Source organism: Podarcis raffonei, chromosome 5 (assembly GCF_027172205.1).
Source record: "Podarcis raffonei isolate rPodRaf1 chromosome 5, rPodRaf1.pri, whole genome shotgun sequence".
NCBI lineage: Eukaryota > Metazoa > Chordata > Lepidosauria > Squamata > Lacertidae > Podarcis > Podarcis raffonei.
In genome coordinates this window covers 14,072,521-14,144,609 of record NC_070606.1, presented here as the reverse complement: position 1 = coordinate 14,144,609, position 72,089 = coordinate 14,072,521, and positions in this window count along the sequence as shown.

Genomic DNA, 72,089 nt, shown 5'->3' with positions numbered 1-72,089 from the left:
TCTGACGTTCCGCAATTCACTCAAAAATGCTGGCAAACTCTTGCAAACGATCCCCTGAAAGTATTTTCGGTGGAAACAGATGGCTTTTTATCATCAGAAACAAAATTAGCCATCGACGTCTGAACAACTTTTTTTTGAAAAAATCCCTAACCCGCGCGGTCACAATTTCAGCAAAAATCTGACGTTCTGCAATTCACTCAAAAATGCTGGCAAACTGTTGCAAACGTTCTCCTGAAAGCTTTTTCGGTGGAAACAGATGGGTTTTTATCATCAGAAACAAAATTACCCATCGACGTCTGAACAACTTTTTTTTGAAAAAATCCCTAAGCCGCGCGGTCACAATTTCAGCAAAAATCTGATGTTCTGCAATTCACTCAAAAATGCTGCCAAACTCTTGCAAACGATCCCCTGAAAGTATTTTCGATGGAAACAGATTCGTTTTTATCATCAGAAACAGAATTAGCCCTCGACATCTGAACAACTTTTTTTTGAAAAAATCCCTAAGCCGCGCGGTCACAATTTCAGCAAAAATCTGACGTTCTGCAATTCACTCAAAAATGCTGGAAAACTGTTGCAAACTTTCTCCTGAAAGCTTTTTCGGTGGAAACAGATGGGTTTTTATCATCAGAAACAAAATTAGCCATCGACGTCTGAACAACTTTTTTTTGCAAAAATCCCTAAGCCGCGCGGTCACAATTTCAGCAAAAATCTGACGTTCTGCAATTCACTCAAAAATGCTGGAAAACTGTTGCAAACGTTCTCCTGAAAGCTTTTTCGGTGGAAACAGATGGGTTTTTATCATCAGAAAGAGAATTAGCCCTCGACGTCTGAACAACTTTTTTTTAAAAAAATCCCTAAGCCACGCGGTCACAATTTCAGCAAAAATCTGACGTTCCGCAATTCACTCAAAAATGCTGGCAAACTGTTCAAAACGTTCTCCTGAAAGCTTTTTCGGTGGAAACAGATGGGTTTTTATCATCAGAAACAGAATTAGCCCTCGACGTTTGAACAACTTTTTTTTGCAAAAATCCCTAAGCCGCGCGGTCACAATTTCAGCAAAAATCTGACGTTCTGCAATTCACTCAAAAATGCTGCCAAACTCTTGCAAACGATCCCCTGAAAGTATTTTCGATGGAAACAGTTTCGTTTTTATCATCAGAAACAGAATTAGCCCTCGACATCTAAACAACTTTTTTTTGAAAAAGTCCCTAAGCCGCGCGGTCACAATTTGAACAAAAATCTGACGTTCTGCAATTCACTCAAAAATGCTGGCAAACTGTTGCAAACGTTCTCCTGAAAGCTTTTTCGGTGGAAACAGATGGCTTTTTATCATCAGAAATAGAATTAGCCCTCGACGTTTGAACAACCTTTTTTTGCAAAAATCCCTAAGCCGCGCGGTCACAATTTCAGCAAAAATCTGACGTTCTGCAATTCACTCAAAAATGCTGCCAAACTCTTGCAAACGATCCCCTGAAAGTATTTTCGGTGGAAACAGATGGCTTTTTATCATCAGAAACAAAATTAGCCATCGACGTCTGAACAACTTTTTTTTGAAAAAATCCCTAACCCGCGCGGTCACAATTTCAGCAAAAATCTGACGTTCTGCAATTCACTCAAAAATGCTGGAAAACTGTTGCAAACGTTCTCCTGAAAGCTTTTTCGGTGGAAACAGATGGGTTTTTATCATCAGAAACAGAATTAGCCCTCGACGTCTGAACAACATTTTTTTAAAAAATCCCTAAGCCGCGCGGTCACAATTTCAGCAAAAATCTGACGTTCCACAATTCACTCAAAAATGCTGGCAAACTGTTGCAAACGTTCTCCTGAAAGCTTTCTCGGTGGAAACAGATAGCTTTTTATCATCAGAAAGAGAATTAGCCCTCGACGTTTGAATAACTTTTTTTGAAAAAATCCCTAAGCCGCGCGGTCACAATTTCAGCAAAAATCTGACGTTCTGCAATTCACTCAAAAATGCTGGCAAACTGTTGCAAACGTTCTCCTGAAAGCTTTTTCGGTGGAAACAGATGGGTTTTTATCATCTGAAACAAAATTAGCCATCGACGTCTGAACAACTTTTTTTTGCAAAAATCCCTAAGCCGCGCGGTCACAATTTCAGCAAAAATCTGACGTTCCGCAATTCACTCAAAAATGCTGGCAAACTGTTTCAAACGTTCTCCTGAAAGCTTTTTCGGTGGAAACAGATGGGTTTTTATCATCAGAAACAAAATTAGCCATTGACGTCTGAACAACTTTTTTTTGCAAAAATCCCTAAGCCGCGCGGTCACAATTTCAGCAAAAATCTGACGTTCTGCAATTCACTCAAAAATGCTGCCAAACTCTTGCAAACGATCCCCTGAAAGTATTTTCGGTGGAAACAGATGGGTTTTTATCATCAGAAACAAAATTAGCCATCGACGTCTGAACAACTTTTTTTTGAAAAAATCCCTAAGCCGCGCGATCACAATCTCAGCAAAAATCTGACGTTCTGCAATTCACTCAAAAATGCTGGAAAACTGTTGCAAATGTTCTCCTGAAAGCTTTTTCGGTGGAAACAGATGGGTTTTTATCATCAGAAACAGAATTAGCCCTCGACGTTTGAATAACTTTTTTTTAAAAAAATCCCTAAGCCGCGCGGTCACAATTTCAGCAAAAATCTGACGTTCCGCAATTCACTCAAAAATGGTGGCAAACTGTTGCAAACGTTCTCCTGAAAGCTTTCTCGGGGGAAACAGATGGCTTTTTATCATCAGAAACAGAATTAGCCCTCGACGTTTGAACAACCTTTTTTTGCAAAAATCCCTAAGCCGCGCGGTCCCAATTTCAGCAAAAATCTGACGTTCTGCAATTCACTCAAAAATGCTGCCAAACTCTTGCAAACGATCCCCTGAAAGTATTTTCGGTGGAAACAGATGGCTTTTTATCATCAGAAACAAAATTAGCCATCGACGTCTGAAAAACTTTTTTTTTAAAAAATCCCTAACCCGCGCGGTCACAATTTCAGCAAAAATCTGACGTTCTGCAATTCACTCAAAAATGCTGGAAAACTGTTGCAAACGTTCTCCTGAAAGCTTTTTCGGTGGAAACAGATGGGTTTTTATGATCAGAAACAGAATTAGCCCTCGACGTCTGAACAACTTTTTTTAAAAAAAATCCCTAAGCTGCGCGGTCACAATTTCAGCAAAAATCTGACGTTCCGCAATTCACTCAAAAATGCTGGCAAACTGTTCAAAACGTTCTCCTGAAAGCTTTTTCGGTGGAAACAGATGGCTTTTTAACATCAGAAACAAAATTAGCCATCGACGTCTGAACAACTTTTTTTTGAAAAAATCCCTAAGCCGTGCGGTCACAATTTCAGCAAAAATCTGACGTTCTGCAATTCACTCAAAAATGCTGGCAAACTGTTGCAAACGTTCTCCTGAAAGCTTTTTTGGTGGAAACAGATGGGTTTTTATCATCAGAAACAAAATTAGCCATCGACGTCTGAACAACTTTTTTTTGCAAAAATCCCTAAGCCGCGCGGTCACAATTTCAGCAAAAATCTGACGTTCTGCAATTCACTCAAAAATGCTGGCAAACTGTTGCAAACGTTCTCCTGAAAGCTTTTTCGGTGGAAACAGATGGGTTTTTATCATCTGAAACAAAATGAGCCATCGACGTCTGAACAACTTTTTTTTGCAAAAATCCCTAAGCCGCGCGGTCACAATTTCAGCAAAAATCTGACGTTCCGCAATTCACTCAAAAATGCTGGAAAACTGTTTCAAACGTTCTCCTGAAAGCTTTTTCGGTGGAAACAGATGGGTTTTTATCATCAGAAACAAAATTAGCCATCGACGTCTGAACAACTTTTTTTTGCAAAAATCCCTAAGCAGCGCGGTCACAATTTCAGCAAAAATCTGACGTTCTGCAATTCACTCAAAAATGCTGCCAAACTCTTGCAAACAATCCCCTGAAAGTATTTTCGGTGGAAACAGATGGCTTTTTATCATCAGAAACAAAATTAGCCATCGACGTCTGAACAACTTTTTTTTGAAAAAATCCCTAAGCCGCGCGGTCACAATTTCAGCAAAAATCTGACGTTCTGCAATTCACTCAAAAATGCTGGAAAACTGTTGCAAACGTTCTCCTGAAAGCTTTTTCGGTGGAAACAGATGGGTTTTTATCATCAGAAACAGAATTAGCCCTCGACGTTTGAACAACCTTTTTTTGAAAAAATCCCTAAGCCGCGCGGTCACAATTTCAGCAAAAATCTGACGTTCTGCAATTCACTCAAAAATGCTGGCAAACTGTTGCAAACATTCTCCTGAAAGCTTTTTCGGTGGAAACAGATGGGTTTTTATCATCTGAAACAAAATTAGCCATCGACGTCTGAACAACTTTTTTTTGCAAAAATCCCTAAGCCGCGCGGTCACAATTTCAGCAAAAATCTGACGTTCCGCAATTCACTCAAAAATGCTGGCAAACTGTTTCAAACGTTCTCCTGAAAGCTTTTTCGGTGGAAACAGATGGGTTTTTATCATCAGAAACAAAATTAGCCATCGACGTCTGAACAACTTTTTTTTGCAAAAATCCCTAAGCCGCGCGGTCACAATTTCAGCAAAAATCTGACGTTCTGCAATTCACTCAAAAATGCTGCCAAACTCTTGCAAACGATCCCCTGAAAGTATTTTCGGTGGAAACAGATGGGTTTTTATCATCAGAAACAGAATTAGCCCTCGACGTTTGAATAACTTTTTTTAAAAAAAATCCCTAAGGCGCGCGGTCACAATTTCACCAAAAATCTGACGTTCTGCAATTCACTCAAAAATGCTGGCAAACTGTTGCAAACGTTCTCCTGAAAGCTTTTTCGGTGGAAACAGATGGGTTTTTATCATCTGAAACAAAATTAGCCATCGACGTCTGAACAACTTTTTTTTGCAAAAATCCCTAAGCCGCGCGGTCACAATTTCAGCAAAAATCTGACGTTCCGCAATTCACTCAAAAATGCTGGCAAACTGTTTCAAACGTTCTCCTGAAAGCTTTTTCGGTGGAAACAGATGGCTTTTTATCATCAGAAACAAAATTAGCCATCGACGTCTGAACAACTTTTTTTTGAAAAAATCCCTAAGCCGCGCGATCACAATTTCAGCAAAAATCTGACGTTCTGCAAGTCACTCAAAAATGCTGGAAAACTGTTGCAAATGTTCTCCTGAAAGCTTTTTCGGTGGAAACAGATGGGTTTTTATCATCAGAAACAGAATTAGCCATCGACGTCTGAACAACTTTTTTTTGAAAAAATCCCTAAGCCGCGCGATCACAATTTCAGCAAAAATCTGACGTTCTGCAATTCACTCAAAAATGCTGGAAAACTGTTGCAAACGTTCTCCTGAAAGCTTTCTCGGTGGAAACAGATGGCTTTTTATCATCAGAAACAGAATTAGCCCTCGACGTTTGAACAACCTTTTTTTGCAAAAATCCCTAAGCCGCGCGGTCACAATTTCAGCAAAAATCTGACGTTCTGCAATTCACTCAAAAATGCTGCCAAACTCTTGCAAACGATCCCCTGAAAGTATTTTCGGTGGAAACAGATGGCTTTTTATCATCAGAAACAAAATTAGCCATCGACGTCTGAACAACTTTTTTTTGAAAAAATCCCTAAGCCGCGCGGTCACAATTTCAGCAAAAATCTGATGTTCTGCAATTCACTCAAAAATGCTGCCAAACTCTTGCAAACGATCCCCTGAAAGTATTTTCGATGGAAACAGATTCGTTTTTATCATCAGAAACAGAATTAGCCCTCGATATCTGAACAACTTTTTTTTGAAAAAATCCCTAAGCCGCGCGGTCACAATTTCAGCAAAAATCTGACGTTCTGCAATTCACTCAAAAATGCTGGCAAACTGTTGCAAACGTTCTCCTGAAAGCTTTTTCGGTGGAAACAGATGGGTTTTTATCATCTGAAACAAAATGAGCCATCGACGTCTGAACAACTTTTTTTTGCAAAAATCCCTAAGCCGCGCGGTCACAATTTCAGCAAAAATCTGACGTTCCGCAATTCACTCAAAAATGCTGGCAAACTGTTTCAAACGTTCTCCTGAAAGCTTTTTCGGTGGAAACAGATGGGTTTTTATCATCAGAAACAAAATTAGCCATCGACGTCTGAACAACTTTTTTTTGCAAAAATCCCTAAGCCGCGCGGTCACAATTTCAGCAAAAATCTGACGTTCTGCAATTCACTCAAAAATGCTGCCAAACTCTTGCAAACGTTCTCCTGAAAGTATTTTCGGTGGAAACAGATGGGTTTTTATCATCAGAAACAGAATTAGCCCTCGACGTTTGAATAACTTTTTTTTAAAAAAATCCCTAAGGCGCGCGGTCACAATTTCACCAAAAATCTGACGTTCTGCCATTCACTCAAAAATGCTGGAAAACTGTTGCAAACGTTCTCCTGAAAGCTTTTTCGGTGGAAACAGATGGCTTTTTATCATCAGAAATAGAAGTAGCCCTCGACGTTTGAACAACCTTTTTTTGCAAAAATCCCTAAGCCGCGCGGTCACAATTTCAGCAAAAATCTGACGTTCTGCAATTCACTCAAAAATGCTGCCAAACTCTTGCAAACGATCCCCTGAAAGTATTTTCGGTGGAAACAGATGGCTTTTTATCATCAGAAACAAAATTAGCCATCGACGTCTGAACAACTTTTTTTTGAAAAAATCCCTAAGCCGCGCGGTCACAATTTCAGCAAAAATCTGACGTTCTGCAATTCACTCAAAAATGCTGGAAAACTGTTGCAAACGTTCTCCTGAAAGCTTTTTCGGTGGAAACAGATGGGTTTTTATCATCAGAAACAGAATTAGCCCTCGACGTTTGAACAACCTTTTTTTGAAAAAATCCCTAAGCCGCGCGGTCACAATTTCAGCAAAAATCTGACGTTCTGCAATTCACTCAAAAATGCTGGCAAACTGTTGCAAACATTCTCCTGAAAGCTTTTTCGGTGGAAACAGATGGGTTTTTATCATCTGAAACAAAATTAGCCATCGACGTCTGAACAACTTTTTTTTGCAAAAATCCCTAAGCCGCGCGGTCACAATTTCAGCAAAAATCTGACGTTCCGCAATTCACTCAAAAATGCTGGCAAACTGTTTCAAACGTTCTCCTGAAAGCTTTTTCGGTGGAAACAGATGGGTTTTTATCATCAGAAACAAAATTAGCCATCGACGTCTGAACAACTTTTTTTTGCAAAAATCCCTAAGCCGCGCGGTCACAATTTCAGCAAAAATCTGACGTTCTGCAATTCACTCAAAAATGCTGCCAAACTCTTGCAAACGATCCCCTGAAAGTATTTTCGGTGGAAACAGATGGGTTTTTATCATCAGAAACAGAATTAGCCCTCGACGTTTGAATAACTTTTTTAAAAAAAAATCCCTAAGGCGCGCGGTCACAATTTCACCAAAAATCTGACGTTCTGCAATTCACTCAAAAATGCTGGCAAACTGTTGCAAACGTTCTCCTGAAAGCTTTTTCGGTGGAAACAGATGGGTTTTTATCATCTGAAACAAAATTAGCCATCGACGTCTGAACAACTTTTTTTTGCAAAAATCCCTAAGCCGCGCGGTCACAATTTCAGCAAAAATCTGACGTTCCGCAATTCACTCAAAAATGCTGGCAAACTGTTTCAAACGTTCTCCTGAAAGCTTTTTCGGTGGAAACAGATGGCTTTTTATCATCAGAAACAAAATTAGCCATCGACGTCTGAACAACTTTTTTTTGAAAAAATCCCTAAGCCGCGCGATCACAATTTCAGCAAAAATCTGACGTTCTGCAAGTCACTCAAAAATGCTGGAAAACTGTTGCAAATGTTCTCCTGAAAGCTTTTTCGGTGGAAACAGATGGGTTTTTATCATCAGAAACAGAATTAGCCATCGACGTCTGAACAACTTTTTTTTGAAAAAATCCCTAAGCCGCGCGATCACAATTTCAGCAAAAATCTGACGTTCTGCAATTCACTCAAAAATGCTGGAAAACTGTTGCAAATGTTCTCCTGAAAGCTTTTTCGGTGGAAACAGATGGGTTTTTATCATCAGAAACAGAATTAGCCCTCAACGTTTGAATAACTTTTTTTTAAAAAAATCCCTAAGCCGCGCGGTCACAATTTCAGCAAAAATCTGACGTTCTGCAATTCACTCAAAAATGGTGGCAAACTGTTGCAAACGTTCTCCTGAAAGCTTTCTCGGTGGAAACAGATGGCTTTTTATCATCAGAAACAGAATTAGCCCTCGACGTTTGAACAACCTTTTTTTGCAAAAATCCCTAAGCCGCGCGGTCACAATTTCAGCAAAAATCTGACGTTCTGCAATTCACTCAAAAATGCTGCCAAACTCTTGCAAACGATCCCCTGAAAGTATTTTCGGTGGAAACAGATGGCTTTTTATCATCAGAAACAAAATTAGCCATCGACGTCTGAACAACTTTTTTTTGAAAAAAATCCCTAACCCGCGCGGTCACAATTTCAGCAAAAATCTGACGTTCTGCAATTCACTCAAAAATGCTGGAAAACTGTTGCAAACGTTCTCCTGAAAGCTTTTTTGGTGGAAACAGATGGGTTTTTATCATCAGAAACAGAATTAGCCCTCGACGTCTGAACAACTTTTTTAAAAAAAAATCCCTAAGCCGCGCGGTCACAATTTCAGCAAAAATCTGACGTTCTGCAATTCACTCAAAAATGCTGGCAAACTGTTCAAAACGTTCTCCTGAAAGCTTTTTCGGTGGAAACAGATGGCTTTTTAACATCAGAAACAAAATTAGCCATCGACGTCTGAACAACTTTTTTTTGAAAAAATCCCTAAGCCGTGCGGTCACAATTTCAGCAAAAATCTGACGTTCTGCAATTCACTCAAAAATGCTGGCAAACTGTTGCAAACGTTCTCCTGAAAGCTTTTTTGGTGGAAACAGATGGGTTTTTATCATCAGAAACAAAATTAGCCATCGACGTCTGAACAACTTTTTTTTGAAAAAATCCCTAAGCCGCGCGGTCACAATTTCAGCAAAAATCTGATGTTCTGCAATTCACTCAAAAATGCTGCCAAACTCTTGCAAACGATCCCCTGAAAGTATTTTCGATGGAAACAGATTCGTTTTTATCATCAGAAACAGAATTAGCCCTCGACATCTGAACAACTTTTTTTTGAAAAAATCCCTAAGCCGCGCGGTCACAATTTCAGCAAAAATCTGACGTTCTGCAATTCACTCAAAAATGCTGGAAAACTGTTGCAAACGTTGTCCTGAAAGCTTTTTCGGTGGAAACAGATGGGTTTTTATCATCAGAAACAAAATTAGCCATCGACGTCTGAACAACTTTTTTTTGAAAAAATCCCTAAGCCGCGCGGTCACAATTTCAGCAAAAATCTGACGTTCTGCAATTCACTCAAAAATGCTGGAAAACTGTTGCAAACGTTCTCCTGAAAGCTTTTTCGGTGGAAACAGATGGGTTTTTATCATCAGAAACAGAATTAGCCCTCGACGTTTGAACAAAATTTTTTTAAAAAATCCCTAAGCCGCGCGGTCACAATTTCAGCAAAAATCTGACGTTCCACAATTCACTCAAAAATGCTGGCAAACTGTTGCAAACGTTCTCCTGAAAGCTTTCTCGGTGGAAACAGATAGCTTTTTATCATCAGAAAGAGAATTAGCCCTCAACGTTTGAACAACCTTTTTTTGCAAAAATCCCTAAGCCGCGTGGTCACAATTTCAGCAAAAATCTGACGTTCTGCAATTCACTCAAAAATGCTGGAAAACTGTTGCAAACGTTCTCCTGAAAGCTTTTTCGGTGGAAACAGATGGCTTTTTATCATCAGAAACAAAATTAGCCATCGACGTCTGAACAACTATTTTTTGAAAAAATCCCTAACCCGCGCGGTCACAATTTCAGCAAAAATCTGACGTTCTGCAATTCACTCAAAAATGCTGGAAAACTGTTGCAAACGTTCTCCTGAAAGCTTTTTCGGTGGAAACAGATGGCTTTTTAACATCAGAAACAGAATTAGCCCTCGACGTTTGAACAACTTTTTTTTGAAAAAATCCCTAAGCCGCGCGGTCACAATTTCAGCAAAAATCTGACGTTCTGCAATTCACTCAAAAATGCTGGAAAACTGTTGCAAACGTTCTCCTGAAAGCTTTTTCGGTGGAAACAGATGGGTTTTTATCATCAGAAACAGAATTAGCCCTCGACGTTTGAACAACCTTTTTTTGAAAAAATCCCTAAGCCGCGCGGTCACAATTTCAGCAAAAATCTGACGTTCTGCAATTCACTCAAAAATGCTGGCAAACTGTTGCAAACGTGCTCCTGAAAGCTTTTTCGGTGGAAACAGATGGGTTTTTATCATCTGAAACAAAATTAGCCATCGACGTCTGAACAACTTTTTTTTGCAAAAATCCCTAAGCCGCGCGGTCACAATTTCAGCAAAAATCTGACGTTCCGCAATTCACTCAAAAATGCTGGCAAACTGTTTCAAACGTTCTCCTGAAAGCTTTTTCGGTGGAAACAGATGGCTTTTTATTATCAGAAACAAAATTAGCCATCGACGTCTGAACAACTTTTTTTTGCAAAAATCCCTAAGCCGCGCGGTCACAATTTCAGCAAAAATCTGACGTTCCGCAATTCACTCAAAAATGCTGGCAAACTGTTGCAAACGTTCTCCTGAAAGCTTTCTCGGTGGAAACAGATAGCTTTTTATCATCAGAAAGAGAATTAGCCCTCAACGTTTGAACAACCTTTTTTTGCAAAAATCCCTAAGCCGCGTGGTCACAATTTCAGCAAAAATCTGACGTTCTGCAATTCACTCAAAAATGCTGGAAAACTGTTGCAAACGTTCTCCTGAAAGCTTTTTCGGTGGAAACAGATGGCTTTTTATCATCAGAAACAAAATTAGCCATCGACGCCTGAACAACTATTTTTTGAAAAAATCCCTAACCCGCGCGGTCAAAATTTCAGCAAAAATCTGACGTTCTGCAATTCACTCAAAAATGCTGGAAAACTGTTGCAAACGTTCTCCTGAAAGCTTTTTCGGTGGAAACAGATGGCTTTTTAACATCAGAAACAGAATTAGCCCTCGACGTTTGAACAACTTTTTTTTGAAAAAATCCCTAAGCCGCGCGGTCACAATTTCAGCAAAAATCTGACGTTCTGCAATTCACTCAAAAATGCTGGAAAACTGTTGCAAACGTTCTCCTGAAAGCTTTTTCGGTGGAAACAGATGGCTTTTTATCATCAGAAATAGAATTAGCCCTCGACGTTTGAACAACATTTTTTTGCAAAAATCCCTAAGCCGCGCGGTCACAATTTCAGCAAAAATCTGACGTTCTGCAATTCACTCAAAAATGCTGCCAAACTCTTGCAAACGATCCCCTGAAAGTATTTTCGGTGGAAACAGATGGCTTTTTATCATCAGAAACAAAATTAGCCATCGACGTCTGAACAACTTTTTTTTGAAAAAATCCCTAAGCCGCGCGGTCACAATTTCAGCAAAAATCTGACGTTCTGCAATTCACTCAAAAATGCTGGAAAACTGTTGCAAACGTTCTCCTGAAAGCTTTTTCGGTGGAAACAGATGGGTTTTTATCATCAGAAACAGAATTAGCCCTCGACGTTTGAACAACCTTTTTTTGAAAAAATCCCTAAGCCGCGCGGTCACAATTTCAGCAAAAATCTGACGTTCCGCAATTCACTCAAAAATGCTGGCAAACTGTTTCAAACGTTCTCCTGAAAGCTTTTTCGGTGGAAACAGATGGCTTTTTATCATCAGAAACAAAATTAGCCATCGACGTCTGAACAACTTTTTTTTGCAAAAATCCCTAAGCCGCGCGGTCACAATTTCAGCAAAAATCTGACGTTCTGCAATTCACTCAAAAATGCTGCCAAACTCTTGCAAAAGATCCCCTGAAAGTATTTTCGGTGGAAACAGATGGGTTTTTATCATCAGAAACAGAATTAGCCCTCGACGTTTGAATAACTTTTTTTAAAAAAAATCCCTAAGGCGCGCGGTCACAATTTCACCAAAAATCTGACGTTCTGCAATTCACTCAAAAATGCTGGCAAACTGTTGCAAACGTTCTCCTGAAAGCTTTTTCGGTGGAAACAGATGGGTTTTTATCATCTGAAACAAAATTAGCAATCGACGTCTGAACAACTTTTTTTTGCAAAAATCCCTAAGCCGCGCGGTCACAATTTCAGCAAAAATCTGACGTTCCGCAATTCACTCAAAAATGCTGGCAAACTGTTTCAAACGTTCTCCTGAAAGCTTTTTCGGTGGAAACAGATGGCTTTTTATCATCAGAAACAAAATTAGCCATCGACGTCTGAACAACTTTTTTTTGAAAAAATCCCTAAGCCGCGCGATCACAATTTCAGCAAAAATCTGACGTTCTGCAATTCACTCAAAAATGGTGGCAAACTGTTGCAAACGTTCCCCTGAAAGCTTTCTAGGTGGAAACAGATGGCTTTTTATCATCAGAAATAGAATTAGCCCTCGACGTTTGAACAACCTTTTTTTGAAAAAATCCCTAAGCCGCGCGGTCACAATTTCAGCAAAAATCTGACCTTCTGCAATTCACTCAAAAATGCTGGCAAACTGTTGCAAACGTTCTCCTGAAAGCTTTTTCGGTGGAAACAGATGGGTTTTTATCATCTGAAACAAAATGAGCCATCGACGTCTGAACAACTTTTTTTTGCAAAAATCCCTAAGCCGCGCGGTCACAATTTCAGCAAAAATCTGACGTTCCGCAATTCACTCAAAAATGCTGGCAAACTGTTTCAAACGTTCTCCTGAAAGCTTTTCGGTGGAAACAGATGGGTTTTTATCATCAGAAACAAAATTAGCCATCGACGTCTGAACAACTTTTTTTTGCAAAAATCCCTAAGCCGCGCGGTCACAATTTCAGCAAAAATCTGACGTTCCGCAATTCACTCAAAAATGCTGGCAAACTGTTTCAAACGTTCTCCTGAAAGCTTTTTCGGTGGAAACAGATGGCTTTTTATCATCAGAAACAAAATTAGCCATCGACGTCTGAACAACTTTTTTTTGAAAAAATCCCTAAGCCGCGCGGTCACAATTTCAGCAAAAATCTGACGTTCTGCAATTCACTCAAAAATGCTGCCAAACTCTTGCAAACGATCCCCTGAAAGTATTTTCGGTGGAAACAGATGGCTTTTTATCATCAGAAACAAAATTAGCCATCGACGTCTGAACAACTTTTTTTTGAAAAAATCCCTAAGCCGCGCGATCACAATTTCAGCAAAAATCTGACGTTCTGCAATTCACTCAAAAATGCTGGAAAACTGTTGCAAATGTTCTCCTGAAAGCTTTTTCGGTGGAAACAGATGGGTTTTTCTCATCAGAAACAGAATTAGCCCTCGACGTTTGAATAACTTTTTTTAAAAAAAATCCCTAAGCCGCGCGGTCACAATTTCAGCAAAAATCTGACGTTCTGCAATTCACTCAAAAATGGTGGCAAACTGTTGCAAACGTTCTCCTGAAAGCTTTCTCGGTGGAAACAGATGGCTTTTTATCATCAGAAATAGAATTAGCCCTCGACGTTTGAACAACCTTTTTTTGAAAAAATCCCTAAGCCGCGCGGTCACAATTTCAGCAAAAATCTGACCTTCTGCAATTCACTCAAAAATGCTGGCAAACTGTTGCAAACGTTCTCCTGAAAGCTTTTTCGGTGGAAACAGATGGGTTTTTATCATCTGAAACAAAATGAGCCATCGACGTCTGAACAACTTTTTTTTTCAAAAATCCCTAAGCCGCGCGGTCACAATTTCAGCAAAAATCTGACGTTCCGCAATTCACTCAAAAATGCTGGCAAACTGTTTCAAACGTTCTCCTGAAAGCTTTTTCGGTGGAAACAGATGGGTTTTTATCATCAGAAACAAAATTAGCCATCGACTTCTGAACAACTTTTTTTTGCAAAAATCCCTAAGCCGCGCGGTCACAATTTCAGCAAAAATCTGACGTTCTGCAATTCACTCAAAAATGCTGGCAAACTGTTGCAAACGATCCCCTGAAAGTATTTTCGGTGGAAACAGATGGCTTTTTATCATCAGAAACAAAATTAGCCATCGACGTCTGAACAACTTTTTTTTTAAAAAATCCCTAAGCCGCGCGGTCACAATTTCAGCAAAAATCTGACGTTCCGCAATTCACTCAAAAATGCTGGCAAACTGTTCCAAACGTTCTCCTGAAAGCTTTTTCGGTGGAAACAGATGGGTTTTTATCATCAGAAACAGAATTAGCCCTCGACATCTGAACAACTTTTTAAAAAAAAAATCCCTAAGCCGCGCGGTCACAATTTCAGCAAAAATCTGATGTTGTGCAATTCACTCAAAAATGCTGCCAAACTGTTGCAAACATTCTCCTGAAAGCTTTTTCGGTGGAAACAGATGGGTTTTTATCATCAGAAACAAAATTAGCCATCGACGTCTGAACAACTTTTTTTAAAAAAAATCCCTAAGGCGCGCGGTCACAATTTCAGCAAAAATCTGACGTTCCGCAATTCACTCAAAAATGCTGGCAAACTGTTGCAAACGTTCTCCTGAAAGCTTTTTCGGTGGAAACAGATGGGTTTTTATCATCTGAAACAAAATTAGCCATCGACGTCTGAACAACTTTTTTTTGAAAAAATCCCTAAGCCGCGCGGTCACAATTTCAGCAAAAATCTGACGGTCTGCAATTCACTCAGAAATGCTGGCAAACTGTTTCAAACGTTCTCCTGAAAGCTTTTTCGGTGGAAACAGATGGCTTTTTATCATCAGAAACAAAATTAGCCATCGACGTCTGAACAACTTTTTTTTGAAAAAATCCCTAAGCCGCGCGATCACAATTTCAGCAAAAATCTGACGTTCTGCAAGTCACTCAAAAATGCTGGAAAACTGTTGCAAATGTTCTCCTGAAAGCTTTTTCGGTGGAAACAGATGGGTTTTTATCATCAGAAACAGAATTAGCCATCGACGTCTGAACAACTTTTTTTTGAAAAAATCCCTAAGCCGCGCGATCACAATTTCAGCAAAAATCTGACGTTCTGCAATTCACTCAAAAATGCTGGAAAACTGTTGCAAATGTTCTCCTGAAAGCTTTTTCGGTGGAAACAGATGGGTTTTTATCATCAGAAACAGAATTAGCCCTCGACGTTTGAATAACTTTTTTTTAAAAAAATCCCTAAGCCGCGCGGTCACAATTTCAGCAAAAATCTGACGTTCTGCAATTCACTCAAAAATGGTGGCAAACTGTTGCAAACGTTCTCCTGAAAGGTTTCTCGGTGGAAACAGATGGCTTTTTATCATCAGAAACAGAATTAGCCCTCGACGTTTGAACAACCTTTTTTTGCAAAAATCCCTAAGCCGCGCGGTCACAATTTCAGCAAAAATCTGACGTTCTGCAATTCACTCAAAAATGCTGCCAAACTCTTGCAAACGATCCCCTGAAAGTATTTTCGGTGGAAACAGATGGCTTTTTATCATCAGAAACAAAATTAGCCATCGACGTCTGAACAACTTTTTTTTGAAAAAAATCCCTAACCCGCGCGGTCACAATTTCAGCAAAAATCTGACGTTCTGCAATTCACTCAAAAATGCTGGCAAACTGTTGCAAACGTTCTCCTGAAAGCTTTTTTGGTGGAAACAGATGGGTTTTTATCATCAGAAACAGAATTAGCCATCGACGTCTGAACAACTTTTTTTTGAAAAAATCCCTAAGCCGCGCGGTCACAATTTCAGCAAAAATCTGATGTTCTGCAATTCACTCAAAAATGCTGCCAAACTCTTGCAAACGATCCCCTGAAAGTATTTTCGATGGAAACAGATTCGTTTTTATCATCAGAAACAGAATTAGCCCTCGACGTCTGAACAACTTTTTTTTGAAAAAATCCCTAAGCCGCGCGGTCACAATTTCAGCAAAAATCTGACGTTCTGCAATTCACTCAAAAATGCTGGAAAACTGTTGCAAACTTTCTCCTGAAAGCTTTTTCGGTGGAAACAGATGGGTTTTTATCATCAGAAACAAAATTAGCCATCGACGTCTGAACAACTTTTTTTTGAAAAAATCCCTAAGCCGCGCGGTCACAATTTCAGCAAAAATCTGACGTTCTGCAATTCACTCAAAAATGCTGGAAAACTGTTGCAAACGTTCTCCTGAAAGCTTTTTCGGTGGAAACAGATGGGTTTTTATCATCAGAAACAGAATTAGCCCTCGACGTTTGAACAACATTTTTTAAAAAAATCCCTAAGCCGCGCGGTCACAATTTCAGCAAAAATCTGACGTTCCACAATTCACTCAAAAATGCTGGCAAACTGTTGCAAACGTTCTCCTGAAAGCTTTCTCGGTGGAAACAGATAGCTTTTTATCATCAGAAAGAGAATTAGCCCTCAACGTTTGAACAACCTTTTTTTGCAAAAATCCCTAAGCCGCGTGGTCACAATTTCAGCAAAAATCTGACGTTCTGCAATTCACTCAAAAATGCTGGAAAACTGTTGCAAACGTTCTCCTGAAAGCTTTTTCGGTGGAAACAGATGGGTTTTTATCATCAGAAACAGAATTAGCCCTCGACGTTTGAACAACCTTTTTTTGAAAAAATCCCTAAGCCGCGCGGTCACAATTTCAGCAAAAATCTGACGTTCTGCAATTCACTCAAAAATGCTGGCAAACTGTTGCAAACGTTCTCCTGAAAGCTTTTTCGGTGGAAACAGATGGCTTTTTAACATCAGAAACAGAATTAGCCCTCGACGTTTGAACAACTTTTTTTTGAAAAAATCCCTAAGCCGCGCGGTCACAATTTCAGCAAAAATCTGACGTTCTGCAATTCACTCAAAAATGCTGGAAAACTGTTGCAAACGTTCTCCTGAAAGCTTTTTCGGTGGAAACAGATGGGTTTTTATCATCAGAAACAGAATTAGCCCTCGACGTTTGAACAACCTTTTTTTGAAAAAATCCCTAAGCCGCGCGGTCACAATTTCAGCAAAAATCTGACGTTCTGCAATTCACTCAAAAATGCTGGCAAACTGTTGCAAACGTTCTCCTGAAAGCTTTTTCGGTGGAAACAGATGGGTTTTTATCATCTGAAACAAAATTAGCCATCGACGTCTGAACAACTTTTTTTTGCAAAAATCCCTAAGCCGCGCGGTCACAATTTCAGCAAAAATCTGACGTTCCGCAATTCACTCAAAAATGCTGGCAAACTGTTTCAAACGTTCTCCTGAAAGCTTTTTCGGTGGAAACAGATGGCTTTTTATCATCAGAAACAAAATTAGCCATCGACGTCTGAACAACTTTTTTTTGCAAAAATCCCTAAGCCGCGCGGTCACAATTTCAGCAAAAATCTGACGTTCCGCAATTCACTCAAAAATGCTGGCAAACTGTTGCAAACGTTCTCCTGAAAGCTTTCTCGGTGGAAACAGATAGCTTTTTATCATCAGAAAGAGAATTAGCCCTCAACGTTTGAACAACCTTTTTTTGCAAAAATCCCTAAGCCGCGTGGTCACAATTTCAGCAAAAATCTGACGTTCTGCAATTCACTCAAAAATGCTGGAAAACTGTTGCAAACGTTCTCCTGAAAGCTTTTTCGGTGGAAACAGATGGCTTTTTATCATCAGAAACAAAATTAGCCATCGACGTCTGAACAACTATTTTTTGAAAAAATCCCTAACCCGCGCGGTCACAATTTCAGCAAAAATCTGACGTTCTGCAATTCACTCAAAAATGCTGGAAAACTGTTGCAAACGTTCTCCTGAAAGCTTTTTTGGTGGAAACAGATGGCTTTTTAACATCAGAAACAGAATTAGCCCTCGACGTTTGAACAACTTTTTTTTGAAAAAATCCCTAAGCCGCGCGGTCACAATTTCAGCAAAAATCTGACGTTCTGCAATTCACTCAAAAATGCTGGAAAACTGTTGCAAACGTTCTCCTGAAAGCTTTTTCGGTGGAAACAGATGGCTTTTTATCATCAGACATAGAATTAGCCCTCGACGTTTGAACAACCTTTTTTTGCAAAAATCCCTAAGCCGCGCGGTCACAATTTCAGCAAAAATCTGACGTTCTGCAATTCACTCAAAAATGCTGCCAAACTCTTGCAAACGATCCCCTGAAAGTATTTTCGGTGGAAACAGATGGCTTTTTATCATCAGAAACAAAATTAGCCATCGACGTCTGAACAACTTTTTTTTGAAAAAATCCCTAAGCCGCGCGGTCACAATTTCAGCAAAAATCTGACGTTCTGCAATTCACTCAAAAATGCTGGAAAACTGTTGCAAACGTTCTCCTGAAAGCTTTTTCGGTGGAAACAGATGGGTTTTTATCATCAGAAACAGAATTAGCCCTCGACGTTTGAACAACCTTTTTTTGAAAAAATCCCTAAGCCGCGCGGTCACAATTTCAGCAAAAATCTGACGTTCTGCAATTCACTCAAAAATGCTGGCAAACTGTTGCAAACGTTCTCCTGAAAGCTTTTTCGGTGGAAACAGATGGGTTTTTATCATCTGAAACAAAATTAGCCATCGACGTCTGAACAACTTTTTTTTGCAAAAATCCCTAAGCCGCGCGGTCACAATTTCAGCAAAAATCTGACGTTCCGCAATTCACTCAAAAATGCTGGCAAACTGTTTCAAACGTTCTCCTGAAAGCTTTTTCGGTGGAAACAGATGGCTTTTTATCATCAGAAACAAAATTAGCCATCGACGTCTGAACAACTTTTTTTTGCAAAAATCCCTAAGCCGCGCGGTCACAATTTCAGCAAAAATCTGACGTTCTGCAATTCACTCAAAAATGCTGCCAAACTCTTGCAAAAGATCCCCTGAAAGTATTTTCGGTGGAAACAGATGGGTTTTTATCATCAGAAACAGAATTAGCCCTCGACGTTTGAATAACTTTTTTTAAAAAAAATCCCTAAGGCGCGCGGTCACAATTTCACCAAAAATCTGACGTTCTGCAATTCACTCAAAAATGCTGGCAAACTGTTGCAAACGTTCTCCTGAAAGCTTTTTCGGTGGAAACAGATGGGTTTTTATCATCTGAAACAAAATTAGCAATCGACGTCTGAACAACTTTTTTTTGCAAAAATCCCTAAGCCGCGCGGTCACAATTTCAGCAAAAATCTGACGTTCCGCAATTCACTCAAAAATGCTGGCAAACTGTTTCAAACGTTCTCCTGAAAGCTTTTTCGGTGGAAACAGATGGCTTTTTATCATCAGAAACAAAATTAGCCATCGACGTCTGAACAACTTTTTTTTGAAAAAATCCCTAAGCCGCGCGATCACAATTTCAGCAAAAATCTGACGTTCTGCAATTCACTCAAAAATGGTGGCAAACTGTTGCAAACGTTCCCCTGAAAGCTTTCTAGGTGGAAACAGATGGCTTTTTATCATCAGAAATAGAATTAGCCCTCGACGTTTGAACAACCTTTTTTTGAAAAAATCCCTAAGCCGCGCGGTCACAATTTCAGCAAAAATCTGACCTTCTGCAATTCACTCAAAAATGCTGGCAAACTGTTGCAAACGTTCTCCTGAAAGCTTTTTCGGTGGAAACAGATGGGTTTTTATCATCTGAAACAAAATGAGCCATCGACGTCTGAACAACTTTTTTTTGCAAAAATCCCTAAGCCGCGCGGTCACAATTTCAGCAAAAATCTGACGTTCCGCAATTCACTCAAAAATGCTGGCAAACTGTTTCAAACGTTCTCCTGAAAGCTTTTCGGTGGAAACAGATGGGTTTTTATCATCAGAAACAAAATTAGCCATCGACGTCTGAACAACTTTTTTTTGCAAAAATCCCTAAGCCGCGCGGTCACAATTTCAGCAAAAATCTGACGTTCCGCAATTCACTCAAAAATGCTGGCAAAGTGTTTCAAACGTTCTCCTGAAAGCTTTTTCGGTGGAAACAGATGGCTTTTTATCATCAGAAACAAAATTAGCCATCGACGTCTGAACAACTTTTTTTTGAAAAAATCCCTAAGCCGCGCGGTCACAATTTCAGCAAAAATCTGACGTTCTGCAATTCACTCAAAAATGCTGCCAAACTCTTGCAAACGATCCCCTGAAAGTATTTTCGGTGGAAACAGATGGCTTTTTATCATCAGAAACAAAATTAGCCATCGACGTCTGAACAACTTTTTTTTGAAAAAATCCCTAAGCCGCGCGATCACAATTTCAGCAAAAATCTGACGTTCTGCAATTCACTCAAAAATGCTGGAAAACTGTTGCAAATGTTCTCCTGAAAGCTTTTTCGGTGGAAACAGATGGGTTTTTCTCATCAGAAACAGAATTAGCCCTCGACGTTTGAATAACTTTTTTTAAAAAAAATCCCTAAGCCGCGCGGTCACAATTTCAGCAAAAATCTGACGTTCTGCAATTCACTCAAAAATGGTGGCAAACTGTTGCAAACGTTCTCCTGAAAGCTTTCTCGGTGGAAACAGATGGCTTTTTATCATCAGTAATAGAATTAGCCCTCGACGTTTGAACAACCTTTTTTTGAAAAAATCCCTAAGCCGCGCGGTCACAATTTCAGCAAAAATCTGACCTTCTGCAATTCACTCAAAAATGCTGGCAAACTGTTGCAAACGTTCTCCTGAAAGCTTTTTCGGTGGAAACAGATGGGTTTTTATCATCTGAAACAAAATGAGCCATCGACGTCTGAACAACTTTTTTTTTCAAAAATCCCTAAGCCGCGCGGTCACAATTTCAGCAAAAATCTGACGTTCCGCAATTCACTCAAAAATGCTGGCAAACTGTTTCAAACGTTCTCCTGAAAGCTTTTTCGGTGGAAACAGATGGGTTTTTATCATCAGAAACAAAATTAGCCATCGACTTCTGAACAACTTTTTTTTGCAAAAATCCCTAAGCCGCGCGGTCACAATTTCAGCAAAAATCTGACGTTCTGCAATTCACTCAAAAATGCTGGCAAACTGTTGCAAACGATCCCCTGAAAGTATTTTCGGTGGAAACAGATGGCTTTTTATCATCAGAAACAAAATTAGCCATCGACGTCTGAACAACTTTTTTTTGCAAAAATCCCTAAGCCGCGCGGTCACAATTTCAGCAAAAATCTGACGTTCCGCAATTCACTCAAAAATGCTGGCAAACTGTTCCAAACGTTCTCCTGAAAGCTTTTTCGGTGGAAACAGATGGGTTTTTATCATCAGAAACAGAATTAGCCCTCGACATCTGAACAACTTTTTAAAAAAAAAATCCCTAAGCCGCGCGGTCACAATTTCAGCAAAAATCTGATGTTGTGCAATTCACTCAAAAATGCTGCCAAACTGTTGCAAACGTTCTCCTGAAAGCTTTTTCGGTGGAAACAGATGGGTTTTTATCATCAGAAACAAAATTAGCCATCGACGTCTGAACAACTTTTTTTTGCAAAAATCCCTAAGGCGCGCGGTCACAATTTCAGCAAAAATCTGACGTTCCGCAATTCACTCAAAAATGCTGGCAAACTGTTGCAAACGTTCTCCTGAAAGCTTTTTCGGTGGAAACAGATGGGTTTTTATCATCTGAAACAAAATTAGCCATCGACGTCTGAACAACTTTTTTTTGAAAAAATCCCTAAGCCGCGCGGTCACAATTTCAGCAAAAATCTGACGGTCTGCAATTCACTCAGAAATGCTGCCAAACTCTTGCAAACGATCCCCTGAAAGTATTTTCGGTGGAAACAGATGGCTTTTTATCATCAGAAACAAAATTAGCCATCGACGTCTGAACAACTTTTTTTTGAATAAATCCCTAAGCCGCGCGATCACAATTTCAGCAAAAATCTGACGTTCTGCAATTCACTCAAAAATGCTGCCAAACTCTTGCAAACGATCCCCTGAAAGTATTTTCGGTGGAAACAGATGGCTTTTTATCATCAGAAACAAAATTAGCCATCGACGTCTGAACAACTTTTTAAAAAAAAAATCCCTAAGCCGCGCGGTCACAATTTCAGCAAAAATCTGACGTTCTGCAATTCACTCAAAAATTCTGGAAAACTGATGCAAACGTTCTCCTGAAAGCTTTTTCGGTGGAAACAGATGGGTTTTTATCATCAGAAACAGAATTAGCCCTCGACGTTTGAACAACCTTTTTTTGAAAAAATCCCTAAGCCGCGCGGTCACAATTTCAGCAAAAATCTGACGTTCTGCAATTCACTCAAAAATGCTGGCAAACTGTTGCAAACGTTCTCCTGAAAGCTTTTTCGGTGGAAACAGATGGGTTTTTATCATCTGAAACAAAATTAGCCATCGACGTCTGAACAACCTTTTTTTGCAAAAATCCCTAAGCCGCGCGGTCACAATTTCAGCAAAAATCTGACGTTCCGCAATTCACTGAAAAATGCTGGCAAACTGTTTCAAACGTTCTCCTGAAAGCTTTTTCGGTGGAAACAGATGGGTTTTTATCATCAGAAACAAAATTAGCCATCGACGTCTGAACAACTTTTTTTTGAAAAAATCCCTAAGCCGCGCGGTCAGAATTTCAGCAAAAATCTGACGTTCTGCAATTCACTCAAAAATGCTGCCAAACTCTTGCAAACGATCCCCTGAAAGTATTTTCGGTGGAAACAGATGGCTTTTTATCATCAGAAACAAAATTAGCCATCGACGTCTGAACAACTTTTTTTTGAAAAAATCCCTAAGCCGCGCGATCACAATTTCAGCAAAAATCTGACGTTCTGCAATTCACTCAAAAATGCTGGAAAACTGTTGCAAAAGTTCTCCTGAAAGCTTTTTCGGTGGAAACAGATGGGTTTTTATCATCAGAAACAGAATTAGCCCTCGACGTTTGAATAACTTTTTTTTAAAAAAATCCCTAAGGCGCGCGGTCACAATTTCAGCAAAAATCTGACGTTCTGCAATTCACTCAAAAATGCTGGCAAACTGTTGCAAACGTTCTCCTGAAAGCTTTTTCGGTGGAAACAGATGGGTTTTTATCATCTGAAACAAAATTAGCCATCGACGTCTGAACAACTTTTTTTTGCAAAAATCCCTAAGCCGCGCGGTCACAATTTCAGCAAAAATCTGACGTTCCGCAATTCACTCAAAAATGCTGGCAAACTGTTTCAAACGTTCTCCTGAAAGCTTTTTCGGTGGAAACAGATGGCTTTTTATCATCAGAAACAAAATTAGCCATCGACGTCTGAACAACTTTTTTTTGCAAAAATCCCTAAGCCGCGCGGTCACAATTTCAGCAAAAATCTGACGTTCTGCAATTCACTCAAAAATGCTGTCAAACTCTTGCAAACGATCCCCTGAAAGTATTTTCGGTGGAAACAGATGGCTTTTTATCATCAGAAACAAAATTAGCCATCGACGTCTGAACAACTTTTTTTTGAAAAAATCCCTAAGCCGCGCGATCACAATTTCAGCAAAAATCTGACGTTCTGCAATTCACTCAAAAATGCTGGAAAACTGTTGCAAATGTTCTCCTGAAAGCTTTTTCGGTGGAAACAGATGGGTTTTTATCATCAGAAACAGAATTAGCCCTCGACGTTTGAATAACTTTTTTTTAAAAAAATCCCTAAGCCGCGCAGTCACAATTTCAGCAAAAATCTGACGTTCTGCAATTCACTCAAAAATGGTGGCAAACTGTTGCAAACGTTCTCCTGAAAGCTTTCTCGGTGGAAACAGATGGCTTTTTATCATCAGAAATAGAATTAGCCATCGACGTTTGAACAACTTTTTTTTGCAAAAATCCCTAAGCCGCGCGGTCACAATTTCAGCAAAAATCTGACGTTCCGCAATTCACTCAAAAATGCTGGCAAACTGTTCCAAACGTTCTCCTGAAAGCTTTTTCGGTGGAAACAGATGGGTTTTTATCATCAGAAACAGAATTAGCCCTCGACATGTGAACAACTTTTTTTTGAAAAAATCCCTAACCCGCGCGGTCACAATTTCAGCAAAAATCTGACGTTCTGCAATTCACTCAAAAATGCTGGCAAACTGTTGCAAACGTTCTCCTGAAAGCTTTTTCGGTGGAAACAGATGGCTTTTTATCATCAGAAATAGAATTAGCCCTCGACGTTTAAACAACCTTTTTTTGAAAAAATCCCTAAGCCGCGCGGTCACAATTTCAGCAAAAATCTGACGTTCTGCAATTCACTCAAAAATGCTGCCAAACTGTTGCAAACGTTCTCCTGAAAGCTTTTTCGGTGGAAACAGATGGGTTTTTATCATCAGAAACAAAATTAGCCATCGACGTCTGAACAACTTTTTTTTGCAAAAATCCCTAAGCCGCGCGGTCACAATTTCAGCAAAAATCTGACGTTCTGCAATTCACTCAAAAATGCTGCCAAACTCTTGCAAACGATCCCCTGAAAGTATTTTCGGTGGAAACAGATGGCTTTTTATCATCAGAAACAAAATTAGCCATCGACGTCTGAACAACTTTTTTTTGTAAAAATCCCTAAGCCGCGCGGTCACAATTTCAGCAAAAATCTGACGTTCTGCAATTCACTCAAAAATGCTGGAAAACTGTTGCAAACGTTCTCCTGAAAGCTTTTTCGGTGGAAACAGATGGGTTTTGATCATCAGAAACAGAATTAGCCCTCGACGTTTGAACAAATTTTTTTTAAAAAAATCCCTAAGCCGCGCGGTCACAATTTCAGCAAAAATCTGACGTTCCGCAATTCACTCAAAAATGCTCGCAAACTGTTCCAAAAGTTCTCCTGAAAGCTTTTTCGGTGGAAACAGATGGGTTTTTATCATCAGAAACAGAATTAGCCCTCGACATCTGAACAACTTTTTTTTGAAAAAATCCCTAAGCCGCGCGGTCACAATTTCAGCAAAAATCTGACCTTCTGCAATTCACTCAAAAATGCTGGCAAACTGTTGCAAACGTTCTCCTGAAAGCTTTTTCGGTGGAAACAGATGGGTTTTTATCATCAGAAACAGAATTAACCCTCGACGTTTGAACAACCTTTTTTTGAAAAAATCCCTAAGCCGCGCGGTCACAATTTCAGCAAAAATCTGACGTTCTGCAATTCACTCAAAAATGCTGGCAAACTGTTGCAAACGTTCTCCTGAAAGCTTTTTCGGTGGAAACAGATGGGTTTTTATCATCAGAAACAGAATTAGCCATCGACGTCTGAACAACTTTTTTTTGAAAAAATCCCTAACCCGCGCGGTCACAATTTCAGCAAAAATCTGACGTTCTGCAATTCACTCAAAAATGCTGCCAAACTCTTGCAAACGATCCCCTGAAAGTATTTTCGATGGAAACAGATTCTTTTTTATCATCAGAAACAAAATTAGCCATCGACGTCTGAACAACTTTTTTTTGAAAAAATCCCTAAGCCGGTCACAATTTCAGCAAAAATCTCACGTTCTGCAATTCACTCAAAAATGCTGGAAAACTGTGGCAAACGTTCTCCTGAAAGCTTTTTCGGTGGAAACAGATGGGTTTTTATCATCAGAAACAGAATTAGCCCTCGACGTTTGAACAACTTTTTTTTGAAAAAATCCCTAAGCCGCGCGGTCACAATTTCAGCAAAAATCTGACGTTCCGCAATTCACTCAAAAATGCTGGCAAACTGTTCCAAACGTTCTCCTGAAAGCTTTTTCGGTGGAAACAGATGGGTTCTTATCATCAGAAACAGACTTAGCCCTCGACATCTGAACAACTTTTTTTTGAAAAAATCCCTAAGCCGCGCGGTCACAATTTCAGCAAAAATCTGACCTTCTGCAATTCACTCAAAAATGCTGGCAAACTGTTGCAAACGTTCTCCTGAAAGCTTTTTCGGTGGAAACAGATGGGTTTTTATCATCAGAAACAGAATTAGCCCTCGACGTTTGAACAACCTTTTTTTGAAAAAATCCCTAAGCCGCACGGTCACAATTTCAGCAAAAATCTGATGTTCTGCAATTCACTCAAAAATGCTGGCAAACTGTTGCAAACGTTCTCCTGAAAGCTTTTTCGGTGGAAACAGATGGGTTTTTATCATCAGAAACAAAATTAGCCATCGACGTCTGAACAACTTTTTTTTAAAAAAATCCCTAAGCCGTGCGGTCACAATTTCAGCAAAAATCTGACGTTCCGGAATTCACTCAAAAATGCTGGCAAACTGTTCCAAACGTTCTCCTGAAAGCTTTCTCGGTGGAAACAGATGGGTTTTTATCATCAGAAACAAAATTAGCCATCGACGTCTGAACAACTTTTTTTTGCAAAAATCCCTAAGCCGCGCGGTCACAATTTCAGCAAAATCTGACCTTCTGCAATTCACTCAAAAATGCTGCCAAACTCTTGCAAATGATCCCCTGAAAGTATTTTCGATGGAAACAGATTCATTTTTATCATCAGAAACAAAATTAGCCATCGACGTCTGAACAACTTTTTTTTGAAAAAATCCCTAAGCCGCGCGGTCACAATTTCAGCAAAAATCTGACGTTCTGCAATTCACTCAAAAATGCTGGAAAACTGTTGCAAACGTTCTCCTGAAATCTTTCTCGGTGGAAACAGATAGCTTTTTATCATCAGAAAAAGAATTAGCCCTCGACGTTTGAACAACTTTTTTTTGAAAAAATCCCTAAGCCGCGCGGTCACAATTTCAGCAAAAATCTGACGTTCTGCAATTCACTCAAAAATGCTGGAAAACTGTTGCAAACGTTCTCCTGAAAGCTTTTTCGGTGGAAACAGATGGGTTTTGATCATCAGAAACAGAATTAGCCCTCGACGTTTGAACAACTTTTTTTTGAAAAAATCCCTAAGCCGCGCGGTCACAATTTCAGCAAAAATCTGACGTTCCGCAATTCACTCAAAAATGCTGGCAAACTGTTGCAAACGTTCTCCTGAAAGCTTTTTCGGTGGAAACAGATGGGTTTTGATCATCAGAAACGGAATTAGCCCTCGATGTTTGAACATCTTTTTTAAAAAAAAATCCCTAAGCCGCGCGGTCACAATTTCAGCAAAAATCTGACGTTCCGCAATTCACTCAAAAATGCTGGCAAACTGTTCCAAACGTTCTCCTGAAAGCTTTTTCGGTGGAAACAGATGGGTTTTTATCATCAGAAACAGAATTAGCCCTCGACATCTGAACAACTTTTTTTTAAAAAAATCCCTAAGCCGCGCGGTCACAATTTCAGCAGAAATCTGATGTTCTGCAATTCACTCAAAAATGCTGGCAAACTGTTGCAAACGATCCCCTGAAAGTATTTTCGATGGAAACAGATTCGTTTTTATCATCAGAAACAAAATTAGCCATCGACGTCTGAACAACTTTTTTTTGAAAAAATCCCTAAGCCGGTCACAATTTCAGCAAAAATCTGACGTTCTGCAATTCACTCAAAAATGCTGGAAAACTGTTGCAAACGTTCTCCTGAAAGCTTTTTCGGTGGAAACAGATGGGTTTTTATCATCAGAAACAGAATTAGCCCTCGACATCTGAACAACTTTTTTTTAAAAAAATCCCTAAGCCGCGCGGTCACAATTTCAGCAAAAATCTGACCTTCTGCAATTCACTCAAAAATGCTGGCAAACTGTTGCAAACGTTCTCCTGAAAGCTTTTTCGGTGGAAACAGATGGGTTTTTATCATCAGAAACAGAATTAGCCCTCGACGTTTGAACAACCTTTTTTTGAAAAAATCCCTAAGCCGCGCGGTCACAATTTCAGCAAAAATCTGATGTTCTGCAATTCACTCAAAAATGCTGGCAAACTGTTGCAAACGTTCTCCTGAAAGCTTTTTCGGTGGAAACAGATGGGTTTTTATCATCAGAAACAAAATTAGCCATCGACGTCTGAACAACTTTTTTTTGAAAAAATCCCTAAGCCGTGCGGTCACAATTTCAGCAAAAATCTGACGTTCCGGAATTCACTCAAAAATGCTGGCAAACTGTTCCAAACGTTCTCCTGAAAGCTTTCTCGGTGGAAACAGATGGGTTTTTATCATCAGAAACAAAATTAGCCATCGACGTCTGAACAACTTTTTTTTGCAAAAATCCCGAAGCCGCGCGGTCACAATTTCAGCAAAAATCTGACGTTCTGCAATTCACTCAAAAATGCTGCCAAACTCTTGCAAACGATCCCCTGAAAGTATTTTCGATGGAAACAGATTCGTTTTTATCATCAGAAACAAAATTAGCCATCGACGTCTGAACAACTTTTTTTTGAAAAAATCCCTAAGCCGGTCACAATTTCAGCAAAAATCTGACGTTCTGCAATTCACTCAAAAATGCTGGAAAACTGTTGCAAACGTTCTCCTGAAAGCTTTTTCGGTGGAAACAGATGGGTTTTTATCATCAGAAACAGAATTAGCCCTCGACGTTTCAACAACTTTTATTTTTAAAAATCCCTAAGCCGTGCGGTCACAATTTCAGCAAAAATCTGACGTTCCGCAATTCACTCAAAAATGCTGGCAAACTGTTCCAAACGTTCTCCTGAAAGCTTTTTCGGTGGAAACAGATGGGTTTTTATCATCAGAAACAGAATTAGCCCTCGACATCTGAACAACTTTTTTTTAAAAAAATCCCTAAGCCGCGCGGTCACAATTTCAGCAAAAATCTGACCTTCTGCAATTCACTCAAAAATGCTGGCAAACTGTTGCAAACGTTCTCCTGAAAGCTTTTTCGGTGGAAACAGATGGGTTTTTATCATCAGAAACAGAATTAGCCCTCGACGTTTGAACAACCTTTTTTTGAAAAAATCCCTAAGCCGCGCGGTCACAATTTCAGCAAAAATCTGATGTTCTGCAATTCACTCAAAAATGCTGGCAAACTGTTGCAAACGTTCTCCTGAAAGCTTTTTCGGTGGAAACAGATTCGTTTTTATCATCAGAAACAAAATTAGCCATCGACGTCTGAACAACTTTTTTTTGCAAAAATCCCTAAGCCGCGCGGTCACAATTTCAGCAAAAATCTGACGTTCTGCAATTCACTCAAAAATGCTGCCAAACTCTTGCAAATGATCCCCTGAAAGTATTTTCGATGGAAACAGATTCGTTTTTATCATCAGAAACAAAATTAGCCATCGACGTCTGAACAACTTTTTTTTGAAAAAATCCCTAAGCCGCTCGGTCACAATTTCAGCAAAAATCTGACGTTCTGCAATTCACTCAAAAATGCTGGAAAACTGTTGCAAACGTTCTCCTGAAAGCTTTCTCGGTGGAAACAGATAGCTTTTTATCATCAGAAAAAGAATTAGCCCTCGACGTTTGAACAACTTTTTTTTGAAAAAATCCCTAAGCCGTGCGGTCACAATTTCAGCAAAAATCTGACGTTCCGCAATTCACTCAAAAATGCTGGCAAACTGTTCCAAACGTTCTCCTGAAAGCTTTTTCGGTGGAAACAGATGGGTTTTTATCATCAGAAACAGAATTAGCCCTCGACGTTTGAACAACTTTTTTTTAAAAAAATCCCTAAGCCGCGCGGTCACAATTTCAGCAAAAATCTGACGTTCCGCAATTCACTCAAAAATGCTGGCAAACTGTTCCAAACGTTCTCCTGAAAGCTTTTTCGATGGAAACAGATTCGTTTTTATCATCAGAAACAGAATTAGCCCTCGACATCTGAACAACTTTTTTTTGAAAAAATCCCCAAGCCGCGCGGTCACAATTTCAGCAAAAATCTGACGTTCTGCAATTCACTCAAAAATGCTGGGAAACTGTTGCAAACGTTCTCCTGAAAGCTTTTTCGGTGGAAACAGATTCGTTTTTATCATCAGAAACAGAATTAGCCCTCGACGTTTGAACAACCTTTTTTTGAAAAAATCCCTAAGCCGCGCGGTCACAATTTCAGCAAAAATCTGATGTTCTGCAATTCACTCAAAAATGCTGGCAAACTGTTGCAAACGTTCTCCTGAAAGCTTTTTCGGTGGAAACAGATGGGTTTTTATCATCAGAAACAGAATTAGCCCTCAACGTTTGAATAACTTTTTTTTGAAAAAAACCCCAAGCCGCGCGGTCAAAATTTCAGCAAAAATCTGACGTTCTGCAATTCACTCAAAAATGCTGGAAAACTGTTGCAAACGTTCTCCTGAAAGCTTTTTCGGTGGAAACAGATGGGTTTTTATCATCAGAAACAAAATTAGCCATCGACGTCTGAACAACTTTTTTTTGAAAAAATCCCTAAGCCGCGCGATCACAATTTCAGCAAAAATCTGACGTTCTGCAATTCACTCAAAAATGCTGCCAAACTCTTGCAAACGATCCCCTGAAAGTATTTTCGGTGGAAACAGATGGGTTTTTATCATCAGAAACAGAATTAGCCCTCGACATCTGAACAACTTTTTTTTAAAAAAATCCCTAAGCCGCGCGGTCACAATTTCAGCAAAAATCTGACCTTCTGCAATTCACTCAAAAATGCTGGCAAACTGTTGCAAACGTTCTCCTGAAAGCTTTTTCGGTGGAAACAGATGGGTTTTTATCTTCAGAAACAGAATTAGCCCTCGAGGTTTGAACAACTTTTTATAAAAAAAATCCCTAAACCGCGCGGTCACAATTTCAGCAAAAATCTGACGTTCTGCAATTCACTCACAAATGCTGGCAAACTGTTGCAAACGTTCTCCTGAAAGCTTTTTCGGTGGAAACAGATGGGTTTTGATCATCAGAAACAGAATTAGCCCTCGACGTTTGAACAACCTTTTTTTGAAAAAATCCCTAAGCCGCGCGGTCACAATTTCAGCAAAAATCTGACCTTCTGCAATTCACTCAAAAATGCTGGCAAACTGTTCCAAACGTTCTCCTGAAAGCTTTTTCGGTGGAAACAGATGGGTTTTTATCATCAGAAACAGAATTAACCCTCGACGTTTGAACAACCTTTTTTTGAAAAAATCCCTAAGCCGCGCAGTCACAATTTCAGCAAAAATCTGATGTTCTGCAATTCACTCAAAAATGCTGGAAAACTGTTGCAAACGTTCTCCTGAAAGCTTTTTCGGTGGAAACAGATGGGTTTTTATCATCAGAAACAAAATTAGCCATCGACGTCTAAACAACTTTTTTTTGCAAAAATTCCTAAGCCGCGCGGTCACAATTTCAGCAAAAATCTGACGTTCTGCAATTCACTCAAAAATGCTGGCAAACTGTTCCAAACGATCCCCTGAAAGTATTTTCGATGGAAACAGATGGGTTTTTATCATCAGAAACAGAATTAGCCCTCGACATCTGAACAACTTTTTTTTGAAAAAATCCCTAAGCCGCGCGGTCACAATTTCAGCAAAAATCTGACCTTCTGCAATTCACTCAAAAATGCTGGCAAACTGTTGCAAACGTTCTCCTGAAAGCTTTTTCGGTGGAAACAGATGGGTTTTTATCATCAGAAACAGAATTAGCCCTCGACGTTTGAACAACCTTTTTTTGAAAAAATCCCTAAGCCGCGCGGTCACAATTTCAGCAAAAATCTGATGTTCTGCAATTCACTCAAAAATGCTGGCAAACTGTTGCAAACGTTCTCCTGAAAGCTTTTTCGGTGGAAACAGATGGGTTTTTATCATCAGAAACAAAATTAGCCATCGACATCTGAACAACTTTTTTTTGAAAAAATCCCTAAGCCGTGCGGTCACAATTTCAGCAAAAATCTGACGTTCCGCAATTCACTCAAAAATGCTGGCAAACTGTTCCAAACGTTCTCCTGAAAGCTTTTTCGGTGGAAACAGATGGGTTTTTATCATCAGAAACAGAATTAGCCCTCGACGTTTGAACAACTTTTTTTAAAAAAAATCCCTAAGCCGCGCGGTCACAATTTCAGCAAAAATCTGACGTTCCGCAATTCACTCAAAAATGCTGGCAAACTGTTCCAAACGTTCTTCTGAAAGCTTTTTCGATGGAAACAGATTCGTTTTTATCATCAGAAACAGAATTAGCCCTCGACATCTGAACAACTTTTTTTTGAAAAAATCCCCAAGCCGCGCGGTCACAATTTCAGCAAAAATCTGACGTTCTGCAATTCACTCAAAAATGCTGGGAAACTGTTGCAAACGTTCTCCTGAAAGCTTTCTCGGTGGAAACAGATAGCTTTTTATCATCAGAAACAGAATTAGCCCTCGACATTTGAACAACTTTTTTTTGCAAAAATCCCTAAGCCGCGCGGTCACAATTTCAGCAAAAATCTGACGTTCTGCAATTCACTCAAAAATGCTGGCAAACTGTTGCAAACGTTCTCCTGAAAGCTTTTTCGGTGGAAACAGATGGCTTTTTATCATCAGAAACAAAATTAGCCATCGACGTCTGAACAACTTTTTTTTGCAAAAATCCCTAAGCCGCGCGGTCACAATTTCAGCAAAAATCTGACGTTCTGCAATTCACTCAAAAATGCTGTCAAACTCTTGCAAACGATCCCCTGAAAGTATTTTCGGTGGAAACAGATGGCTTTTTATCATCAGAAACAAAATTAGCCATCGACGTCTGAACAACTTTTTTTTGAAAAAATCCCTAAGCCGCGCGATCACAATTTCAGCAAAAATCTGACGTTCTGCAATTCACTCAAAAATGCTGGAAAACTGTTGCAAATGTTCTCCTGAAAGCTTTTTCGGTGGAAACAGATGGGTTTTTATCATCAGAAACAGAATTAGCCCTCGACGTTTGAATAACTTTTTTTTAAAAAAATCCCTAAGCCGCGCAGTCACAATTTCAGCAAAAATCTGACGTTCTGCAATTCACTCAAAAATGGTGGCAAACTGTTGCAAACGTTCTCCTGAAAGCTTTCTCGGTGGAAACAGATGGCTTTTTATCATCAGAAATAGAATTAGCCATCGACGTTTGAACAACTTTTTTTTGCAAAAATCCCTAAGCCGCGCGGTCACAATTTCAGCAAAAATCTGACGTTCCGCAATTCACTCAAAAATGCTGGCAAACTGTTCCAAACGTTCTCCTGAAAGCTTTTTCGGTGGAAACAGATGGGTTTTTATCATCAGAAACAGAATTAGCCCTCGACATGTGAACAACTTTTTTTTGAAAAAATCCCTAACCCGCGCGGTCACAATTTCAGCAAAAATCTGACGTTCTGCAATTCACTCAAAAATGCTGGCAAACTGTTGCAAACGTTCTCCTGAAAGCTTTTTCGGTGGAAACAGATGGCTTTTTATCATCAGAAATAGAATTAGCCCTCGACGTTTAAACAACCTTTTTTTGAAAAAATCCCTAAGCCGCGCGGTCACAATTTCAGCAAAAATCTGACGTTCTGCAATTCACTCAAAAATGCTGCCAAACTGTTGCAAACGTTCTCCTGAAAGCTTTTTCGGTGGAAACAGATGGGTTTTTATCATCAGAAACAAAATTAGCCATCGACGTCTGAACAACTTTTTTTTGCAAAAATCCCTAAGCCGCGCGGTCACAATTTCAGCAAAAATCTGACGTTCTGCAATTCACTCAAAAATGCTGCCAAACTCTTGCAAACGATCCCCTGAAAGTATTTTCGGTGGAAACAGATGGCTTTTTATCATCAGAAACAAAATTAGCCATCGACGTCTGAACAACTTTTTTTTGTAAAAATCCCTAAGCCGCGCGGTCACAATTTCAGCAAAAATCTGACGTTCTGCAATTCACTCAAAAATGCTGGAAAACTGTTGCAAACGTTCTCCTGAAAGCTTTTTCGGTGGAAACAGATGGGTTTTGATCATCAGAAACAGAATTAGCCCTCGACGTTTGAACAAATTTTTTTTTAAAAAATCCCTAAGCCGCGCGGTCACAATTTCAGCAAAAATCTGACGTTCCGCAATTCACTCAAAAATGCTCGCAAACTGTTCCAAAAGTTCTCCTGAAAGCTTTTTCGGTGGAAACAGATGGGTTTTTATCATCAGAAACAGAATTAGCCCTCGACATCTGAACAACTTTTTTTTGAAAAAATCCCTAAGCCGCGCGGTCACAATTTCAGCAAAAATCTGACCTTCTGCAATTCACTCAAAAATGCTGGCAAACTGTTGCAAACGTTCTCCTGAAAGCTTTTTCGGTGGAAACAGATGGGTTTTTATCATCAGAAACAGAATTAACCCTCGACGTTTGAACAACCTTTTTTTGAAAAAATCCCTAAGCCGCGCGGTCACAATTTCAGCAAAAATCTGACGTTCTGCAATTCACTCAAAAATGCTGGCAAACTGTTGCAAACGTTCTCCTGAAAGCTTTTTCGGTGGAAACAGATGGGTTTTTATCATCAGAAACAGAATTAGCCATCGACGTCTGAACAACTTTTTTTTGAAAAAATCCCTAACCCGCGCGGTCACAATTTCAGCAAAAATCTGACGTTCTGCAATTCACTCAAAAATGCTGCCAAACTCTTGCAAACGATCCCCTGAAAGTATTTTCGATGGAAACAGATTCTTTTTTATCATCAGAAACAAAATTAGCCATCGACGTCTGAACAACTTTTTTTTGAAAAAATCCCTAAGCCGGTCACAATTTCAGCAAAAATCTCACGTTCTGCAATTCACTCAAAAATGCTGGAAAACTGTGGCAAACGTTCTCCTGAAAGCTTTTTCGGTGGAAACAGATGGGTTTTTATCATCAGAAACAGAATTAGCCCTCGACGTTTGAACAACTTTTTTTTGAAAAAATCCCTAAGCCGCGCGGTCACAATTTCAGCAAAAATCTGACGTTCCGCAATTCACTCAAAAATGCTGGCAAACTGTTCCAAACGTTCTCCTGAAAGCTTTTTCGGTGGAAACAGATGGGTTCTTATCATCAGAAACAGAATTAGCCCTCGACATCTGAACAACTTTTTTTTGAAAAAATCCCTAAGCCGCGCGGTCACAATTTCAGCAAAAATCTGACCTTCTGCAATTCACTCAAAAATGCTGGCAAACTGTTGCAAACGTTCTCCTGAAAGCTTTTTCGGTGGAAACAGATGGGTTTTTATCATCAGAAACAGAATTAGCCCTCGACGTTTGAACAACCTTTTTTTGAAAAAATCCCTAAGCCGCACGGTCACAATTTCAGCAAAAATCTGATGTTCTGCAATTCACTCAAAAATGCTGGCAAACTGTTGCAAACGTTCTCCTGAAAGCTTTTTCGGTGGAAACAGATGGGTTTTTATCATCAGAAACAAAATTAGCCATCGACGTCTGAACAACTTTTTTTTTTAAAAATCCCTAAGCCGTGCGGTCACAATTTCAGCAAAAATCTGACGTTCCGGAATTCACTCAAAAATGCTGGCAAACTGTTCCAAACGTTCTCCTGAAAGCTTTCTCGGTGGAAACAGATGGGTTTTTATCATCAGAAACAAAATTAGCCATCGACGTCTGAACAACTTTTTTTTGCAAAAATCCCTAAGCCGCGCGGTCACAATTTCAGCAAAATCTGACCTTCTGCAATTCACTCAAAAATGCTGCCAAACTCTTGCAAATGATCCCCTGAAAGTATTTTCGATGGAAACAGATTCATTTTTATCATCAGAAACAAAATTAGCCATCGACGTCTGAACAACTTTTTTTTGAAAAAATCCCTAAGCCGCGCGGTCACAATTTCAGCAAAAATCTGACGTTCTGCAATTCACTCAAAAATGCTGGAAAACTGTTGCAAACGTTCTCCTGAAATCTTTCTCGGTGGAAACAGATAGCTTTTTATCATCAGAAAAAGAATTAGCCCTCGACGTTTGAACAACTTTTTTTTGAAAAAATCCCTAAGCCGCGCGGTCACAATTTCAGCAAAAATCTGACGTTCTGCAATTCACTCAAAAATGCTGCCAAACTCTTGCAAACGTTCTCCTGAAAGCTTTTTCGGTGGAAACAGATGGGTTTTGATCATCAGAAACAGAATTAGCCCTCGACGTTTGAACAACTTTTTTTTTAAAAAATCCCTAAGCCGCGCGGTCACAATTTCAGCAAAAATCTGACGTTCCGCAATTCACTCAAAAATGCTGGCAAACTGTTGCAAACGTTCTCCTGAAAGCTTTTTCGGTGGAAACAGATGGGTTTTTATCATCAGAAACAAAATTAGCCATCGACGTCTGAACAACTTTTTTTTGAAAAAATCCCTAAGCCGCGCGGTCACAATTTTAGCAAAAATCTGACGTTCTGCAATTCACTCAAAAATTCTGGCAAACTGTTGCAAACGTTCTCCTGAAAGCTTTTTCGGTGGAAACAGATGGGTTTTGATCATCAGAAACGGAATTAGCCCTCGACGTTTGAACATCTTTTTTAAAAAAAAATCCCTAAGCCGCGCGGTCACAATTTCAGCAAAAATCTGACGTTCCGCAATTCACTCAAAAATGCTGGCAAACTGTTCCAAACGTTCTCCTGAAAGCTTTTTCGGTGGAAACAGATGGGTTTTTATCATCAGAAACAGAATTAGCCCTCGACATCTGAACAACTTTTTTTTAAAAAAATCCCTAAGCCGCGCGGTCACAATTTCAGCAGAAATCTGATGTTCTGCAATTCACTCAAAAATGCTGGCAAACTGTTGCAAACGATCCCCTGAAAGTATTTTCGATGGAAACAGATTCGTTTTTATCATCAGAAACAAAATTAGCCATCGACGTCTGAACAACTTTTTTTTGAAAAAATCCCTAAGCCGGTCACAATTTCAGCAAAAATCTGACGTTCTGCAATTCACTCAAAAATGCTGGAAAACTGTTGCAAACGTTCTCCTGAAAGCTTTTTCGGTGGAAACAGATGGGTTTTTATCATCAGAAACAGAATTAGCCCTCGACATCTGAACAACTTTTTTTTAAAAAAATCCCTAAGCCGCGCGGTCACAATTTCAGCAAAAATCTGACCTTCTGCAATTCACTCAAAAATGCTGGCAAACTGTTGCAAACGTTCTCCTGAAAGCTTTTTCGGTGGAAACAGATGGGTTTTTATCATCAGAAACAGAATTAGCCCTCGACGTTTGAACAACCTTTTTTTGAAAAAATCCCTAAGCCGCGCGGTCACAATTTCAGCAAAAATCTGATGTTCTGCAATTCACTCAAAAATGCTGGCAAACTGTTGCAAACGTTCTCCTGAAAGCTTTTTTGGTGGAAACAGATGGGTTTTTATCATCAGAAACAAAATTAGCCATCGACGTCTGAACAACTTTTTTTTGAAAAAATCCCTAAGCCGTGCGGTCACAATTTCAGCAAAAATCTGACGTTCCGGAATTCACTCAAAAATGCTGGCAAACTGTTCCAAACGTTCTCCTGAAAGCTTTCTCGGTGGAAACAGATGGGTTTTTATCATCAGAAACAAAATTAGCCATCGACGTCTGAACAACTTTTTTTTGCAAAAATCCCGAAGCCGCGCGGTCACAATTTCAGCAAAAATCTGACGTTCTGCAATTCACTCAAAAATGCTGCCAAACTCTTGCAAACGATCCCCTGAAAGTATTTTCGATGGAAACAGATTCGTTTTTATCATCAGAAACAAAATTAGCCATCGACGTCTGAACAACTTTTTTTTGAAAAAATCCCTAAGCCGGTCACAATTTCAGCAAAAATCTGACGTTCTGCAATTCACTCAAAAATGCTGGAAAACTGTTGCAAACGTTCTCCTGAAAGCTTTTTCGGTGGAAACAGATGGGTTTTTATCATCAGAAACAGAATTAGCCCTCGACGTTTGAACAACTTTTTTTAAAAAAAATCCCTAAGCCGCGCGGTCACAATTTCAGCAAAAATCTGACGTTCCGCAATTCACTCAAAAATGCTGGCAAACTGTTCCAAACGTTCTCCTGAAAGCTTTTTCGATGGAAACAGATTCGTTTTTATCATCAGAAACAGAATTAGCCCTCGACATCTGAACAACTTTTTTTTGAAAAAATCCCCAAGCCGCGCGGTCACAATTTCAGCAAAAATCTGACGTTCTGCAATTCACTCAAAAATGCTGGGAAACTGTTGCAAACGTTCTCCTGAAAGCTTTTTCGGTGGAAACAGATTCGTTTTTATCATCAGAAACAGAATTAGCCCTCGACGTTTGAACAACCTTTTTTTGAAAAAATCCCTAAGCCGCGCGGTCACAATTTCAGCAAAAATCTGATGTTCTGCAATTCACTCAAAAATGCTGGCAAACTGTTGCAAACGTTCTCCTGAAAGCTTTTTCGGTGGAAACAGATGGGTTTTTATCATCAGAAACAAAATTAGCCATCGACGTCTGAACAACTTTTTTTTGCAAAAATCCCTAAGCCGCGCGGTCACAATTTCAGCAAAAATCTGACGTTCTGCAATTCACTCAAAAATGCTGCCAAACTCTTGCAAATGATCCCCTGAAAGTATTTTCGATGGAAACAGATTCGTTTTTATCATCAGAAACAAAATTAGCCATCGACGTCTGAACAACTTTTTTTTGAAAAAATCCCTAAGCCGCTCGGTCACAATTTCAGCAAAAATCTGACGTTCTGCAATTCACTCAAAAATGCTGGAAAACTGTTGCAAACGTTCTCCTGAAAGCTTTTTCGGTGGAAACAGATGGGTTTTGATCATCAGAAACAGAATTAGCCCTCGACGTTTGAACAACTTTTTTTTAAAAAAATCCCTAAGCCGCGCGGTCACAATTTCAGCAAAAATCTGACGTTCCGCAATTCACTCAAAAATGCTGGCAAACTGTTGCAAACGTTCTCCTGAAAGCTTTTTCGGTGGAAACAGATGGGTTTTTATCATCAGAAACAAAATTAGCCATCGACGTCTGAACAACTTTTTTTTGAAAAAATCCCTAAGCCGCGCGGTCACAATTTTAGCAAAAATCTGACGTTCTGCAATTCACTCAAAAATTCTGGCAAACTGTTGCAAACGTTCTCCTGAAAGCTTTTTCGGTGGAAACAGATGGGTTTTGATCATCAGAAACGGAATTAGCCCTCGACGTTTGAACATCTTTTTTAAAAAAAAATCCCTAAGCCGCGCGGTCACAATTTCAGCAAAAATCTGACGTTCCGCAATTCACTCAAAAATGCTGGCAAACTGTTCCAAACGTTCTCCTGAAAGCTTTTTCGGTGGAAACAGATGGGTTTTTATCATCAGAAACAGAATTAGCCCTCGACATCTGAACAACTTTTTTTTAAAAAAATCCCTAAGCCGCGCGGTCACAATTTCAGCAGAAATCTGATGTTCTGCAATTCACTCAAAAATGCTGGCAAACTGTTGCAAACGATCCCCTGAAAGTATTTTCGATGGAAACAGATTCGTTTTTATCATCAGAAACAAAATTAGCCATCGACGTCTGAACAACTTTTTTTTGAAAAAATCCCTAAGCCGGTCACAATTTCAGCAAAAATCTGACGTTCTGCAATTCACTCAAAAATGCTGGAAAACTGTTGCAAACGTTCTCCTGAAAGCTTTTTCGGTGGAAACAGATGGGTTTTTATCATCAGAAACAGAATTAGCCCTCGACATCTGAACAACTTTTTTTTAAAAAAATCCCTAAGCCGCGCGGTCACAATTTCAGCAAAAATCTGACGTTCCGGAATTCACTCAAAAATGCTGGCAAACTGTTCCAAACGTTCTCCTGAAAGCTTTCTCGGTGGAAACAGATGGGTTTTTATCATCAGAAACAAAATTAGCCATCGACGTCTGAACAACTTTTTTTTGCAAAAATCCCGAAGCCGCGCGGTCACAATTTCAGCAAAAATCTGACGTTCTGCAATTCACTCAAAAATGCTGCCAAACTCTTGCAAACGATCCCCTGAAAGTATTTTCGATGGAAACAGATTCGTTTTTATCATCAGAAACAAAATTAGCCATCGACGTCTGAACAACTTTTTTTTGAAAAAATCCCTAAGCCGGTCACAATTTCAGCAAAAATCTGACGTTCTGCAATTCACTCAAAAATGCTGGAAAACTGTTGCAAACGTTCTCCTGAAAGCTTTTTCGGTGGAAACAGATGGGTTTTTATCATCAGAAACAGAATTAGCCCTCGACGTTTGAACAACTTTTTTAAAAAAAAATCCCTAAGCCGCGCGGTCACAATTTCAGCAAAAATCTGACGTTCCGCAATTCACTCAAAAATGCTGGCAAACTGTTCCAAACGTTCTCCTGAAAGCTTTTTCGATGGAAACAGATTCGTTTTTATCATCAGAAACAGAATTAGCCCTCGACATCTGAACAACTTTTTTTTGAAAAAATCCCCAAGCCGCGCGGTCACAATTTCAGCAAAAATCTGACGTTCTGCAATTCACTCAAAAATGCTGGGAAACTGTTGCAAACGTTCTCCTGAAAGCTTTTTCGGTGGAAACAGATTCGTTTTTATCATCAGAAACAGAATTAGCCCTCGACGTTTGAACAACCTTTTTTTGAAAAAATCCCTAAGCCGCGCGGTCACAATTTCAGCAAAAATCTGATGTTCTGCAATTCACTCAAAAATGCTGGCAAACTGTTGCAAACGTTCTCCTGAAAGCTTTTTCGGTGGAAACAGATGGGTTTTTATCATCAGAAACAAAATTAGCCATCGACGTCTGAACAACTTTTTTTTGCAAAAATCCCTAAGCCGCGCGGTCACAATTTCAGCAAAAATCTGACGTTCTGCAATTCACTCAAAAATGCTGCCAAACTCTTGCAAATGATCCCCTGAAAGTATTTTCGATGGAAACAGATTCGTTTTTATCGTCAGAAACAAAATTAGCCATCGACGTCTGAACAACTTTTTTTTGAAAAAATCCCTAAGCCGCTCGGTCACAATTTCAGCAAAAATCTGACGTTCTGCAATTCACTCAAAAATGCTGGAAAACTGTTGCAAACGTTCTCCTGAAAGCTTTCTCGGTGGAAACAGATAGCTTTTTATCATCAGAAAAAGAATTAGCCCTCGACGTTTGAACAACTTTTTTTTGAAAAAATCCCTAAGCCGTGCGGTCACAATTTCAGCAAAAATCTGACGTTCCGCAATTCACTCAAAAATGCTGGCAAACTGTTCCAAACGTTCTCCTGAAAGCTTTTTCGGTGGAAACAGATGGGTTTTTATCATCAGAAACAGAATTAGCCCTCGACGTTTGAACAACTTTTTTTTAAAAAAATCCCTAAGCCGCGCGGTCACAATTTCAGCAAAAATCTGACGTTCCGCAATTCACTCAAAAATGCTGGCAAACTGTTCCAAACGTTCTCCTGAAAGCTTTTTCGATGGAAACAGATTCGTTTTTATCATCAGAAACAGAATTAGCCCTCGACATCTGAACAACTTTTTTTTGAAAAAATCCCTAAGCCGCGCGGTCACAATTTCAGCAAAAATCTGACGTTCTGCAATTCACTCAAAAATGCTGGGAAACTGTTGCAAACGTTCTCCTGAAAGCTTTTTCGGTGGAAACAGATTCGTTTTTATCATCAGAAACAGAATTAGCCCTCGACGTTTGAACAACCTTTTTTTGAAAAAATCCCTAAGCCGCGCGGTCACAATTTCAGCAAAAATCTGATGTTCTGCAATTCACTCAAAAATGCTGGCAAACTGTTGCAAACGTTCTCCTGAAAGCTTTTTCGGTGGAAACAGATGGGTTTTTATCATCAGAAACAGAATTAGCCCTCGACGTTTGAACAACTTTTTTTTGAAAAAAACCCCAAGCCGCGCGGTCAAAATTTCAGCAAAAATCTGACGTTCTGCAATTCACTCAAAAATGCTGGAAAACTGTTGCAAACGTTCTCCTGAAAGCTTTTTCGGTGGAAACAGATGGGTTTTTATCATCAGAAACAAAATTAGCCATCGACGTCTGAACAACTTTTTTTTGAAAAAATCCCTAAGCCGCGCGATCACAATTTCAGCAAAAATCTGACCTTCTGCAATTCACTCAAAAATGCTGCCAAACTCTTGCAAACGATCCCCTGAAAGTATTTTCGGTGGAAACAGATGGGTTTTTATCATCAGAAACAGAATTAGCCCTCGACATCTGAACAACTTTTTTTAAAAAAAATCCCTAAGCCGCGCGGTCACAATTTCAGCAAAAATCTGACCTTCTGCAATTCACTCAAAAATGCTGGCAAACTGTTGCAAACGTTCTCCTGAAAGCTTTTTCGGTGGAAACAGATGGGTTTTTATCTTCAGAAACAGAATTAGCCCTCGAGGTTTGAACAACTTTTTATAAAAAAAATCCCTAAACCGCGCGGTCACAATTTCAGCAAAAATCTGACGTTCTGCAATTCACTCACAAATGCTGGCAAACTGTTGCAAACGTTCTCCTGAAAGCTTTTTCGGTGGAAACAGATGGGTTTTGATCATCAGAAACAGAATTAGCCCTCGACGTTTGAACAACCTTTTTTTGAAAAAATCCCTAAGCCGCGCGGTCACAATTTCAGCAAAAATCTGACCTTCTGCAATTCACTCAAAAATGCTGGCAAACTGTTCCAAACGTTCTCCTGAAAGCTTTTTCGGTGGAAACAGATGGGTTTTTATCATCAGAAACAGAATTAACCCTCGACGTTTGAACAACCTTTTTTTGAAAAAATCCCTAAGCCGCGCAGTCACAATTTCAGCAAAAATCTGATGTTCTGCAATTCACTCAAAAATGCTGGAAAACTGTTGCAAACGTTCTCCTGAAAGCTTTTTCGGTGGAAACAGATGGGTTTTTATCATCAGAAACAAAATTAGCCATCGACGTCTAAACAACCTTTTTTTGAAAAAATCCCTAAGCCGCGCAGTCACAATTTCAGCAAAAATCTGATGTTCTGCAATTCACTCAAAAATGCTGGAAAACTGTTGCAAACGTTCTCCTGAAAGCTTTTTCGGTGGAAACAGATGGGTTTTTATCATCAGAAACAAAATTAGCCATCGACGTCTAAACAACTTTTTTTTGAAAAAATCCCTAAGCCGCGCGGTCACAATTTCAGCAAAAATCTGACCTTCTGCAATTCACTCAAAAATGCTGGCAAACTGTTGCAAACGTTCTCCTGAAAGCTTTTTCGGTGGAAACAGATGGGTTTTTATCATCAGAAACAGAATTAGCCCTCGACGTTTGAACAACCTTTTTTTGAAAAAATCCCTAAGCCGCGCGGTCACAATTTCAGCAAAAATCTGATGTTCTGCAATTCACTCAAAAATGCTGGCAAACTGTTGCAAACGTTCTCCTGAAAGCTTTTTCGGTGGAAACAGATGGGTTTTTATCATCAGAAACAAAATTAGCCATCGACATCTGAACAACTTTTTTTTGAAAAAATCCCTAAGCCGTGCGGTCACAATTTCAGCAAAAATCTGACGTTCCGCAATTCACTCAAAAATGCTGGCAAACTGTTCCAAACGTTCTCCTGAAAGCTTTTTCGGTGGAAACAGATGGGTTTTTATCATCAGAAACAGAATTAGCCCTCGACGTTTGAACAACTTTTTTTAAAAAAAATCCCTAAGCCGCGCGGTCACAATTTCAGCAAAAATCTGACGTTCCGCAATTCACTCAAAAATGCTGGCAAACTGTTCCAAACGTTCTTCTGAAAGCTTTTTCGATGGAAACAGATTCGTTTTTATCATCAGAAACAGAATTAGCCCTCGACATCTGAACAACTTTTTTTTGAAAAAATCCCCAAGCCGCGCGGTCACAATTTCAGCAAAAATCTGACGTTCTGCAATTCACTCAAAAATGCTGGGAAACTGTTGCAAACGTTCTCCTGAAAGCTTTCTCGGTGGAAACAGATAGCTTTTTATCATCAGAAACAGAATTAGCCCTCGACATTTGAACAACTTTTTTTTGAAAAAATCCCTAAGCCGCGCGGTCACAATTTCAGCAAAAATCTGACGTTCTGCAATTCACTCAAAAATGCTGGCAAACTGTTGCAAACGTTCTCCTGAAAGCTTTTTCGGTGGAAACAGATGGGTTTTTATCATCAGAAACAGAATTAGCCCTCGACGTTTCAACAACCTTTTTTTGAAAAAATCCCTAAGCCGCGCGGTCACAATTTCAGCAAAAATCTGATGTTCTGCAATTCACTCAAAAATGCTGGCAAACTGTTGCAAACGTTCTCCTGAAAGCTTTTTCGGTGGAAACAGATGGGTTTTTATCATCAGAAACAAAATCAGCCATCGACGTCTGAACACCTTTTTTTTGAAAATATCCCTAAGCCGCGCGGTCACAATTTCAGCAAAAATCTGACGTTCTGCAATTCACTCAAAAATGCTGGCAAACTGTTGCAAACGTTCTCCTGAAAGCTTTTTCGGTGGAAACAGATGGGTTTTTATCATCAGAAACAAAATTAGCCATCGACGTCTGAACAACTTTTTTTTGCAAAAATCCCTAAGCCGCGCGGTCACAATTTCAGCAAAAATCTGACGTTCTGCAATTCACTCAAAAATGCTGGAAAACTGTTGCAAACGTTCTCCTGAAAGCTTTTTCGGTGGAAACAGATGGGTTTTTATCATCAGAAATAGAAACAGCCCTCGACGTTTGAACAACTTTTTTTGAAAAAATCCCTAAGCCGCGCGGTCACAATTTCAGCAAAAATCTGACGTTCTGCAATTCACTCAAAAATGCTGGCAAACTGTTGCAAACGTTCTCTCCTTTTTCGGTGGAAACAGATGGGTTTTTATCATCAGAAACAAAATTAGCCATCGACGTCTGAACAACTTTTTTTTGAAAAAATCCCTAAGCCGCGCGGTCACAATTTCAGCAAAAATCTGATGTTCTGCAATTCACTCAAAAATGCTGGCAAACTGTTGCAAACGTTCTCCTGAAAGCTTTTTCGGTGGAAACAGATGGGTTTTTATCATCAGAAACAAAATTAGCCATCGACGTCTGAACAACTTTTTTTTGCAAAAATCCCTAAGCCGCGCGGTCACAATTTCAGCAAAAATCTGACGTTCTGCAATTCACTCAAAAATGCTGCCAAACTCTTGCAAACGATCCCCTGAAAGTATTTTCGATGGAAACAGATTCGTTTTTATCATCAGAAACAAAATTAGCCATCGACGTCTGAACAACTTTTTTTTGAAAAAATCCCTAAGCCGCGCGGTCACAATTTCAGCAAAAATCTGACGTTCTGCAATTCACTCAAAAATGCTGGAAAACTGTTGCAAACGTTCTCCTGAAAGCTTTTTCGGTGGAAACAGATGGGTTTTTATCATCAGAAATAGAATCAGCCCTCGACGTTTGAACAACTTTTTTTGAAAAAATGCCTAAGCCGCGCGGTCACAATTTCAGCAAAAATCTGACGTTCTGCAATTCACTCAAAAATGCTGGCAAACTGTTGCAAACGTTCTCCTGAAAGCTTTTTCGGTGGAAACAGATGGGTTTTTATCATCAGAAACAGAATTAGCCCTCGACGTTTGAACAACCTTTGATTGAAAACATCCCTAAGCCGCGCGGTCACAATTTCAGCAAAAATCTGACGTTCTGCAATTCACTCAAAAATGCTGGGAAACTGTTGCAAACGTTCTCCTGAAAGCTTTTTCGGTGGAAACAGATGGGTTTTTATCATCAGAAACAAAATTAGCCATCGACGTCTGAACAACTTTTTTTTGCAAAAATCCCGAAGCCGCGCGGTCACAATTTCAGCAAAAATCTGACGTTCTGCAATTCACTCAAAAATGCTGGCAAACTCTTGCAAACGATCCCCTGAAAGTATTTTCGATGGAAACAGATTCGTTTTTATCATCAGAAACAAAATTAGCCATCGACGTCTGAACAACTTTTTTTTGAAAAAATCCCTAAGCCGGTCACAATTTCAGCAAAAATCTGACGTTCTGCAATTCACTCAAAAATGCTGGAAAACTGTTGCAAACGTTCTCCTGAAAGCTTTTTCGGTGGAAACAGATGGGTTTTTATCATCAGAAACAGAATTAGCCCTCGACGTTTGAACAACTTTTTAAAAAAAAAATCCCTAAGCCGCGCGGTCACAATTTCAGCAAAAATCTGACGTTCCGCAATTCACTCAAAAATGCTGGCAAACTGTTCCAAACGTTCTCCTGAAAGCTTTTTCGGTGGAAACAGATGGGTTTTTATCATCAGAAACAGAATTAGCCCTCGACGTTTGAACAACTTTTTTTAAAAAAAATCCCTAAGCCGCGCGGTCACAATTTCAGCAAAAATCTGACCTTCTGCAATTCACTCAAAAATGCTGGCAAACTGTTGCAAACGTTCTCCTGAAAGCTTTTTCGGTGGAAACAGATGGGTTTTTATCATCAGAAACAGAATTAACCCTCGACGTTTGAACAACCTTTTTTTGAAAAAATCCCTAAGCCGCGCGGTCACAATTTCAGCAAAAATCTGATGTTCTGCAATTCACTCAAAAATGCTGGCAAACTGTTGCAAACGTTCTCCTGAAAGCTTTTTCGGTGGAAACAGATGGGTTTTTATCATCAGAAACAAAATTAGCCATCGACGTCTGAACAACTTTTTTTTGCAAAAATCCCGAAGCCGCGCGGTCACAATTTCAGCAAAAATCTGACGTTCTGCAATTCACTCAAAAATGCTGCCAAACTCTTGCAAACGATCCCCTGAAAGTATTTTCGATGGAAACAGATTCGTTTTTATCATCAGAAACAAAATTAGCCATCGACGTCTGAACAACTTTTTTTTGAAAAAATCCCTAAGCCGGTCACAATTTCAGCAAAAATCTGACGTTCTGCAATTCACTCAAAAATGCTGGAAAACTGTTGCAAACGTTCTCCTGAAAGCTTTTTCGGTGGAAACAGATGGGTTTTTATCATCAGAAACAGAATTAGCCCTCGACGTTTGAACAACTTTTTTTAAAAAAAATCCCTAAGCCGCGCGGTCACAATTTCAGCAAAAATCTGACGTTCCGCAATTCACTCAAAAATGCTGGCAAACTGTTCCAAAAGTTCTCCTGAAAGCTTTTTCGGTGGAAACAGATGGGTTTTTATCATCAGAAACAGAATTAGCCCTCGACATCTGAACAACTTTTTTTTGCAAAAATCCCGAAGCCGCGCGGTCACAATTTCAGCAAAAATCTGACGTTCTGCAATTCACTCAAAAATGCTGCCAAACTCTTGCAAACGATCCCCTGAAAGTATTTTCGATGGAAACAGATTCGTTTTTATCATCAGAAACAAAATTAGCCATCGACGTCTGAACAACTTTTTTTTGAAAAAATCCCTAAGCCGGTCACAATTTCAGCAAAAATCTGACGTTCTGCAATTCACTCAAAAATGCTGGAAAACTGTTGCAAACGTTCTCCTGAAAGCTTTTTCGGTGGAAACAGATGGGTTTTTATCATCAGAAACAGAATTAGCCCTCGACGTTTGAACAACCTTTTTTTGAAAAAATCCCTAAGCCGCGCGGTCACAATTTCAGCAAAAATCTGATGTTCTGCAATTCACTCAAAAATGCTGGCAAACTGTTGCAAACGTTCTCCTGAAAGCTTTTTCGATGGAAACAGATGGGTTTTTATCATCAGAAACAAAATTAGCCATCGACGTCTGAACAACTTTTTTTTGCAAAAATCCCTAAGCCGCGCGGTCACAATTTCAGCAAAAATCTGACGTTCTGCAATTCACTCAAAAATGCTGGCAAACTGTTGCAAACGTTCTCCTGAAAGCTTTCTCGGTGGAAACAGATAGCTTTTTATCATCAGAAAAAGAATTAGCCCTCGACGTTTGAACAACTTTTTTTTGAAAAAATCCCTAAGCCGTGCGGTCACAATTTCAGCAAAAATCTGACGTTCCGCAATTCACTCAAAAATGCTGGCAAACTGTTCCAAACGTTCTCCTGAAAGCTTTTTCGGTGGAAACAGATGGGTTTTTATCATCAGAAACAGAATTAGCCCTCGACGTTTGAACAACTTTTTTTAAAAAAAATCCCTAAGCCGCGCGGTCACAATTTCAGCAAAAATCTGACGTTCCGCAATTCACTCAAAAATGCTGGCAAACTGTTCCAAACGTTCTCCTGAAAGCTTTTTCGATGGAAACAGATTCGTTTTTATCATCAGAAACAGAATTAGCCCTCGACGTCTGAACAACTTTTTTTTGAAAAAATCCCCAAGCCGCGCGGTCACAATTTCAGCAAAAATCTGACTTTCTGCAATTCACTCAAAAATGCTGGGAAACTGTTGCAAACGTTCTCCTGAAAGCTTTTTCGGTGGAAACAGATTCGTTTTTATCATCAGAAACAGAATTAGCCCTCGACGTTTGAACAACCTTTTTTTGAAAAAATCCCTAAGCCGCGCGGTCACAATTTCAGCAAAAATCTGATGTTCTGCAATTCACTCAAAAATGCTGGCAAACTGTTGCAAACGTTCTCCTGAAAGCTTTTTCGGTGGAAACAGATGGGTTTTTATCATCAGAAACAGAATTAGCCCTCGACGTTTGAATAACTTTTTTTTGAAAAAAACCCCAAGCCGCGCGGTCAAAATTTCAGCAAAAATCTGACGTTCTGCAATTCAATCAAAAATGCTGGAAAACTGTTGCAAACGTTCTCCTGAAAGCTTTTTCGGTGGAAACAGATGGGTTTTTATCATCAGAAACAGAATTAACCCTCGACGTTTGAACATCCTTTTTTTGAAAAAATCCCTAAGCCGCGCGGTCACAATTTCAGCAATAATCTGATGTTCTGCAATTCACTCAAAAATGCTGGCAAACTGTTGCAAACGTTCTCCTGAAAGCTTTTTCGGTGGAAACAGATGGGTTTTTATCATCAGAAACAAAATTAGCCATCGACGTCTGAACAACTTTTTTTTGCAAAAATCCCGAAGCCGCGCGGTCACAATTTCAGCAAAAATCTGACGTTCTGCAATTCACTCAAAAATGCTGCCAAACTCTTGCAAACGATCCCCTGAAAGTATTTTCGATGGAAACAGATTCGTTTTTATCATCAGAAACAAAATTAGCCATCGACGTCTGAACAACTTTTTTTTGAAAAAATCCCTAAGCCGGTCACAATTTCAGCAAAAATCTGACGTTCTGCAATTCACTCAAAAATGCTGGAAAACTGTTGCAAACGTTCTCCTGAAAGCTTTTTCGGTGGAAACAGATGGGTTTTTATCATCAGAAACAGAATTAGCCCTCGACGTTTGAACAACTTTTTTAAAAAAAAATCCCTAAGCCGCGCGGTCACAATTTCAGCAAAAATCTGACGTTCCGCTATTCACTCAAAAATGCTGGCAAACTGTTCCAAACGTTCTCCTGAAAGCTTTTTCGGTGGAAACAGATGGGTTTTTATCATCAGAAACAGAATTAGCCCTCGACATCTGAACAACTTTTTTTTAAAAAAATCCCTAAGCCGCGCGGTCACAATTTCAGCAAAAATCTGACCTTCTGCAATTCACTCAAAAATGCTGGCAAACTGTTGCAAACGTTCTCCTGAAAGCTTTTTCGGTGGAAACAGATGGGTTTTTATCATCAGAAACAGAATTAGCCCTCGACGTTTGAACAACTTTTTAAAAAAAAAATCCCTAAGCCGCGCGGTCACAATTTCAGCAAAAATCTGACGTTCCGCAATTCACTCAAAAATGCTGGCAAACTGTTCCAAACGTTCTCCTGAAAGCTTTTTCGGTGGAAACAGATGGGTTTTTATCATCAGAAACAGAATTAGCCCTCGACGTTTGAACAACTTTTTTTAAAAAAAATCCCTAAGCCGCGCGGTCACAATTTCAGCAAAAATCTGACCTTCTGCAATTCACTCAAAAATGCTGGCAAACTGTTGCAAACGTTCTCCTGAAAGCTTTTTCGGTGGAAACAGATGGGTTTTTATCATCAGAAACAGAATTAACCCTCGACGTTTGAACAACCTTTTTTTGAAAAAATCCCTAAGCCGCGCGGTCACAATTTCAGCAAAAATCTGATGTTCTGCAATTCACTCAAAAATGCTGGCAAACTGTTGCAAACGTTCTCCTGAAAGCTTTTTCGGTGGAAACAGATGGGTTTTTATCATCAGAAACAAAATTAGCCATCGACGTCTGAACAACTTTTTTTTGCAAAAATCCCGAAGCCGCGCGGTCACAATTTCAGCAAAAATCTGACGTTCTGCAATTCACTCAAAAATGCTGCCAAACTCTTGCAAACGATCCCCTGAAAGTATTTTCGATGGAAACAGATTCGTTTTTATCATCAGAAACAAAATTAGCCATCGACGTCTGAACAACTTTTTTTTGAAAAAATCCCTAAGCCGGTCACAATTTCAGCAAAAATCTGACGTTCTGCAATTCACTCAAAAATGCTGGAAAACTGTTGCAAACGTTCTCCTGAAAGCTTTTTCGGTGGAAACAGATGGGTTTTTATCATCAGAAACAGAATTAGCCCTCGACGTTTGAACAACTTTTTTTAAAAAAAATCCCTAAGCCGCGCGGTCACAATTTCAGCAAAAATCTGACGTTCCGCAATTCACTCAAAAATGCTGGCAAACTGTTCCAAAAGTTCTCCTGAAAGCTTTTTCGGTGGAAACAGATGGGTTTTTATCATCAGAAACAGAATTAGCCCTCGACATCTGAACAACTTTTTTTTGCAAAAATCCCGAAGCCGCGCGGTCACAATTTCAGCAAAAATCTGACGTTCTGCAATTCACTCAAAAATGCTGCCAAACTCTTGCAAACGATCCCCTGAAAGTATTTTCGATGGAAACAGATTCGTTTTTATCATCAGAAACAAAATTAGCCATCGACGTCTGAACAACTTTTTTTTGAAAAAATCCCTAAGCCGGTCACAATTTCAGCAAAAATCTGACGTTCTGCAATTCACTCAAAAATGCTGGAAAACTGTTGCAAACGTTCTCCTGAAAGCTTTTTCGGTGGAAACAGATGGGTTTTTATCATCAGAAACAGAATTAGCCCTCGACGTTTGAACAACCTTTTTTTGAAAAAATCCCTAAGCCGCGCGGTCACAATTTCAGCAAAAATCTGATGTTCTGCAATTCACTCAAAAATGCTGGCAAACTGTTGCAAACGTTCTCCTGAAAGCTTTTTCGGTGGAAACAGATGGGTTTTTATCATCAGAAACAAAATTAGCCATCGACGTCTGAACAACTTTTTTTTGCAAAAATCCCTAAGCCGCGCGGTCACAATTTCAGCAAAAATCTGACGTTCTGCAATTCACTCAAAAATGCTGCCAAACTCTTGCAAATGATCCCCTGAAAGTATTTTCGATGGAAACAGATGGGTTTTTATCATCAGAAACAAAATTAGCCATCGACGTCTGAACAACTTTTTTTTGCAAAAATCCCTAAGCCGCGCGGTCACAATTTCAGCAAAAATCTGACGTTCTGCAATTCACTCAAAAATGCTGGCAAACTGTTGCAAACGTTCTCCTGAAAGCTTTCTCGGTGGAAACAGATAGCTTTTTATCATCAGAAAAAGAATTAGCCCTCGACGTTTGAACAACTTTTTTTTGAAAAAATCCCTAAGCCGTGCGGTCACAATTTCAGCAAAAATCTGACGTTCCGCAATTCACTCAAAAATGCTGGCAAACTGTTCCAAACGTTCTCCTGAAAGCTTTTTCGGTGGAAACAGATGGGTTTTTATCATCAGAAACAGAATTAGCCCTCGACGTTTGAACAACTTTTTTTAAAAAAAATCCCTAAGCCGCGCGGTCACAATTTCAGCAAAAATCTGACGTTCCGCAATTCACTCAAAAATGCTGGCAAACTGTTCCAAACGTTCTCCTGAAAGCTTTTTCGATGGAAACAGATTCGTTTTTATCATCAGAAACAGAATTAGCCCTCGACGTCTGAACAACTTTTTTTTGAAAAAATCCCCAAGCCGCGCGGTCACAATTTCAGCAAAAATCTGACTTTCTGCAATTCACTCAAAAATGCTGGGAAACTGTTGCAAACGTTCTCCTGAAAGCTTTTTCGGTGGAAACAGATTCGTTTTTATCATCAGAAACAGAATTAGCCCTCGACGTTTGAACAACCTTTTTTTGAAAAAATCCCTAAGCCGCGCGGTCACAATTTCAGCAAAAATCTGATGTTCTGCAATTCACTCAAAAATGCTGGCAAACTGTTGCAAACGTTCTCCTGAAAGCTTTTTCGGTGGAAACAGATGGGTTTTTATCATCAGAAACAGAATTAGCCCTCGACGTTTGAATAACTTTTTTTTGAAAAAAACCCCAAGCCGCGCGGTCAAAATTTCAGCAAAAATCTGACGTTCTGCAATTCACTCAAAAATGCTGGAAAACTGTTGCAAACGTTCTCCTGAAAGCTTTTTCGGTGGAAACAGATGGGTTTTTATCATCAGAAACAGAATTAACCCTCGACGTTTGAACATCCTTTTTTTGAAAAAATCCCTAAGCCGCGCGGTCACAATTTCAGCAATAATCTGATGTTCTGCAATTCACTCAAAAATGCTGGCAAACTGTTGCAAACGTTCTCCTGAAAGCTTTTTCGGTGGAAACAGATGGGTTTTTATCATCAGAAACAAAATTAGCCATCGACGTCTGAACAACTTTTTTTTGCAAAAATCCCGAAGCCGCGCGGTCACAATTTCAGCAAAAATCTGACGTTCTGCAATTCACTCAAAAATGCTGCCAAACTCTTGCAAACGATCCCCTGAAAGTATTTTCGATGGAAACAGATTCGTTTTTATCATCAGAAACAAAATTAGCCATCGACGTCTGAACAACTTTTTTTTGAAAAAATCCCTAAGCCGGTCACAATTTCAGCAAAAATCTGACGTTCTGCAATTCACTCAAAAATGCTGGAAAACTGTTGCAAACGTTCTCCTGAAAGCTTTTTCGGTGGAAACAGATGGGTTTTTATCATCAGAAACAGAATTAGCCCTCGACGTTTGAACAACTTTTTTTAAAAAAAATCCCTAAGCCGCGCGGTCACAATTTCAGCAAAAATCTGACGTTCCGCTATTCACTCAAAAATGCTGGCAAACTGTTCCAAACGTTCTCCTGAAAGCTTTTTCGGTGGAAACAGATGGGTTTTTATCATCAGAAACAGAATTAGCCCTCGACATCTGAACAACTTTTTTTTAAAAAAATCCCTAAGCCGCGCGGTCACAATTTCAGCAAAAATCTGACCTTCTGCAATTCACTCAAAAATGCTGGCAAACTGTTGCAAACGTTCTCCTGAAAGCTTTTTCGGTGGAAACAGATGGGTTTTTATCATCAGAAACAGAATTAGCCCTCGACGTTTGAACAACCTTTTTTTGAAAAAATCCCTAAGCCGCGCGGTCACAATTTCAGCAAAAATCTGATGTTCTGCAATTCACTCAAAAATGCTGGCAAACTGTTGCAAACGTTCTCCTGAAAGCTTTTTCGGTGGAAACAGATGGGTTTTTATCATCAGAAACAAAATTAGCCATCGACGTCTGAACAACTTTTTTTTGCAAAAATCCCTAAGCCGCGCGGTCACAATTTCAGCAAAAATCTGACGTTCTGCAATTCACTCAAAAATGCTGCCAAACTCTTGCAAATGATCCCCTGAAAGTATTTTCGATGGAAACAGATTCGTTTTTATCATCAGAAACAAAATTAGCCATCGACGTCTGAACAACTTTTTTTTGAAAAAATCCCTAAGCCGCGCGGTCACAATTTCAGCAAAAATCTGACGTTCTGCAATTCACTCAAAAATGCTGGAAAACTGTTGCAAACGTTCTCCTGAAAGCTTTCTCGGTGGAAACAGATAGCTTTTTATCATCAGAAAAAGAATTAGCCCTCGACGTTTGAACAACTTTTTTTTGAAAAAATCCCTAAGCCGTGCGGTCACAATTTCAGCAAAAATCTGACGTTCCGCAATTCACTCAAAAATGCTGGCAAACTGTTCCAAACGTTCTCCTGAAAGCTTTTTCGGTGGAAACAGATGGGTTTTTATCATCAGAAACAGAATTAGCCCTCGACGTTTGAACAACTTTTTTTAAAAAAAATCCCTAAGCCGCGCGGTCACAATTTCAGCAAAAATCTGACGTTCCGCAATTCACTCAAAAATGCTGGCAAACTGTTCCAAACGTTCTCCTGAAAGCTTTTTCGATGGAAACAGATTCGTTTTTATCATCAGAAACAGAATTAGCCCTCGACATCTGAACAACTTTTTTTTGAAAAAATCCCCAAGCCGCGCGGTCACAATTTCAGCAAAAATCTGACGTTCTGCAATTCACTCAAAAATGCTGGGAAACTGTTGCAAACGTTCTCCTGAAAGCTTTTTCGGTGGAAACAGATTCGTTTTTATCATCAGAAACAGAATTAGCCCTCGACGTTTGAACAACCTTTTTTTGAAAAAATCCCTAAGCCGCGCGGTCACAATTTCAGCAAAAATCTGATGTTCTGCAATTCACTCAAAAATGCTGGCAAACTGTTGCAAACGTTCTCCTGAAAGCTTTTTCGGTGGAAACAGATGGGTTTTTATCATCAGAAACAGAATTAGCCCTCGACGTTTGAATAACTTTTTTTTGAAAAAAACCCCAAGCCGCGCGGTCAAAATTTCAGCAAAAATCTGACGTTCTGCAATTCACTCAAAAATGCTGGAAAACTGTTGCAAACGTTCTCCTGAAAGCTTTTTCGGTGGAAACAGATGGGTTTTTATCAGCAGAAACAGAATTAGCCCTCGACGTTTGAACAACCTTTTTTTGAAAAAATCCCTAAGCCGCGCGGTCACAATTTCAGCAAAAATCTGATGTTCTGCAATTCACTCAAAAATGCTGGCAAACTGTTCCAAACGTTCTCCTGAAAGCTTTTTCGGTGGAAACAGATGGGTTTTTATCATCAGAAACAAAATTAGCCATCGACGTCTGAACAACTTTTTTTTGCAAAAATCCCGAAGCCGCGCGGTCACAATTTCAGCAAAAATCTGACGTTCTGCAATTCACTCAAAAATGCTGCCAAACTCTTGCAAACGATCCCCTGAAAGTATTTTCGATGGAAACAGATTCGTTTTTATCATCAGAAACAAAATTAGCCATCGACGTCTGAACAACTTTTTTTTGAAAAAATCCCTAAGCCGCGCGGTCACAATTTCAGCAAAAATCTGACGTTCTGCAATTCACTCAAAAATGCTGGAAAACTGTTGCAAACGTTCTCCTGAAAGCTTTTTCGGTGGAAACAGATGGGTTTTTATCATCAGAAACAGAATTAGCCCTCGACGTTTGAACAACTTTTTTTTAAAAAAATCCCTAAGCCGCGCGGTCACAATTTCAGCAAAAATCTGACGTTCCGCAATTCACTCAAAAATGCTGGCAAACTGTTCCAAACGTTCTCCTGAAAGCTTTTTCGGTGGAAACAGATGGGTTTTTATCATCAGAAACAGAATTAGCCCTCGACATCTGAACAACTTTTTTTAAAAAAAATCCCTAAGCCACGCGGTCACAATTTCAGCAAAAATCTGACCTTCTGCAATTCACTCAAAAATGCTGGCAAACTGTTGCAAACGTTCTCCTGAAAGCTTTTTCGGTGGAAACAGATGGGTTTTTATCATCAGAAACAGAATTAGCCCTCGACGTTTGAACAACCTTTTTTTGAAAAAATCCCTAAGCCGCGCGGTCACAATTTCAGCAAAAATCTGATGTTCTGCAATTCACTCAAAAATGCTGGCAAACTGTTGCAAACGTTCTCCTGAAAGCTTTTTCGGTGGAAACAGATGGGTTTTTATCATCAGAAACAAAATTAGCCATCGACGTCTGAACAACTTTTTTTTGCAAAAATCCCTAAGCCGCGCGGTCACAATTTCAGCAAAAATCTGACGTTCTGCAATTCACTCAAAAATGCTGCCAAACTCTTGCAAATGATCCCCTGAAAGTATTTTCGATGGAAACAGATGGGTTTTTATCATCAGAAACAAAATTAGCCATCGACGTCTGAACAACTTTTTTTTGCAAAAATCCCTAAGCCGCGCGGTCACAATTTCAGCAAAAATCTGACGTTCTGCAATTCACTCAAAAATGCTGGCAAACTGTTGCAAACGTTCTCCTGAAAGCTTTCTCGGTGGAAACAGATAGCTTTTTATCATCAGAAAAAGAATTAGCCCTCGACGTTTGAACAACTTTTTTTTGAAAAAATCCCTAAGCCGTGCGGTCACAATTTCAGCAAAAATCTGACGTTCCGCAATTCACTCAAAAATGCTGGCAAACTGTTCCAAACGTTCTCCTGAAAGCTTTTTCGGTGGAAACAGATGGGTTTTTATCATCAGAAACAGAATTAGCCCTCGACGTTTGAACAACTTTTTTTAAAAAAAATCCCTAAGCCGCGCGGTCACAATTTCAGCAAAAATCTGACGTTCCGCAATTCACTCAAAAATGCTGGCAAACTGTTCCAAACGTTCTCCTGAAAGCTTTTTCGATGGAAACAGATTCGTTTTTATCATCAGAAACAGAATTAGCCCTCGACGTCTGAACAACTTTTTTTTGAAAAAATCCCCAAGCCGCGCGGTCACAATTTCAGCAAAAATCTGACTTTCTGCAATTCACTCAAAAATGCTGGGAAACTGTTGCAAACGTTCTCCTGAAAGCTTTTTCGGTGGAAACAGATTCGTTTTTATCATCAGAAACAGAATTAGCCCTCGACGTTTGAACAACCTTTTTTTGAAAAAATCCCTAAGCCGCGCGGTCACAATTTCAGCAAAAATCTGATGTTCTGCAATTCACTCAAAAATGCTGGCAAACTGTTGCAAACGTTCTCCTGAAAGCTTTTTCGGTGGAAACAGATGGGTTTTTATCATCAGAAACAGAATTAGCCCTCGACGTTTGAATAACTTTTTTTTGAAAAAAACCCCAAGCCGCGCGGTCAAAATTTCAGCAAAAATCTGACGTTCTGCAATTCACTCAAAAATGCTGGAAAACTGTTGCAAACGTTCTCCTGAAAGCTTTTTCGGTGGAAACAGATGGGTTTTTATCATCAGAAACAGAATTAACCCTCGACGTTTGAACATCCTTTTTTTGAAAAAATCCCTAAGCCGCGCGGTCACAATTTCAGCAATAATCTGATGTTCTGCAATTCACTCAAAAATGCTGGCAAACTGTTGCAAACGTTCTCCTGAAAGCTTTTTCGGTGGAAACAGATGGGTTTTTATCATCAGAAACAAAATTAGCCATCGACGTCTGAACAACTTTTTTTTGCAAAAATCCCGAAGCCGCGCGGTCACAATTTCAGCAAAAATCTGACGTTCTGCAATTCACTCAAAAATGCTGCCAAACTCTTGCAAACGATCCCCTGAAAGTATTTTCGATGGAAACAGATTCGTTTTTATCATCAGAAACAAAATTAGCCATCGACGTCTGAACAACTTTTTTTTGAAAAAATCCCTAAGCCGGTCACAATTTCAGCAAAAATCTGACGTTCTGCAATTCACTCAAAAATGCTGGAAAACTGTTGCAAACGTTCTCCTGAAAGCTTTTTCGGTGGAAACAGATGGGTTTTTATCATCAGAAACAGAATTAGCCCTCGACGTTTGAACAACTTTTTTAAAAAAAAATCCCTAAGCCGCGCGGTCACAATTTCAGCAAAAATCTGACGTTCCGCTATTCACTCAAAAATGCTGGCAAACTGTTCCAAACGTTCTCCTGAAAGCTTTTTCGGTGGAAACAGATGGGTTTTTATCATCAGAAACAGAATTAGCCCTCGACATCTGAACAACTTTTTTTTAAAAAAATCCCTAAGCCGCGCGGTCACAATTTCAGCAAAAATCTGACCTTCTGCAATTCACTCAAAAATGCTGGCAAACTGTTGCAAACGTTCTCCTGAAAGCTTTTTCGGTGGAAACAGATGGGTTTTTATCATCAGAAACAGAATTAGCCCTCGACGTTTGAACAACCTTTTTTTGAAAAAATCCCTAAGCCGCGCGGTCACAATTTCAGCAAAAATCTGATGTTCTGCAATTCACTCAAAAATGCTGGCAAACTGTTGCAAACGTTCTCCTGAAAGCTTTTTCGGTGGAAACAGATGGGTTTTTATCATCAGAAACAAAATTAGCCATCGACGTCTGAACAACTTTTTTTTGCAAAAATCCCTAAGCCGCGCGGTCACAATTTCAGCAAAAATCTGACGTTCTGCAATTCACTCAAAAATGCTGCCAAACTCTTGCAAATGATCCCCTGAAAGTATTTTCGATGGAAACAGATTCGTTTTTATCATCAGAAACAAAATTAGCCATCGACGTCTGAACAACTTTTTTTTGAAAAAATCCCTAAGCCGCGCGGTCACAATTTCAGCAAAAATCTGACGTTCTGCAATTCACTCAAAAATGCTGGAAAACTGTTGCAAACGTTCTCCTGAAAGCTTTCTCGGTGGAAACAGATAGCTTTTTATCATCAGAAAAAGAATTAGCCCTCGACGTTTGAACAACTTTTTTTTGAAAAAATCCCTAAGCCGTGCGGTCACAATTTCAGCAAAAATCTGACGTTCCGCAATTCACTCAAAAATGCTGGCAAACTGATCCAAACGTTCTCCTGAAAGCTTTTTCGGTGGAAACAGATGGGTTTTTATCATCAGAAACAGAATTAGCCCTCGACGTTTGAACAACTTTTTTTAAAAAAAATCCCTAAGCCGCGCGGTCACAATTTCAGCAAAAATCTGACGTTCCGCAATTCACTCAAAAATGCTGGCAAACTGTTCCAAACGTTCTCCTGAAAGCTTTTTCGATGGAAACAGATTCGTTTTTATCATCAGAAACAGAATTAGCCCTCGACATCTGAACAACTTTTTTTTAAAAAAATCCCTAAGCCGCGCGGTCACAATTTCAGCAAAAATCTGACGTTCCGGAATTCACTCAAAAATGCTGGCAAACTGTTCCAAACGTTCTCCTGAAAGCTTTCTCGGTGGAAACAGATGGGTTTTTATCATCAGAAACAAAATTAGCCATCGACGTCTGAACAACTTTTTTTTGCAAAAATCCCGAAGCCGCGCGGTCACAATTTCAGCAAAAATCTGACGTTCTGCAATTCACTCAAAAATGCTGCCAAACTCTTGCAAACGATCCCCTGAAAGTATTTTCGATGGAAACAGATTCGTTTTTATCATCAGAAACAAAATTAGCCATCGACGTCTGAACAACTTTTTTTTGAAAAAATCCCTAAGCCGCGCGGTCACAATTTCAGCAAAAATCTGACGTTCTGCAATTCACTCAAAAATGCTGGAAAACTGTTGCAAACGTTCTCCTGAAAGCTTTTTCGGTGGAAACAGATGGGTTTTTATCATCAGAAACAGAATTAGCCCTCGACGTTTGAACAACTTTTTTTTAAAAAAATCCCTAAGCCGCGCGGTCACAATTTCAGCAAAAATCTGACGTTCCGCAATTCACTCAAAAATGCTGGCAAACTGTTCCAAACGTTCTCCTGAAAGCTTTTTCGGTGGAAACAGATGGGTTTTTATCATCAGAAACAGAATTAGCCCTCGACATCTGAACAACTTTTTTTAAAAAAAATCCCTAAGCCACGCGGTCACAATTTCAGCAAAAATCTGACCTTCTGCAATTCACTCAAAAATGCTGGCAAACTGTTGCAAACGTTCTCCTGAAAGCTTTTTCGGTGGAAACAGATGGGTTTTTATCATCAGAAACAGAATTAGCCCTCGACGTTTGAACAACCTTTTTTTGAAAAAATCCCTAAGCCGCGCGGTCACAATTTCAGCAAAAATCTGATGTTCTGCAATTCACTCAAAAATGCTGGCAAACTGTTGCAAACGTTCTCCTGAAAGCTTTTTCGGTGGAAACAGATGGGTTTTTATCATCAGAAACAAAATTAGCCATCGACGTCTGAACAACTTTTTTTTGCAAAAATCCCTAAGCCGCGCGGTCACAATTTCAGCAAAAATCTGACGTTCTGCAATTCACTCAAAAATGCTGCCAAACTCTTGCAAATGATCCCCTGAAAGTATTTTCGATGGAAACAGATGGGTTTTTATCATCAGAAACAAAATTAGCCATCGACGTCTGAACAACTTTTTTTTGCAAAAATCCCTAAGCCGCGCGGTCACAATTTCAGCAAAAATCTGACGTTCTGCAATTCACTCAAAAATGCTGGCAAACTGTTGCAAACGTTCTCCTGAAAGCTTTCTCGGTGGAAACAGATAGCTTTTTATCATCAGAAAAAGAATTAGCCCTCGACGTTTGAACAACTTTTTTTTGAAAAAATCCCTAAGCCGTGCGGTCACAATTTCAGCAAAAATCTGACGTTCCGCAATTCACTCAAAAATGCTGGCAAACTGTTCCAAACGTTCTCCTGAAAGCTTTTTCGGTGGAAACAGATGGGTTTTTATCATCAGAAACAGAATTAGCCCTCGACGTTTGAACAACTTTTTTTAAAAAAAATCCCTAAGCCGCGCGGTCACAATTTCAGCAAAAATCTGACGTTCCGCAATTCACTCAAAAATGCTGGCAAACTGTTCCAAACGTTCTCCTGAAAGCTTTTTCGATGGAAACAGATTCGTTTTTATCATCAGAAACAGAATTAGCCCTCGACGTCTGAACAACTTTTTTTTGAAAAAATCCCCAAGCCGCGCGGTCACAATTTCAGCAAAAATCTGACTTTCTGCAATTCACTCAAAAATGCTGGGAAACTGTTGCAAACGTTCTCCTGAAAGCTTTTTCGGTGGAAACAGATTCGTTTTTATCATCAGAAACAGAATTAGCCCTCGACGTTTGAACAACCTTTTTTTGAAAAAATCCCTAAGCCGCGCGGTCACAATTTCAGCAAAAATCTGATGTTCTGCAATTCACTCAAAAATGCTGGCAAACTGTTGCAAACGTTCTCCTGAAAGCTTTTTCGGTGGAAACAGATGGGTTTTTATCATCAGAAACAGAATTAGCCCTCGACGTTTGAATAACTTTTTTTTGAAAAAAACCCCAAGCCGCGCGGTCAAAATTTCAGCAAAAATCTGACGTTCTGCAATTCACTCAAAAATGCTGGAAAACTGTTGCAAACGTTCTCCTGAAAGCTTTTTCGGTGGAAACAGATGGGTTTTTATCATCAGAAACAGAATTAACCCTCGACGTTTGAACATCCTTTTTTTGAAAAAATCCCTAAGCCGCGCGGTCACAATTTCAGCAATAATCTGATGTTCTGCAATTCACTCAAAAATGCTGGCAAACTGTTGCAAACGTTCTCCTGAAAGCTTTTTCGGTGGAAACAGATGGGTTTTTATCATCAGAAACAAAATTAGCCATCGACGTCTGAACAACTTTTTTTTGCAAAAATCCCGAAGCCGCGCGGTCACAATTTCAGCAAAAATCTGACGTTCTGCAATTCACTCAAAAATGCTGCCAAACTCTTGCAAACGATCCCCTGAAAGTATTTTCGATGGAAACAGATTCGTTTTTATCATCAGAAACAAAATTAGCCATCGACGTCTGAACAACTTTTTTTTGAAAAAATCCCTAAGCCGGTCACAATTTCAGCAAAAATCTGACGTTCTGCAATTCACTCAAAAATGCTGGAAAACTGTTGCAAACGTTCTCCTGAAAGCTTTTTCGGTGGAAACAGATGGGTTTTTATCATCAGAAACAGAATTAGCCCTCGACGTTTGAACAACTTTTTTAAAAAAAAATCCCTAAGCCGCGCGGTCACAATTTCAGCAAAAATCTGACGTTCCGCTATTCACTCAAAAATGCTGGCAAACTGTTCCAAACGTTCTCCTGAAAGCTTTTTCGGTGGAAACAGATGGGTTTTTATCATCAGAAACAGAATTAGCCCTCGACATCTGAACAACTTTTTTTTAAAAAAATCCCTAAGCCGCGCGGTCACAATTTCAGCAAAAATCTGACCTTCTGCAATTCACTCAAAAATGCTGGCAAACTGTTGCAAACGTTCTCCTGAAAGCTTTTTCGGTGGAAACAGATGGGTTTTTATCATCAGAAACAGAATTAGCCCTCGACGTTTGAACAACCTTTTTTTGAAAAAATCCCTAAGCCGCGCGGTCACAATTTCAGCAAAAATCTGATGTTCTGCAATTCACTCAAAAATGCTGGCAAACTGTTGCAAACGTTCTCCTGAAAGCTTTTTCGGTGGAAACAGATGGGTTTTTATCATCAGAAACAAAATTAGCCATCGACGTCTGAACAACTTTTTTTTGCAAAAATCCCTAAGCCGCGCGGTCACAATTTCAGCAAAAATCTGACGTTCTGCAATTCACTCAAAAATGCTGCCAAACTCTTGCAAATGATCCCCTGAAAGTATTTTCGATGGAAACAGATTCGTTTTTATCATCAGAAACAAAATTAGCCATCGACGTCTGAACAACTTTTTTTTGAAAAAATCCCTAAGCCGCGCGGTCACAATTTCAGCAAAAATCTGACGTTCTGCAATTCACTCAAAAATGCTGGAAAACTGTTGCAAACGTTCTCCTGAAAGCTTTCTCGGTGGAAACAGATAGCTTTTTATCATCAGAAAAAGAATTAGCCCTCGACGTTTGAACAACTTTTTTTTGAAAAAATCCCTAAGCCGTGCGGTCACAATTTCAGCAAAAATCTGACGTTCCGCAATTCACTCAAAAATGCTGGCAAACTGATCCAAACGTTCTCCTGAAAGCTTTTTCGGTGGAAACAGATGGGTTTTTATCATCAGAAACAGAATTAGCCCTCGACGTTTGAACAACTTTTTTAAAAAAAAATCCCTAAGCCGCGCGGTCACAATTTCAGCAAAAATCTGACGTTCCGCTATTCACTCAAAAATGCTGGCAAACTGTTCCAAACGTTCTCCTGAAAGCTTTTTCGGTGGAAACAGATGGGTTTTTATCATCAGAAACAGAATTAGCCCTCGACATCTGAACAACTTTTTTTTAAAAAAATCCCTAAGCCGCGCGGTCACAATTTCAGCAAAAATCTGACCTTCTGCAATTCACTCAAAAATGCTGGCAAACTGTTGCAAACGTTCTCCTGAAAGCTTTTTCGGTGGAAACAGATGGGTTTTTATCATCAGAAACAGAATTAGCCCTCGACGTTTGAACAACCTTTTTTTGAAAAAATCCCTAAGCCGCGCGGTCACAATTTCAGCAAAAATCTGATGTTCTGCAATTCACTCAAAAATGCTGGCAAACTGTTGCAAACGTTCTCCTGAAAGCTTTTTCGGTGGAAACAGATGGGTTTTTATCATCAGAAACAAAATTAGCCATCGACGTCTGAACAACTTTTTTTTGCAAAAATCCCTAAGCCGCGCGGTCACAATTTCAGCAAAAATCTGACGTTCTGCAATTCACTCAAAAATGCTGCCAAACTCTTGCAAATGATCCCCTGAAAGTATTTTCGATGGAAACAGATTCGTTTTTATCATCAGAAACAAAATTAGCCATCGACGTCTGAACAACTTTTTTTTGAAAAAATCCCTAAGCCGCGCGGTCACAATTTCAGCAAAAATCTGACGTTCTGCAATTCACTCAAAAATGCTGGAAAACTGTTGCAAACGTTCTCCTGAAAGCTTTCTCGGTGGAAACAGATAGCTTTTTATCATCAGAAAAAGAATTAGCCCTCGACGTTTGAACAACTTTTTTTTGAAAAAATCCCTAAGCCGTGCGGTCACAATTTCAGCAAAAATCTGACGTTCCGCAATTCACTCAAAAATGCTGGCAAACTGATCCAAACGTTCTCCTGAAAGCTTTTTCGGTGGAAACAGATGGGTTTTTATCATCAGAAACAGAATTAGCCCTCGACGTTTGAACAACTTTTTTTAAAAAAAATCCCTAAGCCGCGCGGTCACAATTTCAGCAAAAATCTGACGTTCCGCAATTCACTCAAAAATGCTGGCAAACTGTTCCAAACGTTCTCCTGAAAGCTTTTTCGATGGAAACAGATTCGTTTTTATCATCAGAAACAGAATTAGCCCTCGACATCTGAACAACTTTTTTTTGAAAAAATCCCCAAGCCGCGCGGTCACAATTTCAGCAAAAATCTGACGTTCTGCAATTCACTCAAAAATGCTGGGAAACTGTTGCAAACGTTCTCCTGAAAGCTTTTTCGGTGGAAACAGATTCGTTTTTATCATCAGAAACAGAATTAGCCCTCGACGTTTGAACAACCTTTTTTTGAAAAAATCCCTAAGCCGCGCGGTCACAATTTCAGCAAAAATCTGATGTTCTGCAATTCACTCAAAAATGCTGGCAAACTGTTGCAAACGTTCTCCTGAAAGCTTTTTCGGTGGAAACAGATGGGTTTTTATCATCAGAAACAGAATTAGCCCTCGACGTTTGAATAACTTTTTTTTGAAAAAAACCCCAAGCCGCGCGGTCAAAATTTCAGCAAAAATCTGACGTTCTGCAATTCACTCAAAAATGCTGGAAAACTGTTGCAAACGTTCTCCTGAAAGCTTTTTCGGTGGAAACAGATGGGTTTTTATCAGCAGAAACAGAATTAGCCCTCGACGTTTGAACAACCTTTTTTTGAAAAAATCCCTAAGCCGCGCGGTCACAATTTCAGCAAAAATCTGATGTTCTGCAATTCACTCAAAAATGCTGGCAAACTGTTCCAAACGTTCTCCTGAAAGCTTTTTCGGTGGAAACAGATGGGTTTTTATCATCAGAAACAGAATTAGCCCTCGACATCTGAACAACTTTTTTTTAAAAAAATCCCTAAGCCGCGCGGTCACAATTTCAGCAAAAATCTGACCTTCTGCAATTCACTCAAAAATGCTGCCAAACTCTTGCAAATGATCCCCTGAAAGTATTTTCGATGGAAACAGATTCGTTTTTATCATCAGAAACAAAATTAGCCATCGACGTCTGAACAACTTTTTTTTGAAAAAATCCCTAAGCCGCGCGGTCACAATTTCAGCAAAAATCTGACGTTCTGCAATTCACTCAAAAATGCTGGCAAACTGTTGCAAACGTTCTCCTGAAAGCTTTCTCGGTGGAAACAGATAGCTTTTTATCATCAGAAAAAGAATTAGCCCTCGACGTTTGAACAACTTTTTTTTGAAAAAATCCCTAAGCCGTGCGGTCACAATTTCAGCAAAAATCTGACGTTCCGCAATTCACTCAAAAATGCTGGCAAACTGTTCCAAACGTTCTCCTGAAAGCTTTTTCGGTGGAAACAGATGGGTTTTTATCATCAGAAACAGAATTAGCCCTCGACGTTTGAACAACTTTTTTTAAAAAAAATCCCTAAGCCGCGCGGTCACAATTTCAGCAAAAATCTGACGTTCCGCAATTCACTCAAAAATGCTGGCAAACTGTTCCAAACGTTCTCCTGAAAGCTTTTTCGATGGAAACAGATTCGTTTTTATCATCAGAAACAGAATTAGCCCTCGACATCTGAACAACTTTTTTTTGAAAAAATCCCCAAGCCGCGCGGTCACAATTTCAGCAAAAATCTGACGTTCTGCAATTCACTCAAAAATGCTGGGAAACTGTTGCAAACGTTCTCCTGAAAGCTTTTTCGGTGGAAACAGATTCGTTTTTATCATCAGAAACAGAATTAGCCCTCGACGTTTGAACAACCTTTTTTTGAAAAAATCCCTAAGCCGCGCGGTCACAATTTCAGCAAAAATCTGATGTTCTGCAATTCACTCAAAAATGCTGGCAAACTGTTGCAAACGTTCTCCTGAAAGCTTTTTCGGTGGAAACAGATGGGTTTTTATCATCAGAAACAGAATTAGCCCTCGACGTTTGAATAACTTTTTTTTGAAAAAAACCCCAAGCCGCGCGGTCAAAATTTCAGCAAAAATCTGACGTTCTGCAATTCACTCAAAAATGCTGGAAAACTGTTGCAAACGTTCTCCTGAAAGCTTTTTCGGTGGAAACAGATGGGTTTTTATCAGCAGAAACAGAATTAGCCCTCGACGTTTGAACAACCTTTTTTTGAAAAAATCCCTAAGCCGCGCGGTCACAATTTCAGCAAAAATCTGATGTTCTGCAATTCACTCAAAAATGCTGGCAAACTGTTCCAAACGTTCTCCTGAAAGCTTTTTCGGTGGAAACAGATGGGTTTTTATCATCAGAAACAGAATTAGCCCTCGACGTTTGAATAACTTTTTTTTGAAAAAAACCCCAAGCCGCGCGGTCAAAATTTCAGCAAAAATCTGACGTTCTGCAATTCACTCAAAAATGCTGGAAAACTGTTGCAAACGTTCTCCTGAAAGCTTTTTCGGTGGAAACAGATGGGTTTTTATCAGCAGAAACAGAATTAGCCCTCGACGTTTGAACAACCTTTTTTTGAAAAAATCCCTAAGCCGCGCGGTCACAATTTCAGCAAAAATCTGATGTTCTGCAATTCACTCAAAAATGCTGGCAAACTGTTCCAAACGTTCTCCTGAAAGCTTTTTCGGTGGAAACAGATGGGTTTTTATCATCAGAAACAGAATTAGCCCTCGACATCTGAACAACTTTTTTTTAAAAAAATCCCTAAGCCGCGCGGTCACAATTTCAGCAAAAATCTGACCTTCTGCAATTCACTCAAAAATGCTGGCAAACTGTTGCAAACGTTCTCCTGAAAGCTTTTTCGGTGGAAACAGATGGGTTTTTATCATCAGAAACAGAATTAACCCTCGACGTTTGAACAACCTTTTTTTGAAAAAATCCCTAAGCCGCGCGGTCACAATTTCAGCAAAAATCTGATGTTCTGCAATTCACTCAAAAATGCTGGCAAACTGTTGCAAACGTTCTCCTGAAAGCTTTTTCGGTGGAAACAGATGGGTTTTTATCATCAGAAACAAAATTAGCCATCGACGTCTGAACAACTTTTTTTTGCAAAAATCCCGAAGCCGCGCGGTCACAATTTCAGCAAAAATCTGACGTTCTGCAATTCACTCAAAAATGCTGCCAAACTCTTGCAAACGATCCCCTGAAAGTATTTTCGATGGAAACAGATTCGTTTTTATCATCAGAAACAAAATTAGCCATCGACGTCTGAACAACTTTTTTTTGAAAAAATCCCTAAGCCGCGCGGTCACAATTTCAGCAAAAATCTGACGTTCTGCAATTCACTCAAAAATGCTGGAAAACTGTTGCAAACGTTCTCCTGAAAGCTTTTTCGGTGGAAACAGATGGGTTTTTATCATCAGAAACAGAATTAGCCCTCGACGTTTGAACAACTTTTTTTTAAAAAAATCCCTAAGCCGCGCGGTCACAATTTCAGCAAAAATCTGACGTTCCGCAATTCACTCAAAAATGCTGGCAAACTGTTCCAAACGTTCTCCTGAAAGCTTTTTCGGTGGAAACAGATGGGTTTTTATCATCAGAAACAGAATTAGCCCTCGACATCTGAACAACTTTTTTTAAAAAAAATCCCTAAGCCACGCGGTCACAATTTCAGCAAAAATCTGACCTTCTGCAATTCACTCAAAAATGCTGGCAAACTGTTGCAAACGTTCTCCTGAAAGCTTTTTCGGTGGAAACAGATGGGTTTTTATCATCAGAAACAGAATTAGCCCTCGACGTTTGAACAACCTTTTTTTGAAAAAATCCCTAAGCCGCGCGGTCACAATTTCAGCAAAAATCTGATGTTCTGCAATTCACTCAAAAATGCTGGCAAACTGTTGCAAACGTTCTCCTGAAAGCTTTTTCGGTGGAAACAGATGGGTTTTTATCATCAGAAACAAAATTAGCCATCGACGTCTGAACAACTTTTTTTTGCAAAAATCCCTAAGCCGCGCGGTCACAATTTCAGCAAAAATCTGACGTTCTGCAATTCACTCAAAAATGCTGCCAAACTCTTGCAAATGATCCCCTGAAAGTATTTTCGATGGAAACAGATTCGTTTTTATCATCAGAAACAAAATTAGCCATCGACGTCTGAACAACTTTTTTTTGAAAAAATCCCTAAGCCGCGCGGTCACAATTTCAGCAAAAATCTGACGTTCTGCAATTCACTCAAAAATGCTGGAAAACTGTTGCAAACGTTCTCCTGAAAGCTTTCTCGGTGGAAACAGATAGCTTTTTATCATCAGAAAAAGAATTAGCCCTCGACGTTTGAACAACTTTTTTTTGAAAAAATCCCTAAGCCGTGCGGTCACAATTTCAGCAAAAATCTGACGTTCCGCAATTCACTCAAAAATGCTGGCAAACTGTTCCAAACGTTCTCCTGAAAGCTTTTTCGGTGGAAACAGATGGGTTTTTATCATCAGAAACAGAATTAGCCCTCGACGTTTGAACAACTTTTTTTAAAAAAAATCCCTAAGCCGCGCGGTCACAATTTCAGCAAAAATCTGACGTTCCGCAATTCACTCAAAAATGCTGGCAAACTGTTCCAAACGTTCTCCTGAAAGCTTTTTCGATGGCAACAGATTCGTTTTTATCATCAGAAACAGAATTAGCCCTCGACATCTGAACAACTTTTTTTTGAAAAAATCCCCAAGCCGCGCGGTCACAATTTCAGCAAAAATCTGACGTTCTGCAATTCACTCAAAAATGCTGGGAAACTGTTGCAAACGTTCTCCTGAAAGCTTTTTCGGTGGAAACAGATTCGTTTTTATCATCAGAAACAGAATTAGCCCTCGACGTTTGAACAACCTTTTTTTGAAAAAATCCCTAAGCCGCGCGGTCAAAATTTCAGCAAAAATCTGACGTTCTGCAATTCACTCAAAAATGCTGGCAAACTGTTGCAAACGTTCTCCTGAAAGCTTTTTCGGTGGAAACAGATGGGTTTTTATCAGCAGAAACAGAATTAGCCCTCGACGTTTGAACAACCTTTTTTTGAAAAAATCCCTAAGCCGCGCGGTCACAATTTCAGCAAAAATCTGATGTTCTGCAATTCACTCAAAAATGCTGGCAAACTGTTGCAAACGTTCTCCTGAAAGCTTTTTCGGTGGAAACAGATGGGTTTTTATCATCAGAAACAAAATTAGCCATCGACGTCTGAACAACTTTTTTTTGCAAAAATCCCTAAGCCGCGCGGTCACAATTTCAGCAAAAATCTGACGTTCTGCAATTCACTCAAAAATGCTGCCAAACTCTTGCAAATGATCCCCTGAAAGTATTTTCGATGGAAACAGATTCGTTTTTATCATCAGAAACAAAATTAGCCATCGACGTCTGAACAACTTTTTTTTGAAAAAATCCCTAAGCCGCGCGGTCACAATTTCAGCAAAAATCTGACGTTCTGCAATTCACTCAAAAATGCTGGAAAACTGTTGCAAACGTTCTCCTGAAAGCTTTCTCGGTGGAAACAGATAGCTTTTTATCATCAGAAAAAGAATTAGCCCTCGACGTTTGAACAACTTTTTTTTGAAAAAATCCCTAAGCCGTGCGGTCACAATTTCAGCAAAAATCTGACGTTCCGCAATTCACTCAAAAATGCTGGCAAACTGTTCCAAACGTTCTCCTGAAAGCTTTTTCGGTGGAAACAGATGGGTTTTTATCATCAGAAACAGAATTAGCCCTCGACGTTTGAACAACTTTTTTTAAAAAAAATCCCTAAGCCGCGCGGTCACAATTTCAGCAAAAATCTGACGTTCCGCAATTCACTCAAAAATGCTGGCAAACTGTTCCAAACGTTCTCCTGAAAGCTTTTTCGATGGAAACAGATTCGTTTTTATCATCAGAAACAGAATTAGCCATCGACATCTGAACAACTTTTTTTTGAAAAAATCCCCAAGCCGCGCGGTCACAATTTCAGCAAAAATCTGACGTTCTGCAATTCACTCAAAAATGCTGGGAAACTGTTGCAAACGTTCTCCTGAAAGCTTTTTCGGTGGAAACAGATTCGTTTTTATCATCAGAAACAGAATTAGCCCTCGACGTTTGAACAACCTTTTTTTGAAAAAATCCCTAAGCCGCGCGGTCACAATTTCAGCAAAAATCTGATGTTCTGCAATTCACTCAAAAATGCTGGCAAACTGTTGCAAACGTTCTCCTGAAAGCTTTTTCGGTGGAAACAGATGGGTTTTTATCATCAGAAACAGAATTAGCCCTCGACGTTTGAATAACTTTTTTTTGAAAAAAACCCCAAGCCGCGCGGTCAAAATTTCAGCAAAAATCTGACGTTCTGCAATTCACTCAAAAATGCTGGAAAACTGTTGCAAACGTTCTCCTGAAAGCTTTTTCGGTGGAAACAGATGGGTTTTTATCAGCAGAAACAGAATTAGCCCTCGACGTTTGAACAACCTTTTTTTGAAAAAATCCCTAAGCCGCGCGGTCACAATTTCAGCAAAAATCTGATGTTCTGCAATTCACTCAAAAATGCTGGCAAACTGTTCCAAACGTTCTCCTGAAAGCTTTTTCGGTGGAAACAGATGGGTTTTTATCATCAGAAACAGAATTAGCCCTCGACATCTGAACAACTTTTTTTTAAAAAAATCCCTAAGCCGCGCGGTCACAATTTCAGCAAAAATCTGACCTTCTGCAATTCACTCAAAAATGCTGGCAAACTGTTGCAAACGTTCTCCTGAAAGCTTTTTCGGTGGAAACAGATGGGTTTTTATCATCAGAAACAGAATTAACCCTCGACGTTTGAACAACCTTTTTTTGAAAAAATCCCTAAGCCGCGCGGTCACAATTTCAGCAAAAATCTGATGTTCTGCAATTCACTCAAAAATGCTGGCAAACTGTTGCAAACGTTCTCCTGAAAGCTTTTTCGGTGGAAACAGATGGGTTTTTATCATCAGAAACAAAATTAGCCATCGACGTCTGAACAACTTTTTTTTGCAAAAATCCCGAAGCCGCGCGGTCACAATTTCAGCAAAAATCTGACGTTCTGCAATTCACTCAAAAATGCTGCCAAACTCTTGCAAACGATCCCCTGAAAGTATTTTCGATGGAAACAGATTCGTTTTTATCATCAGAAACAAAATTAGCCATCGACGTCTGAACAACTTTTTTTTGAAAAAATCCCTAAGCCGCGCGGTCACAATTTCAGCAAAAATCTGACGTTCTGCAATTCACTCAAAAATGCTGGAAAACTGTTGCAAACGTTCTCCTGAAAGCTTTTTCGGTGGAAACAGATGGGTTTTTATCATCAGAAACAGAATTAGCCCTCGACGTTTGAACAACTTTTTTAAAAAAAAATCCCTAAGCCGCGCGGTCACAATTTCAGCAAAAATCTGACGTTCCGCAATTCACTCAAAAATGCTGGCAAACTGTTCCAAACGTTCTCCTGAAAGCTTTTTCGGTGGAAACAGATGGGTTTTTATCATCAGAAACAGAATTAGCCCTCGACATCTGAACAACTTTTTTTAAAAAAAATCCCTAAGCCACGCGGTCACAATTTCAGCAAAAATCTGACCTTCTGCAATTCACTCAAAAATGCTGGCAAACTGTTGCAAACGTTCTCCTGAAAGCTTTTTCGGTGGAAACAGATGGGTTTTTATCATCAGAAACAGAATTAGCCCTCGACGTTTGAACAACCTTTTTTTGAAAAAATCCCTAAGCCGCGCGGTCACAATTTCAGCAAAAATCTGATGTTCTGCAATTCACTCAAAAATGCTGGCAAACTGTTGAAAACGTTCTCCTGAAAGCTTTTTCGGTGGAAACAGATGGGTTTTTATCATCAGAAACAAAATTAGCCATCGACGTCTGAACAACTTTTTTTTGCAAAAATCCCTAAGCCGCGCGGTCACAATTTCAGCAAAAATCTGACGTTCTGCAATTCACTCAAAAATGCTGCCAAACTCTTGCAAATGATCCCCTGAAAGTATTTTCGATGGAAACAGATTCGTTTTTATCATCAGAAACAAAATTAGCCATCGACGTCTGAACAACTTTTTTTTGAAAAAATCCCTAAGCCGCGCGGTCACAATTTCAGCAAAAATCTGACGTTCTGCAATTCACTCAAAAATGCTGGAAAACTGTTGCAAACGTTCTCCTGAAAGCTTTCTCGGTGGAAACAGATAGCTTTTTATCATCAGAAAAAGAATTAGCCCTCGACGTTTGAACAACTTTTTTTTGAAAAAATCCCTAAGCCGTGCGGTCACAATTTCAGCAAAAATCTGACGTTCCGCAATTCACTCAAAAATGCTGGCAAACTGTTCCAAACGTTCTCCTGAAAGCTTTTTCGGTGGAAACAGATGGGTTTTTATCATCAGAAACAGAATTAGCCCTCGACGTTTGAACAACTTTTTTTAAAAAAAATCCCTAAGCCGCGCGGTCACAATTTCAGCAAAAATCTGACGTTCCGCAATTCACTCAAAAATGCTGGCAAACTGTTCCAAACGTTCTCCTGAAAGCTTTTTCGATGGAAACAGATTCGTTTTTATCATCAGAAACAGAATTAGCCCTCGACATCTGAACAACTTTTTTTTGAAAAAATCCCCAAGCCGCGCGGTCACAATTTCAGCAAAAATCTGACGTTCTGCAATTCACTCAAAAATGCTGGGAAACTGTTGCAAACGTTCTCCTGAAAGCTTTTTCGGTGGAAACAGATTCGTTTTTATCATCAGAAACAGAATTAGCCCTCGACGTTTGAACAACCTTTTTTTGAAAAAATCCCTAAGCCGCGCGGTCACAATTTCAGCAAAAATCTGATGTTCTGCAATTCACTCAAAAATGCTGGCAAACTGTTGCAAACGTTCTCCTGAAAGCTTTTTCGGTGGAAACAGATGGGTTTTTATCATCAGAAACAGAATTAGCCCTCGACGTTTGAATAACTTT